The sequence below is a fragment of the Triplophysa rosa genome, linkage group LG8, assembly GCF_024868665.1.
Source record: "Triplophysa rosa linkage group LG8, Trosa_1v2, whole genome shotgun sequence".
NCBI lineage: Eukaryota > Metazoa > Chordata > Actinopteri > Cypriniformes > Nemacheilidae > Triplophysa > Triplophysa rosa.
Window position 1 is genome coordinate 26,401,657 of NC_079897.1, and position 72,089 is coordinate 26,473,745.

The following is a 72,089-nucleotide window of genomic DNA, read 5'->3' on the forward strand; positions in this document are numbered from 1 at the left end:
ATAGTATTACAAGTGTGACCACTGGGCCGCGCAGGCATGAGAACACATAGTAGTTGGTCTATCACACATTCCTGCCCCCGCCCACCTGTATTAGATGACCTCTTAAACAACTCCAATTACCCAGCCACTGACAGACGGACAGATGAGACACTGCTCCGGGGGTCCGCAGACGTCTGCAGACCCAAAGAAGAGCGAGAGAAACGCACGAGGGACAAGAAAGAATGAGGGAATGGTTGAGAGAGCCGAGCTTGTGGTGGAGAAACAGCAGACAGTGAGGAGAAGCACTGATTGACGCTAGATAAATCTCTCAGCGGTCATGGTCTAGATGGACCTCTTGTAGACCATTAGCAAGGTCATCTTGTGTTGGTGGCTGGAGCTTCCCCAACTGCTATTAATTGTCAGCCTGCTCCGTCCAACTGCAAAATACAGTTGATCTCATAGCCAGACGCCACAACGCTTGGCCTGCAGAGTTTTAGTCTTGATGGAAACAGCTTAGCTGGTGCGAAGTCTTTAATAATAGTGTACATTTCTCATTTGCAAGGAGGTGATCTCTTGGGTTAAAGAATGTCAAAAAATAACCCATAAAGATTGTAGACGGGGACCTCGGAATATTTCAGGAATTTCCTGGGTTAAGAAGCACCATTAAATGCAGCATTAACTGACACTCGGGGAGCAGGAAGTAAAATTTTGTTTTAAGATTTATTAATCTACGAATTTATGACTTCTTTCTTTTTAATATTTTGAAACATGTTCTTAAAGTTTTAAGGGAATTGGAAGCGTCTGGTGGGATTTATTTCTGCTACATTCTTAAAAGTCCACATGAAATCAAATGTGACCTTATTTACTGTCTTATAGAGAACATTACTAGGTTTTTGTTTTCACAGTCTTTTGGAAAATGTTAAAATCCGCCCTGGAGTGGCAGTCATCTGATGAGGTTGTTTGATGGCTTGGTTAAAACATCCGTTAACCCCTCCTCTCAAACTGTCAAATTGCTGCCAGACCCATATCTCAATGAAAAGGAAACAGTGAAAAAACTGGCCACTTCTATTTTTTCTCACTTAAAGGGGCGATGAATAAAGACCACAATTTTAACCCGAGCTTTTGTTATATAAGAGGGAATCGTATTCAAGCGAACATCCTGTAAGTGTCAGACCTGAAAACGCCCTTGTTACTGACACCAGGCCCAGTGAACGCCAGGTTCTGGAATGCACCTATAGGTTGAACACCGCCTCCACAGAAGAATATCAACGACTACTTCTCGAGCCCCGCCCACTGGTTCACGCATGACAGTACTGAAGTAACACAAGTTGTGCGGAACCAGATAGAGCGAGCAAGCAATAATCATGCCGTTAAAGATCGCAAAATATTGTGGAGTCAGTGCCTGGTTGTGGAAGAACACAGTCGCTGCATAACCTTCCTTCAGATTCCCACATTAGTAACGCGTGGCTGAAGTTTATTTTTAAAGAGGTTCCAGCTCACGTGGGTAAAACATTACTGCGGATTCATTTGTGAACAAGGCAGAGGTCGACGATGGATTTGCAGAGAGAGTAAAATGAAAAAGCAGTGCTGTGCCGTCAATATTGGATCTGATAGGAATGGTGCAGCAATCTTATGTGAGTAACACATTTTTGTACTATGCGTCACCATTGCTTTGTTAGAGATCGCTACGACTCTAACCAAATTCACCGAAGGCTCCAATTAAGTTTACTACGCAAACTTCTATCCAATCATAGCAGTGGGCATTTACTTCCAAGTCTTCAATGCGGCACGCCCATTAAAACCGATCGCTTGTCGAGCCGGCCTCAAAACCCGGGTAGAAAATAGCCTATTACTTATTGATTTTGATGTTTTTGAATGTAAAAACCACGCGAACGTCACAAGTAGACCTCATACAACAGTATAAAACAATAAACAAGCCCAGTTCATCACACCTTTAATATTCAGTTGCACTCAGAAATGTACAACAATACAGAAGTAAAGTAGGTCACAACTTCACTCTAAAAATGCTGGGTTATTTTCAACCCAACGCTGGGTTGTTGTTTCAAATACAAACCATATATTGGGTCGAATGTGAACCATTTTTTTTACGATCATATTGGAATGACACAAGGGTGAGTAAATAAATGATGAAAGAACTTTCATTTTTGGCTGAACGGTTTCTTTAAGGGCCCTTAAAGGTTCTTTGTGGCACACTAAGTTCAACTAAGAATGTGCATTTTTTTGTACACAGTAGTGTTCTAGAGTTGGCTTTATGACTCTTTTTTTCTTGAATTTTCTTGACGTTCCATACAGATCACCGGTATGTACTGTATCATCTGGTAACAGAGGACAAGTGAAGTCCTCCTGGGTTCCATGAAGTCAGGTGTGCTAGCATTTTACACCTTGTATTACGTATGAAGTAAAATACTGCTGTTGAAAACTGTGGATTCAATAAATTCAATGCCCATGGCTACCATGTTGATCTTTCTTGCTAATTTTAACTCGGTAACTAGACGTTTTTGCGGCAACTACAAAAACAAACATTATGTTTGTTTTATGTATTAACAGTTTAATCTTGTTTTTCATTCAAGCAAACAACTAAGAAAAACCAATAGGCCTACCAACATCTCACTTAAAAAAATACAACTAAACTCAGTTTTGAAAATCTGTAGGTATATGTATTCAACACTCCTCGAACATTTCACATGTATGGTTTTAAGACTTATTTGTGAATCAATTCAAACAATTCATTCAAATGAACTGGCAGAGGTGCTGTTTGTGTTTGCTTTTACAGGAGTTAGGTTCTTAAGTTGTTTTTGGAATCTATTTTTAACCTAAGTGTAGATAAAGTGGAGTCTTGGTGGACTGTATATGTCCACTGAGGTGACAACCGAGGGTATGATGTGCTAAAGAGAAGTTTCATAAGCCTTTGAGAAGATTAAAACAGTAACTCCATTGTCCAGCATCTCTATACATGCTAGCATACCTGCAGCTCTCTCAGATCCCATATAGAGTGCCAAAGCACAATGTCCTCATCCAAGCATCAAACCCTCGGTCGCATTCACAGCAGACAAATCAGCCCTTTTGTAACTCGAGAAAATCGCTGAGTGCAAAATCATATCCCCTTGATCAATGGCACATGGTGGTTTCAGTTTCAGTTTTCTGGCTTGTAAAGGAAACATTTATACAAGGTCAGTTGTTAATCCCAGTGTACCAACACATCTAAAGACAACTTTCCGATCGTCCACATCAGTATGTTGATAGTTAAACATAGATTTTCAAATCAGTCTATAAAAGTTTTAGATTATTAAAATATTTCCTATTGTGTTTCCAGAAGAAAATGCTTTGAATTGTGACGCTAAAGAATACTGTAGCTACTGTAAATGGGCATTCAAGGGATACTCATGTCATAATTGAATCACCCTCAAGTTGTTCCAAATCTGTATAAATTGATTAGCTGTTCAACACAAAGAAAGATATTTGGAAACATGTTAGCAGCTGATATTTCTGGGAAATCATTGATCACTATAGTAGAAAAAAATTATTGTATCATTTTTTTGGGGTTCTGATATTTTAAGAATCTACCTAAAAAGTCCTTTAGGACTACCATGTTTTCCTACCATGGTATTCAATGATGTCCCAGAAATGTCAATTGCTAACATTTTTTCAAGTATCTTCTTTTGTGTTCAACAGAATAAAGAAATGTATACAAGTTTGGAACAACTTGGGGGGGGATAATTCATGAAAGAATTTTCCATTTTGGGGTGGAGTAGCCCTTCCCTTTAACATGTGGTTGCAATGGGTACCACATTTGAAAATCTGAACTTTAGGTTCAATTATAAGGTTCAATCATAACACGTAGTCAAAAATACTCCAACAAGTGATATTTATCTAGCACAAATGAGAAAAAATAAAAAGTAAAAGCTAGTTTGACAAATTGTATAGCGGATTTGTTTCCTAAAACCAGGAGAAATGAGAACTAGATTATATAACTGTATGGAATACACTGAATCCATAAACAGCAATATTTCACTAAATGTGCTTCGCTGCAACAACAGATTATTATAGACAAAACGCTAAGTGCCCGTACATTACATGTTCTCAAACATACTCTGTCTCCACCATCTGCAGTGAAACATATTTACTGTAATACTATTGGAAAAGCCCTTGGGTCGTCTTTAATGAGGTGTCTGAAATGAGTTCAAAGGCACCATTTGAAACCTTGCCGAGTTGTAGATGTTTTATCATCAATCCACTTTTTCCTGCTTGATTCGATTCGATCCTGCAGTGTTTTCAGACTTGGCAAACATTGTCAGCTTGAGATGTACAATGACTGAACCTTTCGTATCAATAAACATGAAACAGTTTCAACAAACACACAGCAGCTCAGTGTGGTTTAACATCTTTGTGGTATTCTGCTGTGTTTACGTGTGAACAAACTACCATGGGAAAAAGAACCCTGAAAAAAACAAATGTACTGTAATGCTAATCATACTGGCTGTTATTTAGCTTACAAGGCATAAAGACCACACCTAACATACCCCGGGATTTCATTTATTTCATAAGCTTACATTTTACTATTGATTTTGAGAAATTGGCCTTTGGTTACACGACCCTTTTCCTGTTTATTTTGTCCAAAAAGCGAAAGAGGGCTCTGTCAGACGGCCCTTCAATAAGTTCAACAATCAAACAGGCCGCTCATTGGAAACAGATGACTCTTCTTCTGCGCCGCACCACAGCTTCGGAAAAGAGTCCGAGTTGAGCGACCTCTCAGATGCCAGTGAAATTTTGTTTCAACCGACTTCTTAAATTGTTAGCATTCTCATTTAGTAAACGGTTGCGGCTTGCGTTTGCAAACTATGACCAAAATAAAGCTTTAACTTAATGTCACTTTTGAAGTTCATCAACCCATTTAGTTTGGTAAAGGTACTGAGTTCCAGAAGAAAATCATTGAAAGCTTAAGAGTCAATAAATGTTTTCATGTTTAATTCACCTCTGTCTCAGATATTTCTCCTATAACTCTCATTCTTTAAAGCTTTAAATCTAATGTGCATGTAGATCATTTGGCTTTGGAAAATCTGTTTTGATTGTATACTTAGATTGCAGGCGCAGTTTGTGATCTCTTGTGAAACTCTAGATTTGTGAAAATTGCTTGGGTCTTTTTCACAAGAGAACAATCTGATATGCTGAGATGCATTTGACCTTTTCTTGAAGAAAATGATTTTCATGTTGTACTGAACTTCCGTCTCTCACCGTGACGTTTACAGTCTTCCTCAACAGTAACACATCCATCCAATGATTGTACAGGTGTATTTTCCGAAGCCTCTGAGATGAAGACACGTATTGTTTTTCTCCTGGTTGCGCTTCTTAATTTTCTTCTGGTTGCTTTCAGGATTTTCACAACCAGCGGGAGAGACACGGAGGCCTCGGAACGAGGGGAATATTACACCCATGCCCACAGTTTACCCAGCTGTCTAAAACAAACTCGACATCTGCTTTTACTTCGTGTTTAACTCTTAGTAAGGACGCTTGACTGAATAGAGCAGAGCAGGCAAACTCAAAACACAACTTCTGGTTTCGTCTGTTTCATATGAGCAAGATATTAGACTGGGATTTGGATAAAGGGGGAGATACCAGAGTTAGCTTAATTTGTGACTGGAAAAATCTGCCCGCATGATGCCTGCCATCGCACAGCAGGAATTTATTTTGGTTTATGACTCCGGACATGGTAGACAGAGGTAAAGTGTAGCTTTTTCCTAATTTTTCCTTTCGAGGTCTTTTCCAGTGACAGTCACCTGCTGTGATGTGGTCTGTCCTGCCTTCATAGGTTTGACCTTTCTCCTGTCCGGTGCTTCGAGTAATCGCTCCCGCGTTCACCACAGCAGGCCAGGAAAAGATGAATGATCTGTTATTCCGTAACTCAGCGCACCCCGTCCCCCCAGTTAACGTCACCCGCGGAAAACAAACAATGACAGTAGTGAACTTTGCTTTATTGATGACTGCTCTTCAGCAGAAGTAAACTTTCCACCTCACCAGTTCAACTGAGTTGGTCCGACTTTGTGACCCAGCTGTTCCACGTGTTTAATGCGAGAACTGACATTTAGCGTAGCCCTAAAAATAACCCTAATAACGCCCTGGTGCCGATGATGAGGAAGTGTTGATGCCCTGCTTGACGTGTTGCAAAGAAACGCCCCACTGTTTCCTTAAGATGTGTAGCGACGGTCGCCATGGCAGCGCAGTGACCCCGTCCCGCAGGTGTCGATGATGGGTGTTTGTTTTGAAAGCACTTAGTGCTCGGTTGCCCCTCGACTCCATGTCTCACTCCGTCTCCCTGGAATGTGTGGCATTCTGTGTTCTTGCACAATCTTGTTTTTTCATATTTTTCTGCATCTCAAAAAGTGTCAAAACAAGATGTTTTTGTTGTGTAATTACAGAGGGATCGCAAATCTAAGCACGTCTGGGATGATCGCAGTACGCCAAGGAACGCAAATAGCATGCAGTGTGCGGATGGTTGCTCCTGATGCAGATAACTCTTTTCAATTTGGCGCAGACTCGCTGATGTGATGCAACCTGTACACTGTGTTGACCAGGTGGAGCTGTAAATGTAGGTGGACAAAATCTGACGGTTCATCAGTTCTGTGGTAAGTCAACATGTGTGACGGATAATACCTGCACACTTACATGGTTTCATTAGGGCTGTCAATCAAGTCAAAAGTTTAATCCAGGTGGTATGCATTTGATAATTTATAACTTTTTGGGTTAAAATGAACAAAAATGAGTTATTAACATCAGTGTCTAAAGGGACAGTACACCCCAAAATAAAAAAATCTGTCATCGTTTATTCACCCTCAAGTTGTTTCAAACATGCATACATTTGGTTGTTCTGCTCAACACAAAAAAGATATTTGGAACAATGTTTGTAATCAAACTTTTCTGGGACACTATTGACTACTGTAGTAGGAAACATCTAATGTAGTCAATGGTGCCCCAGAACTGTGTATTTTCCCACATTCTTTAAAAGATCTTCTTTTGTGTTCAACAGAACAACCAAATTCATACAGGTTTTAAACAACTTGAGGGTGAGTAAATGATGACAGGATTTTCTACTTGACCCCCAGTTCACAAGAGTAAACTTATTATAATGATTTTTCAATTGAGTTGTTGGGTACAATTTCAGAGGAAATGTCACTTTGATGTCACTTGACTTCAACACACAAGTCTAGGAATGCAGGTTTGAATGTAACCTGCAATTTTATCTTTCAAACATAGATGGCGATGTAGAGCAAAAACGTATGGATTGCAATTTATTCAAATGATTATTAACTATTATTGTGAGATTACATTATTGTGGCGTAAAGCTTTACTTGGCCTATTTTGTACTCCATCCAAAACATGCAGGCAGTCAGGTATTACGTCCTCTTGAAATCTGCAAACACATCAAAGGCATAAATAACGTGGAATAATCACACTAGGCACATTGAATTGACAGCCCTGGTTTAAATAAATGTAAATGCAATCTGCGCCTAAAATGAAACGGGACAGTATACATATATTCTCTGTATCCAGTTTCTTCTCTTTAATCTGCCAGTATATGTCGACATGAGGATGAGTATGATGATTTTTCACAGTTTTCTGACATCATCTGGCTTTTTGGGTGATGTTTCATGTCTTTCTCTGGTTTAATCTTACCGCTTTTTCCATATACTTACCATCTCTTTTCTCAATAATATGAAGCGAGGCAGCTGTTTGGTTTATAAAAACAATATGATCATCATGTAGTGGTTGGCTTTTCGCTTACTCACTGTCTAATTTGTGAGTTTGGAAATGAGAGGATGCATAACTTGTTTAGCTCGTAGTTTATAATGTGTATTTTAATGGTATAATGACTACAATGCTCAGATCCTTAGCTTTCATCGCACGGCCTAATGAGGAGGCAGGAGCCATCTAAACCAACTAAGGTCAGATAACACATGCTGATACATGATTCCAGGTCGGAATAACTTTAATGTTTTCTAATGGCACACGTAAATCTGAAAGACAAGGACAATTATGTAATAAAGAAAACTACTACGATACCATACAAATCAAATAGATGAAAGGATATAAACAAGACTCGCATGCACATCTGTGATCTGTTTGCAATTTCGCAAACAACAAATGAAATTTGAAGTTTTAGTACCCGAGTTTTTAGTGCCGAAGCACAGGAGCGATCTATTACGATGTACGTGTCGAATGCATGTGCATCAGTCGAGGTTGCGTGGCCTTCTCTGTCATTATAGTTTAAGGTAATTTGTTTTTGGGTTGCATGCAAGTAGACCTTTGTCTTCAGCGCATGGCTCGGGGATCTGATGAGACTTCCTGACCAAATGTTTAATTCCTCCCCGCTGAACCACATGCACATTAAAAGGCTTTGGATGTATTTTCTAAAACTTTGTAAACAAGTTTATCACAAGCATGAACCCTTAAAGGAAATTTCCACCGTAAAACGCTTTTAGACTGTAGGACGGGCTTTTCGCTCAGACTTTTGTTTTGAAGGTTTGAGCTTTATTTAGTTATTTAATTACTTTCGTTTGTTGGTCTTTTGGCCTGATGTAACGTCTTTAGTGCACTTCTTTGTTTGCCATAACATCACACATCATATAATGGCACTATTGTGGAAAGTGCACTTTCCACAACTCGGAATCGGTGTAGAGTTGGACAGAAGAGTCAAGTTCATGAACCGTAAAGTAATCTTGATAAACAGAAGACTAAATTAAAAAGACTTTGCATACATGAACCACTTTTTTAAGCAATACTTTCAGAACCTAATGATCTCATAAATTCACACTTTTGACACATTTTGACACTCCTTACAATTAAAGTCTTTTCTCAGTAAATGAATTTTATTGAAATTATTTATTGTACAAAAGTAAACAAAAGAAGTCAAACATTCTCAAGGAATTTATGTTAAAAACCAATAGGAAAAACTCGCTCTTATAGTTTGGTTTGTAGAGGTCTCCTCAATTTGTGGTTTCATGTTCATGCCAAATATTCACTGGACACAACAAATTGTTTCAACTCGCTGTAGGCAACTTGTTTTGTTCAGGGCTGTGACCACCGTAGACATTGAGAAGATGTGTTCCTCCAATGTCCCGATTAGCACTAAATTCATCTGAATTTTTTATTTTTACTGTATTTATATCCAATCTTGAATGTTTTGGTATCCTTTTTATGTGTATGCTTTTAAATAATGAGGACACGTCATGCAATCTGTCAGTTCTACTAAGTGAAGCTAGCCGCTAGTTCAGTATGCTCATAGGTTACACAACTCAAAGAAAATGTTTTTGTTCAGTTGACCACTTGTGTTCGCTTGAGCCGAGAAACCACAAAAAGCTGAAAATCCAAGTCATCTTCAGTAACACATATAGTGTAACTAGATAGGTACATTTTCTGAAGAAAATGTGAGTGATGCTTTGTGGCAAACCGCGGAACTGGGCACTAGAGTGATAACACATTAAGCCACGAATGAATCTAACCAATCCCCATGTCTCTACGATGTTCTGATGCAGAGATATACATATTGCTAAACTGATGCTAGGCTAATATGTTTGGTTGCTATGGGCGTGGCTGGGCATCTGCACTTGATAATACTCTAACCTATGAGTGAAACAAACCAACCCCTGTGTCTCTATGATGTTCTGATGCAGAGATATAGGCGTTGATAAATGGTTGCTAGGCTAATATGTTTGGTTGCTATGGGCGTGGCTGGGCATCTGCACTTGATAATATTCTAACCTATGAGTGAAACAAACCAACTCCTGTGTCTCTATGATGTTCTGATGCAGAGATATAGGCTTGCTAAACGGTTGCTAGGCTAACCTGTTTGGTTGCTATGGGCGTGGCTTGGCATCTGCAATTGATAATACTCTAACCTATGAGTGAATCGAACCAGCCCCCGTGTCTCTACGAAGTTCCTATGCAGAGATATAGGTTTTGCTAAATGGTTGCTAGGCTAACCTGTTTGGTTGCTATGGGCGTGGCTTAGCATCTGCCAATTGATGATGCTCTAAGCTATGAGTGTAAAGAACCAACCCCCGTCTCTCTACTATGTTCCGATGCAGAGATATAGGTATTGCTAAATGGTTGCTAGGCTGACATGTTTTGTTGCTATGGGCGTGGCTTAGACGCTTCATGATGATCCCGGGACACTGATTGGTTGCCTGAGTAAACCGAGCCCACCCCCTTGTCTCTATGACACTGTGTTGCAAAGATATCCACCTGAACCTTTTATAATGGGAGTCTATGGGATCGGTTGCTAGGTTGCTGTAAATGGTTGCTATGGGCGTGGCTTAATAGCTTCAAGATAATCCTGTGACACTGATTGGTTGTGTGAGTCAAATGAGCGCACCCCCTTGTCTCTACGACACTGTGTTGCAAAGATATCCACATGGACTATTTATAATGGGAGTCTATGGGATCGGTTGCTAGGTTGCTGTAAATGGTTGCTATGGGCGTGGCTTAATAACTTCATAATGATCATGTCACACTGATTGGTAGTCTGAGTAAAATGAGCCCACCCCCTTGTCTCTAAGTGGTTGTACTGCTAAGATATTCAACACGGGAAGTTTTACGCCTTATATGGGCATGCTTCCTGTGATTGGGAAATTTTGGGAGGCTCTTAAACCCCAGGGGTACAACTTACACCCCATTGTGAGTGATGTTCTTACAGAGCCTGATAGCCTCTTCAAATCGTGTATTATTTTCATGTTTCTACGATATCCTCGCTCGGAGCTGCGATCCCTCAAAGTTGGGCGCAATGTTAAGTCAATGGGATTTTTAAGTCAATAGGCCCGTCGATGTGATGTATTCCTTCATGGGTCTACGTCAAAAGCTGCGGGACAAGTTAAGTAGCATGCCAAACTTTTGGCGGAACAAGAATAATTATAAGAAGTATGTATGTTCGAATAACAATAGTTATGCTTTTTCAAAGCATCACTAATAATGCTGTCTTTTTTTTGCAAAAAACATTAAGATAGAACTGCTTGAGCATAGTTTGAAACGAACAAACCAGAGTTGCGTTTTCACTTTAACTGAAGTCATATGTCCGCTGTCTCTCATTTTTGAATGATTCTGACTTAAGTACGAAGGGCCTATTAGATGAAACAGTAACAAAAGCATGTGACCGTAATTTACTTGTGTTGTTCCCAACCCATATGACTTTCTTTGCAGGCTGTCAAGCTCTTGAAGGACAACACCCTACAAGTATCCATATGACTTGTGCACTGTATGTTCCAAGTCACATACTGTATGACAACTTGACATGAAGAACAAAATTAACTAAAAAGTACGTGTTATTATTAGCTTAAACTTGCTAATACAAATATGCCACGTGTACAAGCGTCGCAATAGGTTCGACGTCAGTAACGCTGAACGCAACTGCTTCTCACGTGTCACATGACCGGCCCCCATGCAGCAAGTCTGAATGTAGAAAAGTGCAAATGAGATTCTTTATTAGAAACTTATGCAAGACATTCATGCCATATTGATGCCATTACCTTTGCCTACAAGCATTCGAATCAAAGACTCCATGTGCAGCACATCCAGTCGGGCTCATCTGTACTTACTGAACTCATGTCGTGCATGCAGCATTAGATGTAGTGAGTGAGGATGGGGAGTGACTACTGTGCAGTTTACGTCAACTCTAACTGATATCTGTCATCGGTTTGCCTCTTCATTGCGAGAGCGTGCGACGCAGTGGGCACTGGAGGAAGTGGTTTACCGTCAGTGCACATGAAGGTTAATGCGTTTAAGGTTCCGCATGTGTCTGTGATTGTGGCTTGAGTGCGAAGAAGGTTCTCTTCATCGATGAACAGCTACTCATGTCCTCATCTGAGGCCAGACACTCTGGAATGTTAACCCACAGCATGTTTTGGCCAATTCCTTTATTATGAATATTAACTTTCATCATTGACCTATACAATCGATCACGTATCAGGGTCATAACCAGGTGCAATGTGATAAAATGTCGAGCAATAAATCTCTTCCATATTAATGGGAGTGTTTCAGCTACCCAGCCTCATTAAGCAGAACGCAACAAGACAGTTTTTTGGATCCTGTTTTTGGCACATCGTGCTGGCAAGTCTCACTACACTGATCAAAAATCTTGCTTCACAGAACTGTAGATCAAATATCAAATGTTGATTGTATGTTTCAGTTGTGTGATTGATTGTAATTTGGTTACCCCAGACATTCATTCACTTTCAATGAGGATTTTATTTTTCAAAAGTATCATAGTTGTGGTGTATTGGGGTGGAGAGTCGTTACCTTGTCAATCTTTTGGTACTTGAAGAAATGATGAAAATATTAGAATTTTGGGTGAACTTTCTTTTTAATACGTTGCCGGTATATCAGGTTCTAGATCAAAGGTTGCCAGCCAGGTTGTGCTTGGAGAACATTTCAGAGATCCACCTGTAAGGGTTCAAGGCATCTTTAGAATGATTTGCAGGAAGCTTCCAGTCGCTGTCCATTACATGTAAACACCTGTCACCCGGCTGCTCCCCGTTAGAAAAGCACTGCCAGAGAATTCGACTTTCACATTCTCACTGCCTGACACAATAGCACGCTATATCTGCGCTCACTCGTTCTCACTTCACTTATCTCTCTCTTGATGCCTCTGTCTGTCTTTGGCTCGTAGGCCTGTTTCACACTACACACGTTCCAGCACTCACTCTGTCTGTGTAAGCACTGTGGTGGAACAGTTTATTGGTTGCACCTTAGAAAGAGGTTTAAATGTGTTGTTATTAGTTTCACACATCTTAAAGTAAGAATAAACAACCGTTTTTGTTACAGCTTTTACTACATTTAATTTATTCATTTAGAAGACGATTTTATCCAAAGCGACACCATCTTTTTTGTAATGTATTTATTTTTCATGTTTTTGTATTTACTAATGAAGGTTAATGTTACATTTGTAATGTAATCTAATTTTATTTCTTATATACACTATTGATTATTTGTACATACATAATTTATGGTCATTTATACAGCTTCAAATGTGAAAATTACATTAGTTTATGTAGAAATGAACAATAACTCAAATTAAAATATAGCTGCAAGCAGCAATTATGGGGTCAAGCCCTTCAACATAGGGGAATATCTTGGACATGTCATATGATCAGATTATGAAAACCACATTTATAACCATAGGGAAATGTTTGCTTACAACTTCAACAATTATAAGCAAAAATGTATGTGGAAGTTTGAACTGGTGGGGGCGCTATAGAGTTATAGACTCCATATTTGCCATGGTAACAGTTCCAAATGTCCTCTATTTGTGTGCCAAATTTCTCAACTTTTGCATAGACTTTCATGGCAAGAGAAGAAGAAGCACTGTATACACTGTGCACACTGAACAGAACTGGGCGACAAAGAAAACTCGCTGTAGAGAAATGACGTGGGGAAACCATTCGAGTTTTGAAGTAGTCCAAGAAAAAACATTAAACGTGGCAATAAAAACTGCTACAAACTGGTATATTTTTCTAAGTGTGAAATACAGTCCATCCTGCTGCCTAGCAGTGTCCTCCTACATTTTCCAGAGCGCGGCTCAAGAAATCCCTTTTCTAACCAGACACGAAAGGCTTTCCCCTGAATTTAGAAGCCGATTTTGCCCTGAATTTAGAAACTGATACGTCTTCTGTGAATGCAAAAGATGGAGTGAAACAGAGAAAAATATCTTCTTGTAGACGCTGCCAAACTGAAGTTTTCTAACAGTGCCAAGGGCATACATCTTGAGAGGTTTAATAAAATCCATAAATTGTGTGTGTGGAATGCTGGGGATTGTTTGGCAGACGGGCAGCAACAGTGCAGCGCAAATGAGAAGCAGTCAGTGAGGGGGCTACAGTAGAGAGCAGTGCTCCGAGGCAGAGCAGAGGTCACCAGTCACACACTCATTAATATTAGACTGATCTCAGGTCGGGTTTCAATCCGCTGGGCCCGTTCTCTCACTTACACAGACGTGAGCGTGTGTTGGGGCCGCAGGAGGCATGACAGAGCTGTGATGGACAGCTCTGTTGTGCAACGCTTAAATAAACACTGTGGATTTCAGGGAAGAGCACAGCGGACGCAGTGTCTGCAACAAGAATCGGCCACTTTGATTGAAGAGATAAAGTTATTTTTAATTAACAAGATAAATTATGTAATTGACACATTTCTTGTGCTGGGATTGTGTTCTGATGAGGTTTAAATAACTTTTCTGTCTTTATTTATGAACGTTGCTTCTTTGAAGACCTGTTTTCGCAGAGAAACTTTCCCTGATGGTCAGAAACTAGTTTACTTCATTGTAATCAATTTGTTTGAAACTTTTATTCCTTGAGGTCGTTCTGCACATACTGTAGCTGAACTGGTAGAGCAGAACGTTGCCAGGGTACAATTGATTTGTTTCCAATGAAACAGACGTGCTGATTAAATACATGCCTAGAATGCACTTAAAGTCAACATGGAAAGACATTTGCAACCCATTTTACTTTAGTAATGTGACTTTCAGGATTTTCGACAAGAAAAACATAATATGACAGTATTTTGCAGATTCTCCATCTGCGTTTGATTGGATGCTGAAAAGTGGACATTCTGCACCAGAATAAAAGCAGATCTAATTTTGAGTTTGAGTTTGATACTTATATGTATGCCATCCTTTCTGAAGAAGACCGAAGGTCAAGTTGACCATTAAAGGGACAGGTCACCAATGCTGTCATCTTTTACTCACCCACCAATCCAAACCATTCTTGACCACCATTGACTACCATAGCAGGAAAAATTGCAACGGTAGTAAAAAGTGCCTCAGAACTGTTTGCTTTCCTACATTCCTTCTTTTGTGTTCAACAGAACAAATACATTTACAATGGAATTTACTATGGTAGTCAATGGTGGCCAAGAACTGTTTGGTTACAAGCATTCTTCCAAATATCTTTCTCTGTGTTCATTAGAACAAATAAAGTTATACAGATATGTAATGATTTGAGGGTGTGTAAATGCAGGGCCGGATTATCCAAAGGGCATGATGGGCACAGGCCCAGGGGCCCATGCGCGCTTGAGGCCAAAGCAAGGGGAAGAAAATTTCACATAACAGTGTTTCCGCTGTGTTCATTCTGCCGTGCGTGTCTCTGACCAGCACACATGGAGGTGCCCATACAAAACAGTATTTCTAATTTAGGAAGTCTGTCTCTTGATTTAACTTTTACGAGCCCTATAGCCGCTTTTTTTTTTCATTTCATTCAGTGGGAAAATGTCGCCGGTGCTGCCCTGCGAGGTCTTCACTGTACGACAGGTGACTCCTGAATGAAATGAGTTGCCTATGGCGTTTCCAACAACCTGTGACTGTTATCGACTGTTTGGATATACAAACATGAACACATTTCATCTGTAAATATGCAAATGGTTTCCTAGTCGGAGGCTGTGTGAAAAAACATAGCCAAAATGAAAATATGTCAATTAGAACGGCTGTATTGTTGTAAATATAATCTATGAATTAGAATAGGCCTACCCTCACGGTTGTCTTCAATCTCAAAAGGTAAGGGTTGTTTTTACATGTATTTGGTGAATTTTATATTAATATGGGTCTGCCTTACTTTACAGATATTTAGCCTTCATCATGAGAAAATCTACAGTGCTTTTACATACATCGCAAAATGTTAACATACACGCAAATATTATGATGTTGTATTAAAGGTATATAGGCTAAAGAAGTATAGGCTACTTGAACACATTACTCGCTCATCTTCCAGCTTTCCTGTGGCTCAGTGGTTACAGCATGGCACTAGGAATACCAAGGTCATGGGTTCGATCCCAAGGGATAGCACGTAGTCAGAAACAAAATGTATAATACAATGCAGTGTAAAAGCGTCTGCCATAACCAGGTGAACGTTGCCCATAACCCATAACCAGGCAACTCACATAACCAGGCAACTCACATAAGAATGTGAGTTGCCAGGTGCTTGTTGCACGAATAAAGTTGAACAAATTGACACATTACTCTTATAGTATAATCATTGACAAAGACTGCCCGTTTCTTCTTAGTAAAAATGACTTCGTAGCAAGACACTTGTGCCCAGGGGCCTCCGAATTCTTAATCCGGGAATTAAAATTCTTAATAAATAAAGTTTTTGGGTGAACCATCCCTTTAAGACAGCAAGCCAAATCCATTTCTAACTACTGTATCTATAACATATTTGTCAAGACCTAATTCAAAGTCCATTGTTATTTACTCCTTCATCAAGACTGGATCTACAATAGGTGAACTCATGGTGAACTGGTTTTGACTTATGGCTTTGTTTTGTATAACTGTGACTGCCATATAAAAAAAATGATCTAACGTTGCTTAGAGGAAAAAGAGAGCATGTACGTCTTTCGAAACCCTGGCACAAAAGTCTTTATGAGCCCACCCAGCACCTGCACTTCAATATGCCAAGTTGGCAATCAAAGCTTACTCAGCATTCAGCACCACATGTGAGGTGCCCATCCGAAGAATGACCTAACAGGCAGTCTCACTGTGCGCTAAAGCACACAAACGCTCTGATTGGCCGTCTCTGGCGGGGAGGGTGTGATGAGAGCATGCGAGCTGCGGGAGACGTTTTTGCAGCTCGTTAAACGCTCTTTAATCACGTCCCACGGCGTGCCAGCACTTAAGTTCCTCTCTCTCCAACGATTGCGAGATGCTTGATAAATGTGTTTAATAACTTTAGGAAACGAGAGCACTCAGGCTAACCATCAATCTGGCCAGAGGAGAGGATTCCAGATCCGAGGGATTTGGCTTTGCTTCGTACCAGAGGCTTTTCTAGATACGTGAAGACAAATTGGCAGGGGAGGTGTGTACCAGCGTGTTTGTGCCTGTGGGTATCTATAGCACGAGACGGACTCGCTCTGGGGTTGTTTAAGTCCTTTGAAGGCATGAGGAGAAAGAGAATTAGCCTAGGAAAAGCAAGAGAGAAAAAGATGGAGCACATTAGGAAAGAGTGTCATGGCTGCGGCTTGCTTCATTGTCTTTGAACTCAGACCATAATGATTGTAGGTATTGTTGGATTTTCTCCCTGAATTTACAAGAGGATTCTAAACACAGCACACACTGGATTTGGGTTTAGCTAGACGGCGTGTAATGTAAATAACAACAACAAAAATGCTAGACTTATCTGTGTTATGTTATGTTCAGGCTTTCAGGTTTGTTGTCATGACAACGTAAAGCCGGTAACTTCTGCATAATGACGCCGCATGGGGAAGTGATGTGGCTGAGCATGTAGTTTGTCAGGTTATTGTCTTAAAGGGATACTTCAACCCAAAATAAACATGCTGTCATCATTTATACACCCTCATGACATTTAAGACCCTGCATAAGAATCTTTCTACTGTTTGTTAACACAAAAGGCATATATGTTCATAATGTCCAACAGTAAAATGCCGGCAGAAACGTGATGCCATGTTGATCCTCAAAGCTCCACATTTTGTCCTTGAAGTGAAAAATGAATCATGGATATGCATAAGAGAACGTGGCCAGTTGAGTCAGTTCTGGCGACGATGACGGGTTCAGATAAAGCATGTGTTTGTCAGTGTTTGCTTGCTTTGTGTACAAAACAGCCCCAGCTTTGATCCTTAATGTTTTCAGCACCCAGCAGCCTCAGGGAATGATGTAAGGGGCGCTTACCTCCTCAAACTCCAGCTGTGAGGTGTTAAACTGTGAAACAATGCAAACAGCAGGGCTTCTTAATGCCCGACTGCTTTTAAATGCGATTGAAAATTATTCGACACCACAATGAAGAATGAATTTTCATTCATTCATTTATGCTATGACGGAGATGCATATCTGCTTCTTAAGCCCATGATTTCTAAAACAACGTGGTAAGCAAAACAGTACGAAAGGCTGTGCTGTATCGTAGATAAGTCCGTCCACTTCACACCGTGCCCAATAACACCCTTAACCATCACTTATTCACGAGACAGCGCCAGCATCGAGTACCTTGTTGATTTTATATAACGGTTACCTTACGATAGAAGTATTCAAGCAAAAAAGTATCAATGCAACTTTCATGAAGTAAAATCACTAAAAGCCTTCCTGAACTGTGTGCAGAATCTGACCAATCAGAATCAAGAACTGAAAATAACCATTTTATGAAAAACTGTTTTGTTCCCGTAGAAATTACTTCGTCTCGCATGTTGTCGCAACTTTGTAAAGTCTATCTATTTAACTATTTATTTTATTATTTTTTATATTTGTTTACTTTTTATATTATTTTATTTATTTGTAATCTTAGTTCTAGTGGTTTTAGTGATTATGAGAATTTGAATCACTTTTTATATTCACATCTTGTATCATATTTATTAAACTGTCTGCTGTCTCTGTTGTTTGTAAAAAAGTGTGTAAGATGTGTGAACTCACCAATGTGAACCAAATCTACCATCAGGTTCAAACAACTTATCGGCAGCGTTTTTCAAGACGTTTTTCGACGTTCATGCACAAACGATTTTCATTGGCGGTGAGCCAGTGCAAATTCACTCCATGACATAGATGGCGCTTAATGAAAAACTGAAATGACCCGGTACACAAGGTTGCGCTGCACAACGTCATGCTTCTGACACTCTTGTCACACAGAAGAAGAATTCATCTTGCTTCCTCTTCGTCAATGTGTGCTCAGCAAGACCGAGCGCCACCAAGTCGTGATTTACTGTAACTTCCGCAGCTCCAGGCACGTGAACAAAAGCGGCAATCTCATTGGTCGGCCTGTTTTTAACGTGGCGCGTCAAACAGAAAAAAATGAGCCCGAGGCGTTTAAAAGAAATGACGCTTTTACCCCTGGGGTTTTGAGCGTGGGTGTGCACACTCACATTGGCGCCCTTTGTTTAGTCACGAGGCGTTAAACATCGACCATAAACGATTATCGTCACGGTGTGGACAAGCCATTAGCCTGAAAACAGGCTAAGGTTTGTGGAAGTGCAGTTATAAAGTCATTACCACCATAGAAATAATCAGACTGAGGCCTTCAAGAGAGTCATGGTGTGAGTAATTGAAATGCAACCCAAGTTGATGTTTGGAAATTGAAATTGTGAATGAAATTTTTTTATAAGCAACTTATGCAAGTAGAAAATCGCTTATAAAAAGTGGACATGGCAACACTGACGCAAACCTCTGATTCATTCTTTCAATAACTTTAACGAATCTGTTCATATGGGCCCCAGCCTTTCCTCACCTGCATTAGGTACTGCACCCCCGATCTGGGCTATCACTGAAAACCAGCATCCATCTGTCTTGAGCACTTACAGCGAGGCTCGGATTAACCCGTCTTAGACGCACATGGTGCGGTCGTAAACCCCTTCCCTTCACTCTGGGTTCTCTAACAATACCCAGTGTTGTATGGTCCACCCGTACATTATAAAGCCTATAATTCCACCCCTTATTTTAGATCTCTTTCATGGTAAATCACAGAGGTATTTGTCAGGTCCTGCAATAAACGGCATGTTGCTTCCTAACGTTCCTCCGAGATGTTTCGGTGCCAAAAAAAACTGTTCTTTACAGCAGGAAGCGTGCAGGACACCAGCCTTCGTTTATGACCACCTTACATACTAGTTCCAGGAAACAGCATTATGGTGTAGATACGTTTACGACCTGCAGCACGCACTGAAAGCTTATGGAGCTCAAAAGTTGAGCCGAAGCAAAGCAATTATTATAGAAGCAAAGGGATTGTGAGGTGATCTGAAGAGGGATGACGAACAAACACCTGCTTGCAATTTTGAGCAAGACTCCAGAGTCTGATCTCAGCTCCGCTCGAGCAGTGGAACCGGGGACGTTCCTGACACACAGCCAGTGGAGCAGAGAAACTGGCCACGCTAAATTAAAAATACACACAATTATATTATATTTTTCACCGAATCCAGCTTTTGGATATGACACATACTGTATACGGTTTCTTACTGTCAGGACATGGAGGGCTGTTGTAGGTTTCTTTTTTTTGTACGTTCCGCTCTGTTTCCGTTTTTTCATTTTGTACATTTGTTTTATCTCTACCTTGTTGTAGAGATAATATATTGCATTGCATTGAAAGTACAGCGATGAATTTTGAAGCATACGGTTCGTTGCTTTTAAGACTTTTAAGGAAAAAGAAAAGTTTTTATTTGATGTGTTTTGATGTGGAGGATTATGAATAAGAAGTGCAGTGTTTTCGTTCTGTTGGAGTTTTGAGGAACAGAAGAAAAATACATGCTTGGTGGTGTGCACTGTAAAAAAACATAAATTAGGGCACAATGTATTATAAGTAGGAAATTTTATTTTACATTTTTATTGTCATTTTTTACAGTTGTATCGCCTGTATTTAGGGATAATTGAAATCTCCATAATATTATTGGATAATTTCCTGGCACAACATTTTTAAGATATTTTAAAGAGGTAATATACTGAGTGTATCTTAATGTTAAATTAGCCATTCTCCAACATGTGGGACCTCCGTCTTCAATTACGTTTAGCCAAATAATACATTTTTGAGTGCGTAATTGATTTAAACTACAAGAAAAAGAAAACACAAAAATGGAAGCGGAAGAGAGAAGAAATGGACGTGTGAACAATGCGAGCTCAAGATGAGTCATGCATTCTCTGCGCTTCCTCGCTCAACTGGCTGCTGAGAGATGCAGTGAACTTCATGCCTTTGAGCAAGGATTTCGATCTCCTTATCATGACCCAAATATACCGCTCGGTACTGATTTCCTGAATGCCTTTGCCTAACCACACACATTTTGTTGCAGGTTATTAATTTGGTTTGTGTGAGAGTCTTTTCCCATGTACTGTACCTGCTTTGAATTTGATGCAGTCAGATATCCATATACGGCACCGTACAGGCCCCTGTACTGCTGTCCAACTGGAAGCTGATTCGGTGCCTTATCCAGAGCAGTATATCTCAGAATGAGCATCTCTCAGTGAGTTTTTGTCTCTTTGGATTTAGTCAAATGTGGGATAGTTTTATGATGCAATGGTGATAAGAATCGTTCCCAATTCTGATGGGCTTACATGCAATGCCCTTGAGCTTTTACTGTAGATAAATGACACACAATCAGATGCTGCGGTTTTATGGGGCCAAAGCGTTGCTATGCAGTTGCTGATGTGTTTTGAGTGGTTCCCAAGATGTTGCTATGCAGTTTCTGAGGTGTTGTGAGTGGTTGCTATGGCGTTGCTGAGGTGTTTTAGGTGATTGCCAAGGTGTTGCTGTGGTGTTGTGAGTGGTTGCTATGGCATTGCTGTGCAGTTACTGAGGTTTTTCAGGTGATTGCCAAGGTGTTGCTGTACAGTTACTGAGGTGTTGTAGGTTGTTGCGAAGGCATTGCTATGCAGTTGCTGAGGTGTTTTTAGTGGTTTTTATGTCAATGCTGTTCAGGTGGTTGCGTTGCAGTTGCTGATGTGTTTTGAGTGGTTGCCAAGGCGTTGCTATGCAGTTGCTATGGTGTTTTAGGTGATTGCCAAGGCATTGCTATGCAGTTTCTGAGGTGTTTTGGGTGGTTGCTAAGACGTTGTTTTGAGTGGTTGCCATAGAGTTGCTGTACAGTTGCTGAGGTGTCCTGGGTTGTTGGCAAAGGGTTGCTGTGCAGTTCCTGAGCTGGTTTGGGTGGTTTCCAAGTTGTTGCTGTACAGTTGTGGAGGTGATTTGGGTGGTTGCTAATAAGGTATTGCTGTACAGTTGTTAAGGTGGTTTGGGTGGTTTTTAGCTAGTAAATTTGCTGTATGGTATTATGTGAAGTTTCAAGGTGGGTACTTTTTGGCAATTATTTGTACTTGTTGTTTAATCTCTATATTTTCCCCCAGACGTGGTATGGTCCCTTCATTGTACCAATGGTTTTTTTTTTCACCTTTTCATTGTCTGCCAGACACATTCATCTGTATGAGACTGCAAAACATTGTGATGTCACAAGTGACATTGACAGCGATGATGATGGTGATGATGCCTGCATGATCAAAGCAGGGAAGGACACGCCCAGAAGTCAGAGGCTGGCACGTCCAACACGAGGTGTGAACACACTGTGCGTCTGAGCTTTTGGAGATATGAAGCAGTACTTTGTGCTGCTGCGATAAGAGGGACGGAACAGTGATTCTGATTGTGTACCTAAAGCCCTGAAGCTGAGCGAGGAGCCGTGCAGGAATGTACACAAATTTGAAAACAAACAACTTCTGGGGACGTGGTCCATTTCACACCCAGATTGTGTACCTGAAGTGCTGCAAAGGTGTTATTTTAACCCGATTTTCCTGTTCTCACCTCACCCGCCACTACTTTTATTGTGTTTGCACATGCACTAAATTCAAGTTTGCTGTATGCATCATATTGAAAATTTGTGGGGAAATAGTGTTTTCTTTTTGCTTTATTGTGCATCATACTGAGATTTGTTTTTTGAGAATATTTCTTAACATTGAGTTGTCTTTTCTAGTTTTGATCATATACCTCTGTAAATGTGTTAGATGTGTTAGAAATTTTACAAGACAAAAATACAGATTACAATGTTGTGAAGTGTAGTATTTTAACTAAATAGACACTGGAAACTCATAGCATCAGGGGATGTGTGCCACACGGCAGCAACAAACAGACATGTTGGAGTTCTTATCAATCACAACACTTAATGTGGAGGTCGTCTCTGAAGCTCGCTGTATAAACGTTTGAAAGATAAAAACTCTGCTTCCCCTGTGAGAACACAGTTTACTGCCGAGATCAGATGTAAGATTTCCTTTCAACACGAAGCAGAAATAAACAGATCCACAGAGATACACTAACACTGTAATATAAGTTCTCTTTCTGTTCTGTTTTGCTCTGGTGTTTTTGTTCCTTTGAGGCCCTGTCGGACATGTAAACATTTGACAAAGTGCACATTGCACTGCTTAAGTGCTTTCTGTTGTAGTGCAAGTGTTGTTATTACAACGTTTTCTGGAATCATTGTTTCTGACTGCATTCTGCAGCAAATATTTACGTGTATTGACAGTAAACTGTAAAATCTTTTTCTATACGGCGCTGTGCTAAATTAATCGTCTCCTTTAACACTAAATTACTTGTCTCTTTCTACGTGCATAATAGAATAGTCAGTTGTTTATCTCATTTATCTATTTATTAAGTAGCCTCACTTTCATCAGCTTCCTGATCACCCTGTATGGGTTTGCTTTGTGATAAAATGTGTGCAAAATTTTAAAGGACACTTTACAAGAGCATTAAAGAACAAAACAGTTGTCGTTATCTCTTCATGGGGCTCAAATGGTACTTAATGGTGTCACCAACGCCAAGGTCATGGGTTTGAACCCCAGGGATCATGCACACTGATAACATGTATAGTTTAAATCCACTATAGGTCCATTTGGATAAAAGCATCTGCCAAATGTAAAATGTATGTTGCTGATAGCTTCGATTATGCCAGCTGGGACTGAAAGAAGAGAAATTGAGTGTGATGAAAGGATAAGAGAGGAGAGTCGTTTGGAAACCAGGCCTAGGTTTATCAGCTCAGCCAATCGGAGCCTTCTATCTGGCCCAGTGAACGTATGGGAAATGGGGGAATATGGGTATAGGCACTAGAACTCCTTATCTGTGGCCACAGCGATGCAAGAAGACTAACCTTGTTAAATACAACCAATTACATCTGCTGTGCTGGGGTCCTGTTTCCATCATTGCAAAAATCTTGTTCTTTACAAGCATATATGCTTGTATCTTGTTTTCGAGTATTAAATAAAATATCTCACAATCTTTAAAACAGCACATTTTAATGTGAAACAACAAATTCCCCAAAACAGGTCTTAATATCTTTATGCAGTGCTGACCCAACCACTACTTGAAATGAATTATTGCTTCAGCAAAATTGTCTAAAGAAACCTGCAAATGAGACTTGCCCATATCCAGACAAGGTTACTTTGGATCACTAGGGGCACAAAAGAATTTTGGATCTGTTGCAACTTTACTGAAGATGTTTAGAGAGGGAAAGGCAAAAGCGTGTGGTGAGGTAAAGAAGGTGTAAAGAAGATGAGGGCATCGTAATCTGTTCTCCACTCATGCGGGTGTAGGAACAGCCTCACAGCAAACACAGACACACACATTCAAACCCATATACTCAAACCAAAAACCTGCACAACCTCTTGCCCCATAAAGTCCACCAGGGTCAAAGAATTTCATAGCAACGGTTTAAGCCATCAATCATAATAATTGTCCTGTAAAACGCTTGGATCTTGGCATTTAGAGATGTTTTCCTTTCCCCGTTGAGATACACGTTTTTTCTTTAGACACACAACAGCTTTTTTTTAGAATTTTGCAGGGTGAATCTATGGGTGTTGGGTGAAAATAGGCCAAACCTGTCAGAAATATATCCAGGTCATATTTAAGCATAAATTCATAAAATAACATTTTGGATTATGAACTTTATTTTTAGAACCATTTACATTTCTTTCTATTGCAGTTTCATAACAATTAATAAACCAGTCTCAGGCCAACTGAAATGCAAATGTGTATCATTGTCACTACTGTAATGTGAGAGAGAATGTACCATATTTATTGTAATGGTGAAAATGTGATTAAAATGTGCATTCATTGTGTGCATCAAAACAAAGTTTTGTTTACCTTGTTTACCAATAATGGTATTTTTGTTTCATCACGAAAACTCTTTAAGATACATTTTCTGTTTTCAGAGGCTGTTTTAAAGACTGATGATTCATTCCACAATTAGGGATCAGGCTGACACCTCAAAGACATTCCTGAGAACGATCTTTCAACATGTGACTCATTGTCAAACCATTAACACAGGAGAACATGAACAACAGAGATGAAAGTGAGAAATTCTTGAAAAAACTTCTCAAAGATTCAGGACACAGTCATCAATACAAGAACCATCTTCAAAACAAATTGCCAAAAGGAAACATGTGAGAACTCTCCTCCGTAATCCACTGCCACGCAAATGCAATGGTGAGTCCTTTGAAGACTGTGACCTACATATTCTTATCATGTGTAATAATATCTTTCGATATTGAAGACTAGCTGAATGTTTGTGTGAAATGTTCTAAGGTCAAAAGACGTTCTTTTGTTGTCGACAGTTTCCCTCTAAAAAACATCTCTATCTGTAGATTGACTGATGCTTCTCCATTGCCCGATGAGTCTTCCTATCTGATGTGTCAACCGGCATGTAACTGCTGTTCATTCAAGGTAAACATTTGGAAGCCACTACGGAAATTGGCTAAACGCGAGGTGCTGGTGGCATCTGCGTTCTGAAAGAACCAAAAACAAACCATCCAACACAACCACTCACTCGAATAGTGTGAGAATTGTTTTGGTTTTCGGTCATAACCAAAGCTGAGCCATATTCTATGATGGAGCTTTTGGAAAAGTCTTGAAATAAGGCCTGCCATGATCACATATCTCCATTCACACTACTTGTAGTGCAAACATGTTTTACATCACCTGTGGTGTGTCAACTTCTTGATAGTTTGTAAGAAATCGGTCTTGTTTGAACACTTCAAATGAGCTCTTCAATGTTTTCATCCATTGCGGATTATACTGTAGAACTAATGACATGGAGATATATTGGGATATTGTTTTGGAGTAATCCTGTGCTCCTGTGCTCCCCAAGCATGGTGCAACAACATATCTCTGTAATCCAACTAGTCACCCCAATGCATTGAACCCTACCTCGAAAGACCCATCAAAAAACATTCCTTGGTTTAAAAACGTTTTGTTAATGTAACTCAGACTGTAATGCTGCAAGCAACAAGATCATGGGTTCGAATCCCAGGCAATGCATGAACTCGTAAAATACTCAAATTGAATGAAATACATGCAAATACATAAATGATGAAACATATGCCTCCCTATAACTAAAAATTCTCAAAAACAGGTCTTAATGGCTGATGTTGATGAATGCCTGTAAAGGATACGCTGCAGGTAGGATATGGTTACAGGTTACGCTGGTGGAGGGGAGGGCAGTGAAGAGAACAGATAAAAAGCCACATGGCCCAGGCAGGATGTTTGTGTTCCAATGAGGCATGACCCTGGGAGACTGGGCCAGGGCTCTCTATCTTCACAGCCCGGACTTTGAACACAGGTGAGCAGGGATAAGACTAATATGCCTTTTTGATTCTTCATCCTTCTCTTGTCCTCCCTCCTAAATCTGCACACTTCTCTTATTGGCTTGTTTTCCGTCCAATCTCCTTTTTTCAATCCGCATCTTTCTCACTTTCTCAGTCTTGATCTCTGGGGAACAATACGTTTACTCTCTGCTCTGAGCAGTTGTCATCACCAGGGTGTATGAGTGATGGCAGTTCTCAATAGGAGTCCTGAGACGGAGGGTGTTGGTAAGCAAAGTGTATGTGTGCGTTTGTGCAGTCGCAAGGGAAAGCTGCCTCAAACATGCTACAGAAACCTTTGCAAATGCTAAATTTTGCATAGGGCCACCCTTAACATGCATCCATATTTAAAATATTTTTTGGTGTTAATTTCTAACACTTTACAATAAAGTTGTATTTGTTAAAGGTCCAATGTGTAGTTTTTTAGAGGATCTATTGACAGAAATGTAATATACTATACATAACTATGTCTTCGAATGAATGAAGCGTTATGTTTTTATTACCTTACAATGCGCTATTTTAATCTACATACACCACAAGTCCCCTTGCATGGAATTCGCCATGTTCCTACAGTGGTCCTAAGCATTACACGCTAAAAACAACACGATCTCACCATCCAACTTGGCAATACCACAATCACTCCTTCCAAAACAGCCAGGAACCTCGGAGTCATATTTGATGAACAGCTGTCCTTCAACGATCACATTGCAAAGACAACGCGGTCATGCCGATATGCCTTATTCTGCGTGAGAAAGGTCAGACCCTATCTCACTGAGCATGCGGCACGACTCCTTGTCCAGGCCCCGGTAATCTCAAGGTTGGACTACTGCGACGCTCTCCTTGCCGGTCTTCCTGCAAGGGCTATCGAGCAACTCCAGCTGGTTCGGTACGCAGCAGCACGCCTCGTCTTCCAACAGCCCAAAAGGGCTCATGCGACGGCCCTTTTCAGCTCTCTCCACTGGCTACCGGATGACGCCCGTATCAGATTCAAGTCACTGATGCTTGCCTACGGGACTATCACCGGATCTGCACCGGCATAGTTTCACACCCTCCTACACCCCATCAAGATCCCTGCGTTCAGCAAACCAGCGGCGTCTTGTGTTGCCTTCTCATAAGGGCAGTAAATCGCTTTCCCGCTCATTCTCATTCACTCCTCCCTGGTGGAACATTCTTCCTAACTCGGTCCGGTCAACCACATCTCTCACAACATTCAAAAAACTACTTAAAACCCATCTCTTCTGTGAATACTTGTCAGACAAATGAAAAAAAAAACACTAACCCTCTCTCTTCCTCTCAACAGGTATTGGTCTGGCTTTTGTTGAAACTAGTAACTTTGTATTAGCACCTGTTGTGTTATTGCTCCTGTATGACATATGGCTTATTGCTCCCTGAACTCTCTGTGAGTCGCTTTGGATAAAAGCGTCCGCTAAATGACTCCATGTAAATGTAAATGTAAAAAAACCTAGTATATTGCCCATTGTTACTTTGTTAATTAATGCATTGTAAAGTGGTACCTGTTAATTTACCCAGAATGCCATGTGGTATATTATGCACAATATACCTGGCTGTCCATGGAATAATGTACTTTAGTCTCAGCAATTAAAACTAAGACAAGAATATTTTCATTTCACAAAACATACTTAAATTTCCTTTGCTAAAGCCAACTCTGCAACCATTACATACTGTACTGTAACTCATGAGTTAGCAAACACACTGAGGTTTATATTTCAACAGTGCTGGTCAGAACGCAGCTCTTCTATTCGATCGCTGAATTAAAGCTTCCGTGTTGTTGTACTTGTTACAGATAAGAGTATATTTACAGGCTTGCCTGTTCCAATCCTTAACAGATGAAGGTGGCAGAAACACTGCGTCTGGGAGGAGCAGAACATATCATGGATAGACTTATATTCCTGTTGGGCCTTTGTGTGTGCAGTAAAAGTGAAGAGCGAGGACTGCCTTTGGACGAGCGGCGGGCCAAGTCACTTTTAAGGTTACATTTTTCCGTTCTCACGAAACCCTTCAAAGCGCTCATAAATCATCAACAGCTCGGCATTAAAATCTAGTACATTAAATAGGTGGAGGTTGATTGCTTTATTGATGCTAGAAAATATAAATAAGTCTTTATGGCCAGCCAAGCTGTTATCTGGAGTGTTTTGAAATCGAAGAGCACTCATCAGTACGGATGGAGAGAGGGATCGTTTTTCCAAAAAAGGAACTTTTATATTAAGGCTATTTGTGATGGCTTGTAGTACAGTATATTGTTGGTAAAGATACAGTATGTTGATGCTTGAAGCACACTCTTACACATAAAGGTGATTCACAATGCCATAGAAGAACTTTTTTTGTCTAAAGGGTTCCATAAAGAACTTTAAACACCCAAAGAACCTTTCTGTCTCACAAAAGGTTCTTTGTGGTAAAAAAGGTTCTTCAGATTGTAAAAAGGTAAGAATGAGATGGTTCTTTAAAGATCCTTTGACTGAATGGTTCTTGTGGAACCAAAAATGGTTCTTCTATGGCATCGCTGCAAAGAACCTTTTAAGCACCTTTATTTTCAAGAGTGCACATGGATGAAGTGAGAACTCTCTTGATTGTGTAGGGGACAGAAAGTTAAGTTGTTGTTTGTTAGAGTTTGATGCTTGTTAGATATATTCAAGTTTATAGAGTGCATTGCTTTATGTAATTTACCTGCTGTTAAAGAAATGTTTGGGAAACCCGTGGGAATTTTTTTTTTGTAATACGTTGTAATTGCAATTTCATTTATGGTACAGAAGTTGCACACTTTGTTAACCTGTAGTAAATGATTTGGTTGTGTGCCAACCTCAACATTCATTAAAAAGAAATGATTTTTTCTACAAAGTAGTTTAGATGCGTGTTAATGGTGATAGATTCCAAGGGGATAGTGGGAAGTGTTATGTTGCTATGTGTGAGTGATCCGTAAGTGCATGTAGAGACTTATTAGACGTACAGAGAGAAAGATTTGCCGTCTCGCTCACATGTTCTCTCACATACTTTCTTTGCCACCTGCTGGCTATTACAAAATTCCAGTAAGTTTAAAAATAAGACAAACATGAGTCATCTATAATGGAAATTGCTAATCTCCGGGTTGTGTTTAAAGACTGTCCCCATCTTTAGCATTGTGGTGTTTGATCATAGAGTTGGTTTCTTCTCTCCAATGGCATGCAGAGTCAGCAGTGATTTCCTGCTTTATGGATTTACAAGATCTGTACTTTGACAACATAGCTGACTGCATACTGTACATACATATGTTTTTGATATATAGCTCATACGGTTCAACGTGTAGCTATGTATGCCATTATCTTTTTACTCAACAACATTTTTTTACTCAGTCAACATTTGGTGGGTCGAATACCCATGTGAGGTCTCACTTTTCAAATAATTTTTTTATTTTTAGTACATGATTTTCTATTAAAATAGAGGCATCCCTTCTCCATTAGGTATATTGCATCTGGTTTGTGTATTTTCACAGAAATTCTACAAAGTATACTCTTAAAAAAGGTGCTTCAAAAGGTTCTTACATGCCATAGAAGAACCTTTTGGTTCCAGAAAGAACCTTTAACATGGGAAGAACCTGTCTGTTTCACGAAAGGTTCTTTGTGGTGAAAACAGTTTCTTCAGATTATAAAAAAGTAAGAAAGAGATGGTTCTTTAAAGAACCTTTGACTGAACGGTTCTTTATGGATCCAAAAATGTTCTTCTATGGCATCGCTGTGAAGAACCTTTTAAGCACCTTTTTTTTTTAAAGTGTGTGCTGTTTCTCAGAAATTGTGTCCTTTTTTGTCACACCCTTAACGCATGTTTTGCACATGTTCCTTTTTTTAAGTAGAAAACTCGTGCATAGACTGCTATCTTTCTGATGTCATAACGCTGGAATTGCCCAATTTGTTTTGAAGCAAAGTTTTATTTGAAATTTGATTTGATAAATTATTTAATATTGTATAACGTATTGTCTAACATTTTATAAATTAGTATTTTATGTTTTATAAATAATGATATATTTTATAAAATATTTAAGTATTTTCAGAATATTGCATAGTTTCTTCACACTCAAAGGTGTTTTAAAGCAAATTACATGCAATGAAATGTAATGTAAAAATGTATTGATATTCGTTTTTGAAAGTGCAAATAAATGATTGACTAATTAGTTGGTCTGATATGTTGTGATTTGTGTGCCAGTGGTATTACATCCCTCTCTCTCTCTCTCTCTCTCTTTAAATAGCAGAAATAATGAATTACAGCTCGTATCGATCAGTACTTTAATTCATTAGTGCATTCACAAGTTAAGTAGTTTTCCTTTAATATGTTTACTTTAACTCATGTACAGATTTATGTACTTTTTCTGTTGTTTAACACTTTCAAACACCAATGTTATGAGCATTAAAATGTCCCTCAGGGTCTGCCGGACTCCAAAGTGCAGCGTTAAAATAAGTGAAATTGAAGTGGCCTTGGTTACTGACTGAAGTTGTGTGACCAGCGGCATCATTAGCACAGTGGCTGTTTAATAGAGGGGCTATTATCACTCGCCATAAACAGCCAAAAGTCGCCACTCTCCACCCAGCAGCTTTTTACAGGCTGACACACGGAACACATGTGTTTCTCTCAACCACCGCGATCGATCTGTGCCCTGACGCTTCATTCATAGAGCTAGTCAGGGCGGTGAGGCCAGTCTCGTGACCATTAGTTTCCATGTTGGTCTTAATTATTCGCTAGGTTTTGATAATAAAATCGCATTCCTTGAATCATACTGTTTTATGGGTCTTTTGTATATTTTTATATGATGGGTTTTGAGAACGTTCAATGAATGCACGCGGCGCGTAATTAGCGCTGCTGAGTTTTAACAACTTTGCGAGCTTTTATTTTTCTTTTAGATTTTGAAATACAAAGATCCTTCAACTTAATGGCCGAATGTTCTGGTTTAATTTAAAACAGGCATGTGATTATGGCTCGGCATTTCTTAGGAACAGGTATTGTACTCAATATAATTTAAGGTGCTTTTAATGAACGTGATCGACTAAAGAGTGTCGGGGACATTTATGAGGACATTAAGATTAGAGTTGTTTCTTACTTTACAACCTACAGACTATTGTTACGCAATGGCATGCACTATTAACCCTCAGCAAAACAAATATTGATTTTAATTGATTAAGCTTCCACCTTATATTCAGTTAAACCCTGTTTTGATTGGATATGTCGTTCATTTTTAGCTTTATAGACTTGCTTCAGGCCACAATTAGTTGAGTGGTTATGTGAAAAACACTTTGGTTAATGTGGTTTTATCACGTGGGAATGGAGGGTTCAAGATGTTACAGGTCCCAAAACTGACCTAGACAAAATCATAAGAACACACCACAGTGTAATTATCCTTTAACAGGGCACTGGTGAGAGACTGGCGTGTAGGAAAAATCTCCTGGCTGCGCAGGGGCAAGCATGTCCAATACAGCGTCCTCTCTAATGGGCAGGGGGCTCATTTTAGGCACATAAAATAATTTCCATTGCACTCAATCATGTGGTATGAAAAGGTGGTTCTGGCCCGACTCAATTACTCTTTCATATGTGTTTCTTATTTCATAAGTTTCCATTGCAAACATAGAGTGGAAAGGGAGGTTTGAAATGTTGAATAAGTGTCCCATGTTTCTTTTGCAGGATGGGAAATGTCAATGTTTTTTTTTAAGGCTGATGTAAATGGTTTATTAAAATTAATCTGTTTTGAAAACAGGTCCTGGAAACAACTTGTCCACCATGATTATCCACCGTGACTTTCTTTTGCTAATGTTTTGCATGAAGAGTGCTGTGTTTTATTAGCCTATATTGTCAATATTCTTGCTGCTAAAATGGTTCCAATTGAAATGTATTTTTAAATGTAATTAAAATTTAAAATTGTAGACTAAACAGATTATACAGCACAACACTTATGAACATGTGCATGTTAAATTAATCCTTACTGTTAAATTACTAGATAAACCATATCAACCAAGTACAAAATCTGCACATTAAAGTGATAGTTCACCAAAAATAAAGATTGTGTCATCATTTACTCACCCTCTTGTGATTTCAAACCTGTATGACTTACTTTCTTACACAGAACACAAAAATATATATTTTGAAGAATGTTGTTATCTGGCCCCCATTCATTTACATTTACATTTACATTTACATGGAGTCATTTAGCAGAGGCTTTTATCCAAAGCGACTCACAGAGAGTTCAGGGAGCAATAAGCCATATGTCATACAGGAGCAATAACACAACAGGTGCTAATACAAAGTTACTAGTTTCAACAAAAGCCAGACCAATACCTGTTGAGAGGAAGAGAGAGGGTTAGTGTTAAAGGGTTAGAGATGGTTTGAAGCAGTTTTTTGAATGTCGTGAGAGATGTGGTTGACCGGACCGAGTTAGGAAGTGTGTTCCAGCAGGAAGAGAATGAGCGGGAAAGAGATTCACTGCCCTTATGAGAAGGCAACACAAGACGCCACACTTGCATTGGTTTTGTGTCTAGAAGGGAATGGGGGCCAGAGCTGTTCGGTTACCAACTTTCTTCAAAATACCTTCTTTTGTGTTGTGCGGAAGAAAGAAAGTCATATGTCAAGGTTTGAAATGACAAGAGGGTGAGTAAATGCAAACAGTATTTTCATCTTTGGGAAAACTATCACTTTAATTTTGGTTAATGCATTTAAACTTACTGACTCCCTAACTTATTGTAATTCTCACTCAAAAGGAAAATTCTTTCATTATTTACTCACCCTCATGTCATTCCAAACCTGTGTGACTTTCTTTCTTCTGCAGAACACAAAAGTTATTTTGAAGACATTGGTAATCAAACAACATTGGACCTCATTGACTTCCATTATATGGATGCCAAACCACACAGACATTCCTCAAAATATCCTCTTTCGATGATGGTGACTAAATGATGACAGAATTTTTATTTTAGGCTGAACTATCCCTTTAACTCCATTAAAACACAGTGGAGGCCTCCCCCTCAATTGCACCTCATTAAGAGCCTGTAAAAAATGTTGGGGTGGAGCAATAAAATCCCCACTATAGTGAGCGGTTAAGTGCAAACAAACAAACGAGAGAGAGGTCAAGGGCGCCCGAAACACAACACCCGTCGTGTGTGTTAACAGGCTGGCAGATAAACTGCAGACTTTCACACACAGGGCTGATCATTCCTCATTTCGCCATGCCACGTACAGGCCCAAGAGTGATTACGTTTGGACAATGGAGCAGCCTGGAACAGACAGACCACCTGTCAGGAGGTGTGGGGGAGGCTTAATCGAAATGAAAAAATCTAACGGCATCATGCTGATTAATATAAATCTCTAAACCCTTTATAGACGCCGATCCTGTCGCCCGGGATGGCCCGAGGTGGCTCGCGGGTTGCTGGGCAACAGCGTGAGTGAATGAAGTGTTGGAATGGCCGTGATTAAAGCTCAGGAGGGCTGTGGGTTCGACTTCACTGTACTGAGCAGCTGTCACGCCACAGGAATTCAGATGCCTGCAAATCCCGCTCGAGTCTGGGTATGTCGTAGGCTTTACTCGGTCTGTTTTCTTAGATTAGATCAATCCCAACAAAGCTTTCACACTATTATTAAGCACATGTGTGTCATTTAGAAGCCATGCTAGAAAATTCCATCTTTCTACAAGATTCTTGCTTCTTTTGAAGGTGAGGTGTGTGCAGCTCAGGGCCAGTAAAAAACATCTGCCGAAAGACCTTTAAATTTGCGGAGGATTTCACAGAGCAGGTGAAAGTGAGCTTGTGGTCACAGGTCTGCACTTTGCTTTTGCAGCTGACAGACGCAAACCTTTGATTATCTGTCCTTAGCACATGGCAGACCTGTCATCCGCCAAACGTGATCCTTCCTACTACGGTATTACTAACAACCTCATGCTGTTTTAATCCCCTTGACTCCAAATATGAGAATTTCATGACGCGACGGCCTGTTTATTAGACAGCTCTGCAAAATAGCAGATTGCGCTGTTCCCTGTTCTGAGATCTTTCCTTAGTGATGTTTATGGGTGGAGAATGCGAAGCGATCAGGATGGAGGAGAGCGCATGGAGCCATGTGGTCCACACACTGATGCTACAAAAACTGGTTGACCCCAAACACACAGAGTTTTATCTTTGGCTTTGTATGGTCTCTTGGAACAAGTGTCTGAAATAAAAATATATGGTGAATGCTGTCTTTTAAATTTTCCATCTGAGGCAGTGTGGGAGAGAAATACTATTGCTCAGGAGACGAATGGAGTTATGATCATTTCATTTATCAAATTATGCTTTTCAGAAAAAAACTGAGAAGCAGGAAACTTAAAGGGATAGTTCACCCAAAAATAATAATTCTGTCATCATTTATTCACCATCACGTGGTTCACCCGTATATGACCTTTTCTTCTGCAGAACACAAAAGAAGATCATTTGAAGAACATTGGTAAGCAAACAAAACTGGCCCTCAATGACTTCCACTGTATTGACACAAAACCACATTTTTCTATCCATTTTTTTGTGGTTCACAGAAGTCCTGTACAGGTTTTGTAAATATATGCTGACAGAATGTTCATTTTTGGGTGAACCATCCTTTTAAGCATTAAAATGTGTGATATCGCAGGCCTCACACTTTTAAAGTTACCTTTGCTCTGTGATGGAGTGCTGCACCTGCCCGGCTTCATTTCAGGCTGCTGACGGTTTCTCTCATCGGCCGTCGCATAGAGTGACCAAATGACCTCACCTCCTCTTCCTCGCTCCCAGTTAGAGCTTGTCGCTGCGACTAATTTATCAGAGGAGTAGGGGCCACAAAGGCTGGCTTTATTCTGCCCCCCTTCCATATGAAGATCAACTCCCTTGGAATGTCCACCCCCCACATCGACTACCACAGACTTTTTAAACCTGCACGTTTCATCCCTTACAGCTGAATTTACCAAAGAGTACTCATTAATGAATAGCCAAGAACAAAAACTGCCCTGAAATCCCTCTAATCTGAAAGTCGACCTCCCTCTACAAACCGGCCTCTGAGAACCGTGCTTTACTAGGAGTCTTACTGTACATTGCATTGTTTCCCGCCCACTGTGATTGATGGAGCCGCCGCATCAGGGGAAACGTTGGTCCGCCTCGTATTCTTATAAACATCAACACGCTGGTTAAGAAAAGCAGGCCTCTTCCGCCCAGTGCCAGACGTGTAAATAAGCTTCCCTGTGGGAAAATAGGGAACCACTGCATTGTGCAGAAGTCCCGTGTACGCTAGTAATCATTACCACTGTTTACGTTCGACAGCGCAGACACGCACAGAAATGCAGAGATCTGTCTTTATGTGGTGGTTGCTGCATATCAACAGAAAATATATCTCTGGCATAATAAAACAAAAGCCCCAAAGTTTATTTGCACATATGCAGCCGGCTCTTACGTCACTGACCCCCTCTAGAGGCTGACAATGGAACTTGCGCAATAATATTTAATTCACAGAGTAACTCATTTTACGCAGTGTAAAAATCTTCCATTGTCTTTCAAATATAGAATATTTATATGCCTAACAATTATGTAACAACAAGTCGTGTTTTAACACTAGTTTAATACAATATATTCATTCAACAATGAGATATGGACATTAAGATGTATGGTTATATTAAATGATATCTAAAAACGATCTACGAGCTTTTTAAGATAAAAAAGAGCAGATCATGCATAACTTTTAGTAATTTTTACTCATGCATTTTACTTTAAAAGTGGGGAAACATTCAATCTAACAGGAAAAAGTTAAGTGCATAAAATTGGTTTTACGTTATTATTATTATTATATTGTTGTTATTATTATAGCGAAACAAAATCTATTTATTGATTTATTATTTTATCGTTATCTGTTTTAATTCATCAAGTTTAGGAAACCCACGTAAATATACCTTGGTAGAGAAAAAATGACACCCGTGCGTTTCTCTGCAAGTGTTGGTAGCCGGTGGGGTGTCTGACGTGGGGGGCTCGCCCTCTAAATAAACTTTGGAGTTCAGAGAGGGGTAGAGAGACTGCAGAGAGCTGAAGTCATCAGTTACCAAACGAGCTGAGAGCAGGCAAGAGAAAGGGAGAAATAGTGAATTGCTCAACCGTGAAGCACAGCTATCGAGATCGCGTTGGATAGCCTACAGAAGAGCGACGCTTCGGCAACTCTTACCCATTAAAGCATCACTGTGAGTTTTTTAGAGATGCCGCGATGATGATGACGCGAGGACATCCTACATGTCAAGCTCAATAAATAAAGTCACATTCACACCTGGACGTGCCGTGGTGGACCGCAGAGAGGAATACAGTCCTTCAAGAAGAGAATCCAACTTCATCACCATGCCAATTTAATCCGATTCCTCCTCCCCTAAAGTTTTGCATACAGTGCTCTCGATGGAGAACTAATACTTGCATTGTTTCCATGGATTGAGTACCTCTCGGATACCTCTCAGTGGTACATATGTGGATTGTTTCCAGGATGTTGCTGCCGAAACGGCCCAGGTGCTATTGGGCCATTGTCAATTCTACTTCTCTTGCGTCTGAGCACAGCTGGGGCTTCTGCCCGGTTTAGGAATAACATTGAGTATCGCACAGATCACAGTGCAACAAGTCACAGGTTGGTCGAAGACATTGATATTGACAAGACAAGCATCATTCCCCTGATTACTATGCAATTACAACTGATCTCCATTGTTTTGATCTTGCATTGTATGGAATACACAAACTGTCAGCATCACGCCTCCAGGCAACGGCTACACAAACGTAAGTTTGCGCACTGCTGATCTGATGCTTTACGCACACCTGCACCGTGACTTATGTTGTCGTTTTACATGTGTATTCTCGTGTACATCAACTTATGACGTGCAAGTTGTTAAATCATGCTGTCTTATTATTTAATTCAGAAAATTGCGTATGATATTAGAGCGCGTATTCGTACTCCTAGCTATATTGAACTTTAAGTGGCAAGGTGATAACGCAGGAACAGGTTATTTGTCTTATCCTTTTGCAGTCATATGCATTGCAAAAAAAGCTCAAATTGAAAGATAAGAAGAAATGGTGAACCACTATGAATCTTACTGACTTTAAAGTTACTATAGCCTAACTAAACCATTAAATAAACAAACAAAAAAAAACCTTCATTTTTATAACAGTTAGACTAACGCAAAGTAGTATTTTTTTTCAATTGGGTGTGCTGCATGTCTTAAATAGTTTGGATAAAGTGTGCAGCTTTACTGATAACATAACGTCTCTGTGCAAATATGCACCGTTATACGTTTGGTTGCTCGTTCTTTTCCACTGTTTTTCAGCTTTGACGTCTTGTTTGGATCGCTCTCTAGCGGCCATACATTACGCAAAAATACTGTCTAATGCTCTCCAGTGTCTGTTCCCTATTAGTCGCTTTTTGTATATGATACAGCTTTAGACATTTGGGCTTTGATAAGCGCAATATGCGTGCTACATTTTGGATAGAAGCCGTTTTAGGATTTTTTACAGTTTACTCAAATTATTTAAAAAAAAAAACATACTGGGCGAATAGAAATCGGCCTATTTTTGGTTTTCATTAGAAAAAAATACACGTTCTTGGGAATTGTTTTTGCAGTCGTCATAGAGTTTGAAATAGGTTTTGCGTGATGGTCTACAGGACTATTGAACTGTGAGTCATTTGTATTTTAGTAAATGCATATCTACACTACAAATAGAACCAGAAAGGCGCAATTAGAGTGAATGTAACATGTGGTCTAAATTAGTCAATGACAAAACCAATTAGATGTAAGAGAACAATGTTTGGTGTCAGAGAGCCACAAAAATGCCATCATGCGTCTGTGGCACTGGCAGGGTTATTTCCACTTTCTTTCTTCATACTGCAGTTATATTGAGGAATTCAAAATATGAACGCATTATCCATATTCTCATTTGAAAACTAAGATGCCAACATTGAGGTTTGTGGTCTGGGCATTGTCTTAAGCATACAAAATGTGCACTTATGTGGCACAAACATGTGCGTTAAATCAGCTCTCTGACGGCTTATTAGTTATAGAAGAAGGAATTGGTTCTTCTTCGTTTCACCATATTGCAACATTGATATGATAGATAGATAGATAGATAGATAGATAGATAGATAGATAGATAGATAGATGGATAGATGGATAGATGGATAGATGGATAGATGGATGGATGGATGGATGGATGGATGGATATTGTAAGATTCTCAATGTTGCTGCAAAATATAATCTCAGGTTTGCTGTGAGTGATATGCACATTCAGATGCGAAAGTAAATCTGCTGGTGGTTGAAGAGGGTGTAAGGGGGGCCAGATGGTCTGACCTGTGGCAGTGACATAAACAAAATAATAATGATGATAACTCATCAGTTCATTCATATGCAAAAGCCATGATCAGAGACTGCTAATTAAAAGACTATAAAACCGCTGTGATGGACAAAAATCTGGGTGAATGACCATAACAAATTTATCAGTTCACAGCAAGTGACCAAACGGTCGCCTGACCTCAGACATTTCCTGTCTTCTGTGTGTATGTGTGTGTAGGCAACACGATTGTGATAGAACATGTCAATGAATTTAAAGCCTATTTAATGTGTGTGTGAACAGACGCTCGCTTTGCAAGCCTTTAGTTCGTTTTTTTCCTTTTTGTGTACACTTTTAGTTTACTGGATCACAGGGAAGGTTAAAGAGGAGGTCATCATTTACCATTTAGCTTTAAAAAAAGTCTTACAAATACGGTCACTGTCAATGCCAATGGCAACGGGTCGCCTATCCACTGTAAGAACTCATTTACGTACAAAGTCATGGTTGTGTTTAAAAAAATGTCTTTGCTTGTGTGTGGCCTCCCCATGTTGTAAATATCCCAGGAAATGAATTGTGTCGGCCCGCCTGATCGACCTAGACCGCAAGACTTTGGGCAAAGCGCAAACTGAGTTGTTTAATTTCTATGTCTGACATTTTGTTATTAAATTAGGTTTTAACTGTACCTCTTTGCCGATAGATTCTGGGAATACTTGCTTTTGCGGTCATTGAGTTTAAACCGTGGCAAAGCGTTTCAAACGTTCTGATTTCAGGAGTGCTTGCGCGGTTGTTATGCAAGCTGACCCAGGGGCTGTGGCGGCGTAAGGGCAGGCAGAATTCCTCTGTGTAAAGGGTTCTGTGAATTAGAGGGCTTTGGCAGGAACATATGTGGGCAAATGGACAGCAGTTGTAAAGATTGCTTAGATATGTCAAACAGAATATCCTTGATCTATGGCAATCTGGCGGCCAAGACTGAACTCTGGGAAACAAGGGAGGGAGTTGGAAAAAAACAACAATGATGCCCTAGCCCTGTTCAGTGGTGTGGAATGTAAGACCGGGGAAGGAACAGGTTGAAAACAGCTTTATGCTTCAGTAGCACCACAGGGATGAACTTACTGTTTGTTTATTTGTTTTTATCGGAGCACATAAGCGCAAGGGAGATCACTGGAGAGCACAGAGACTTTGTTGAGGTTAACATTACAAACAGTGTTTGTCTGACATCCCAGAAGCTTTACTAACTCACTGCTGCCTTATTTTGTAAATTTGCTGATGTCTGTCAAAAAAACCCTCATATGAAGCATCCTTTTAAGCCCTATCATTTCTAATTACACGTCAGGGAAAGTAGGAGCTATTTTCACCTCTCAGAAGTTGAGCTAGACTAATTCTAATTTTGCCCTGTCATTCCCTCATCCAGTTGCTTGAGACCAGGTCTGTCCCTTTTCAAATCCAAAGCCATTTTACATCAGAAACTGACCTGACACCTGGAATCAATTGACTTTAATCAGAGATTCTCCCAGTAACAGACATTTTCTTTTCCAGTGTATTTTGTGAGGATACCAGACTGTACTTTACGATATTTTGTACAGCACATACAGTAGTTTTGGCACTTTCAGTTGTAAAAGAATGGGTACATTTCTCAGAATGTTCCACTGTTTGTATAGACCACTTCGCAAGATGTAAACACTGGTCCAGAAGCACGTCCGGTTTCATTTGTATTTATTGTATTTTAAAGCTTACATACATTAGTAAATCTTAAAGACAGCCGTTTAACATTTTGATTTGGTTATAAATGTTCTCTTGGTTGTATTTTGTTCAAACGTTAAAAACGGAAGGAACAGGAAGTTCTTCTGGACCAGCATTGGATCACCGTTGCTTATGTTTTCCGAAGTGGTCTATAATTCTGCTTTGTGGCATTTTAGACAGACTGTCAATCCGTGCGTTGCCGGGCAACGAGTAACTTTAGCTTTGGCTTTAATTGAGGCTGTTCTTGTTTCTCTAGTAAAACTAAAAAAGGTGATATTTCTTGACCACTGTTAATGCTGCGTTTATTGAACACATCAGAACATATCACCACTGCTGAACTCTCATGAACAATAAATAGTCTTTATTGACTAACTTTTATTTTTTTCATACTGGAAGGCGGGGCTTTCTTCACCAGAGCGGCCATATTGAGTGTCGTATTCCTCCCCAGTCATTGTGATGGCAGTGGCACATCTTGTTAATATATATTATCTTTGACAGTAAACAAGTAAGAAATCACTATCCATTCATCCATCCATCCATCTACATGACTGCCATGTCTCCATTTTGCAACTATAATATTTGGCTAGTTTTGTCATAAATTGCAGTCACAGGTTGCGCTTTTTCTGCTTAACATATCGCAAAGTATTAGCATGTAATTCTTAGGTCAGACAGACAGTGCACAACTTTGATGAGTGGCTATTAAACATTTCATAATGCAACAATGAAATCCAGCATTCATAGCAATATGCATCTGTTTTCACATACTTGTGTGGAGTTTCTGGCCTTGCTAATCTGTACTAGTTTCTGGTGATTTTAACGTGAAACTCTGATGGAAGTCACAGCACAAGAAGGATGCGAGTAAAAGGCAGAGAAAATAAAGAGACACAACACATTTGATGTAGGTTACAAGTGAAATTATTTGTGTCATTGTCTGTACCGTACCGAAGCTCTGTATTCGTTCAGTTCAGTAAGAATACATAACCACTTGCGTCTCTTAAAAGAGAATGCAAACATGTCATCAAATAAGGTCAACAACTCAAGGCATTGTGGGATTTTAAGACACCCTAGGTGTGTGAGTAATAAGCAGGTACATGTTATAAAGACAGAAAATAACAAATCGTCACCACTTTTATTCAGCAGTATGTATGAGTATGTTGATATTCAGTACCACAGCACTTCTGCCTTCCGGTAGATTTGTGATTAGATCACAGAACGTGTGCTTCTCTCTCTGTAACGATAACTTCAATCACATCTGACATCTTAAATCTTAAACCAAAACAATGAGGCCAAAGGGTGCAAATATTATTGATAATCCCTGGAGGACAAAACTCGTAATCTGAAGAAAAACATATGATCTGTTCTATAGACGCCTTTACTGTTTTGTGGGCGGAGCTTAGGTGACCGCAATACTAATGCTAGGTAGCACGTTTTGTGTGCTTGCTTTTTTTTGACTAGAAAAAAATCAGATCAAATTTTAACATGTAAGGTCACTCACTGTCTAGGACCGCGATTGTTTTTGAAAGAGTTGACTTTAACGCAAGGAACCTGGCCGACCTGTACTCGCTCACTCAATGGACCCAGGGACGAACTGACAGGATTAACTCCATTTAAATGGCCTCCCTGTTTAAAAAACAGCATATGGTGAGTTAGGTATGTTTTGATGCTGGCTTGACCATCTTAAACCAGCTAAGGACCAGCACATGACAAGCTTGAACCAGCACAAACCAGCATCAAAATATACATCTTAATGTATATTTGCACTATGTTTGCAGCATGTGTACACTTTCTTCTGCACTAAGCTCCTGTCGCCAAGTCAAATTCCTTGTGTGTGTAAACATACTTGGCAATAAAGCTCCTTCTGATTCTGATTCTGATTTAGTTTCTGGCCGATAGTTAACTGCTAGTTGTATAACGTAACTAACAAAGTTAGCTAGCATACCCTATGCCTTCAAAAGTTAACGCTACGTGAAAAATAACCTTGTTCCCCAGTTTATGATTTGGGCATAATTTACGTGAGATATTTTTAGAAACATACCCAAATCATAATCCACACCAACAAAAGACAGTCGTTTTTTAATCTTAAATGTTATGAAGTGAAACACAAGAATTTTTGATGATCGTTTCTGTTCAGTCCACTCCACTCGTTTTATTGATTTAACTACAGCTGTTGTCAGTGTTTTTGTTTGGCAATGGCAGCAGGTGTGTTAAAATATCAAATTGGAGACTGTATTCTGTCGATTGTGGCACTAAACAACACAACAAGATGAGGTTTTATACTCCTTATGTAGCCGAATCTGTGCTGGTTTGTATTGGTTTGCCCTTTGTTTTGCCTCCAGCTAATGCCGTGATGTAAGCGTGACATCGGCGCAAAAGGGGTCTATTGTACAGTCCAAAAAGTTGGAAAGTTTACAACTTACGTTTATGCATTTTACAGATGCTTTTTATGAAAGCTATACATTTTTATTCAGTAGTATGTGTTATCCCTAGGGCTCGAACCCATGACCTTTGCACTACGAAAGCAATGCATTTGAGCAGAAACAAAAATTCTCTGTCTCAAGGCAAGCAGATCTTTAAGCAAGTCTATAGAGCGAGAGTGTTTTCTAAATATGTCACTAGGACGTTGAGAAACCTCTTCGTCATGCATTCTCCGCGTGCGGTCTCCGGACGAGACACGCTGACGATCGGGACGAGGTCCACTTATGATCACAAAGGCTACTGTGCTGCCGTTTGCGTGCAAACCCCGGTATGCGACGTGTCTCTGGTGATTAGTTTCTTTGCCGGGAGAATCCACAGATGACTGTGTTTCCTGTCGTGTTTATTATTACACTACATTATGGTCACTGTTGCAGCTCTAATTGATGGCTCTGTTCTTTTCTCGGTGAACCTGGAAGCATTTAGCTTCACCCACCATTCCCGTTTGCTCTTAAAAGAAGGTTGAGAATGTTCAAAGATGTGCATGCCAAGTATGTTTTGAAAGTGTTTTTGGTAAAACCAGGCTTTCTGGCCTATTTCCATCTGTCTCCTAAAATATTCGGCATCCCAAACTCTAAATTCAGATGTTTTGGAAAACGTTTTTCTATACAGTATGTTTTTTGGAAAAGTTTAGGATAAGCAAATGCAAGAAAGCCATATTTGAACTCGCATGGCAAATGTGAGTACTACTGCTAACATGACTTTTAACCATTTTAAACATGGATCTAGATTGCTTGATTCTGATTGGTCGATGTTTGCTATTACATTTTTGTGCTAAACTATATATTTTAATATCAACCCATGGTTTCTCTATTTTCATATATGATTTTTTTTAATAGCTACTTTGTGGCAGCAATGTAAAAGTTTAAACGTTAACATTTTTATATAAACTTTAATATTATTACCTAACTTTGTAAAGTTAGTTAATAACGTTTTGTTTAAGCGTCTTAAGAAAGCTTGAATATTAATAATAGTATTGTGTGTTTTTTATATATTGTTGAAATATTATCAATTAATATTGTTTTATTGTTTGTTTTGTGTTGCTTCACACTTTCGCAGGTGTCCTGATCACAGATCGGCAGATTATATAGTATCTATTACATATTATTGCAAAGTCTGTAGCTGTTTACGAATGAATGAATTTGCTAAGCTTTATTACTGCACATAAACAAAATACCTTGACCAACTCCAAGGTCTTCTCACAGAAGAAATGTTTTTACATTTCAGTATTGCTTATGTTCATATCCATTATTACACTTCAGCTAATAATTCCGTTACTGTGCCACAGAGGGTTCAGGGGTGAGCTCCCAGGGGTGCCAGGGAGGCTGTCAAACCTGCTCGGTTTACAATGGCTGTCTGACGTGCAAACCCAAGCTTTTTATTCACCTGGAGAGGGACGGCATGAGGCAGATCGGAGTGTGCCTGGCCTCCTGCCCCAACGGTTTCTACGGCACCCGTTCCCCCGACAGAAACGACTGCATAAGTAAGACACATGCTTTATCTCAGCATCTGCTGGAAATATTTACACTACAAAGCACTTTAAGTCTCAGTTACGGCAATAAAGATACAGACGTAGACGTGAGTACTGCAGCATTCTTGTCTCGGCTCATGCCATGCGGTAACAAGTGCGCATCCTGTTTTTCAGAGTGCGGGTCAGAATGCGACTCGTGCTTCAACAGGAACTTCTGCCTGCGCTGCAGATCCGGCTCCTACTTGCACAAGGGAAAGTGCATGGAGAGCTGTCCAGATGGGCTGGTGCCCAGTGATATCAAGAAAGAATGCGTACCTGGTGAGTGACACCACTTCTTGTTCACACCAATGCACAACAATCAAATCTGGTTTTCAGTTCCGATCTTTAGAACTGAACCTGATCGATTTCTTTAGATAGTGTAGTCTGTAATTGGTGCATCTGCATCTGTTGCTATAGTAACAAGACAGGATGCATGATGCCCAGAGATTGCTTTTCACTATGTAGTGAATGCCACAGAGTAACAATGTTTTGCACTTAATATGATGTTGCACTGGTTTTACAGCATGTCCAGCGGACTGTGACTCCTGCCAGAACAGTGACACATGTACGTGCTGTGTCACGGGACACTACCTCCTGCATGGACAATGCCATCACACCTGCCCAGAGGAGTTCGAGCCCAACGACCAAACTATGGAGTGCATCCCCACAGGTTAGTCACCATCATAATCCAGCCATATACTGTAGGTCTGTATTGTGTGTATAGCATTTATTGACTCGTGCTGTTGTTCCAGTGCACTGTGAAGTTGGCGACTGGAGCGAGTGGGGCCCCTGTTCACGCTCAGGAAAAACCTGCGGCTTCAAATGGGGCGAAGAGACACGGACCCGGAAGGTCTTACAAAACCCCACTCCTAAAGGAACCCCGTGCCCCCTGGTGTCTGAAAAGAGGGAATGCTTTGTCAAAAGACGAAGATGTAAGTTGTTTAAGTCATGGTAAAATGGTGGTTAATGCTTTATGGTTAGACTGTGTCACCTTCGATGAGAACAGCATACCCCAGGTTACACTTAAAGTGATAGTTTACACAAAAAGGAAAATTCTGTCATCTTTTATTCTCCCTCTTGTCATTTCAAACCTGTTTGACTTTCTTTCTTCCTCAGAACACAAAAGAAGATATTTTGAAGAAAGTTGGTAAACGAACAGTGTCGGCACCCATTCACTTCTATTGTATGGACCAATGGGTGCCAGTTAACACCATTCTTCAAAATAGCTTCTTTTGTGTTTAAGATTCAAGATTTTAAGTTTTGTTTTCTGATTTAAAACAAAATTAAGTGAGTTTATGTTTAAGACAATAAAAAATATCTGTCAATGGAGTAAGAAAAATAAACTTGAATTAGGCAGTATTATAGTCAGAACACGTCAGCAATGATAAAAATGATATTACCAAACACCAGCAATGTAATGAGTAACCTGGTATTACTGGTAGGCCAATGTCCTGTTTCCATTTCTTAGTGCAAAAACACTGACTCTGACCATTGTATTATCATAAAATTGCTTGTTTTGTATCGTCTCGAATTGTAAATGTTGGAGTCAGAAATATTTTCCAACCAATGCAAAACAAATGCATGGAGCAAATTCAAGCATCCACTTGAGTTGTTAGCTTAACCATATTTGGACAGTTATGTTTAGAATGTTTATTTGTGTAATGGTATTTGTGGTACATTACTGGTTTATGACAGACAGCAGGCCAACTCGACGCCCCATCGTTCTTCACCTCATAAACAGTCAGGACCTCAGAATTGAGAGGAAGAACAGAGAGGAAAATAAAGAGAGCTGGAGAACAATAATACAGCTAGCAGGCACAAAAGACAAAACAACCACAAAAACACATCACATGTCATTTTCTGTGCTGAAAAGATCAGCGTCAAGTATCATGAATTTGAATGCTGATTTCTTTTGGTTACGGTTGGTCAACCGAAATGTTTTAATGCTCATTTGCATATGCAAAAGTTTATGAAGCTAATTGACCATGAGCCTATCACCCTTGTCCATGGAGGATAATGTGCTGTAATGTGTTCTGTAGAATTGCACATTAAACATAAGCAAGGAGTCCATGCGGTGTCGATCTGCCAGGGGGCCGCGGCTGGGGAGCCTTTTACACACTGCAGACTCTGGTTATCGACCTCGCCCCTCTCTCGTGATTACCCCAACTGCAACATCGGCTGCACTAATTATCTGCCGGAGCTTTGTCCTGACCATGTTTACGTTTCACATTCACAAGTCGGGTCAGTGGTCTGCTCCCCCCGCCAGCTCAATGTAATCGCCAGCCGCCCTCTGACAATGACACATCCTTGTCCCCCTCCACATGATACACACTGCTTTACTAGTTGTTACTCCAACCGGATCCCTCTCCGATCTTCTCCCTTGTCATTTGTTTGTCTTTCGTGCTACTCCTCCTGACCTTTTTCTAACACGGCTTGTTCAGATGCAACACGACCGCTCTGACTTGTGCTTTTCTCTTGGGCTTTTCTTCTGCTTGTAGTCTGAACATGTACAAGACATTTTTATGTTCAGTTCGTTGGTGGGCGTATGAAGAATTTGATAAATGAGACATTAACACATGGGTCTCAGAAAAATTATGATTATCATGTGTCCTTTACAACAGATATAATTATTACCGTCAGATATAATTATTGCTACATTTCAGGGCTTTAAATTATAATATAATGGTGCCAAAGTAAGATATACAGTATATATATATAGTTTGGTATTGTCAGGATATGTTCACGGAAGAGAACCCAAGCGCAGGCAGCTGTATATGAAATAACTTAACTTTATTAAATACAAACAAAAACCCACAATGGGGAGTAAAACAAGAACATAACTAATATATAAACTTGAAACAAAGACTTCCCACAAGGGGGCAAAGAACAAGAAAACAGGATAACTACGCTTACTTATTCAATCGACTGAGACAAGACTATATAATTCACAGAACCTCAAGACATGGAAATCCAACTTGGCAAGGTACAAAGCAAAACGAAACAGCAACGAAACACAAGGGCATTAAATATGGGAACTAACAAGGGAAGTTAACAATGGGCAGGTGTGGGTAATGAAACAACGACTGGAAGCTAAACGAGGAAATTAGGGGGCGTGGTCAAGAGACGAGACCGGAGAGCGCATGGCACGCCAAAACAAACAATGCCATGTCTCTCTCCACACTAAACACGTGGGTACTGTCATGACACTGCCACAAGACTAGAAAAGCAAGGCAAGGTGATGCAGGATCCATACAGTACCCCCCTCAAAGGACGCCCCCTGGCGTCCCCGAAGGAGGCACACTAACGGGACAGGACCGACTGGAACCAACAGCACATGGTAAACATTAACAAGGGCAGACATAATAAATGGATTGGGGTGGGACAGTAAAAATAACAAACACGGGAGGGGGGGTGGGGGAACACAAGAGTCCATGGGGGGAAGTCCAAAAAGGTTGGGGCAGGGTGGGACAGTCTTAGTCCGGGGGGCTGCTCGAGAGGAGGTAGGGCATGGAGTCCGAGGGGGCTTGGCTCGGGAAAATGCCGGTTGAGATGCCGGCTGGACTGCCAGCTGGACTGGACTCCAACTGGAATGCCGGACGGACTGCCGGCTGGACTGGTCGCCAACTGGAATGCCGGCTGGACTGCAGATTGGACGCCGGCTGGACAGGACTGGACGCCTGCTGGACAAGACTGGGTGCCGGCTGGACCGGACTGGATACCGGCTGAACCGGACTGGGTGCTGGCTGGGCCAGACTGGGTGCCTGCTGAGGTAGACCCGAACTGGATGCCTGCTGTGGCGGGAAGCTAAACGTGGAAACAAGGGGGCGTGGTCAAGAGACGAGACTGGAGAGAGCGCATGGCACACCAAAACAAACAATGCCATGTCTCTCTCCACACTAAACACGTGGGTACTGTCATGACCCTGCCACAGGACTAGAAAAGCAAGGCAAGGTGATGCAGGATCATGACAGGTATATACAATGGAAGGGAATCATTAGCATTAGAGGTGTCACAATATACTGGTATCGACAATAATTGTAATAAAACCATGATTATCGATATCGTGTTAATTCTACACATATCATATCACCCGTTTTAAGTTTTCCCTTAAAGGGATAGTTCAGCCAAAAATATAAAGTCTGTCATAATTTACTCACCCTCTTTATGGCTTCATTCTTCCACAAAACACAAAAGAAGATATTTTGAAGAATATTGGTAACCCAACAATGGCGGTACACATTCACTTCTATTCTATGGAACAAAACCAATGCAAGTCAATAGGTACGGCCATTGTTCGGTAACCAATATTCTATAAGAAAGTCTTACAGGTTTGAAATGACAAGAGGATGAGTAAATGATGACAGAAGTTTTATTTTTGGGTGAACTATTTCTTTAAGAGCCATAAGGATTATTGATGTGAATTCTACACATATCAATAATTCAACACCTTTTTTTCAAGCTCTTTCTCTGTGCGTTACTTCACTCGTATTTTGAGTGTGATTAATTGCCCCCAAAAAAGAAAACACAAAAGAAATAAAATTGAAAATGAATTTGAATTTGAATGAATCCATGTTAGTGAATGCATGCGGGTCCAAATGCATTTTAGTGGTGCTTGCTATAAAAATGTATCTTTTATGTAAGGGCAGAATCTGGCAACCCACCAGCATTGTTTGGTGTTTGTGTGCTGAGCCCAATCACCCACTAAACTTTCAGACTCTGTATGTGTCCCTGGTCACTTCTGCCCTGCACACCAGCACCAACCTCCCTAAGGGAGAGCAACCATAGTGGGTCTTCAAAGCCCGGGCATTCCTCCTGTGGGACGAGCCGGAGCCCTTAATCCCCGCCTGGCTCCTGCCAAAAGCCCAAAAGACGACAGCACGCCTGCAGACGAGGATGTGAACCTCACCCCCAGGGTTCATTTATAAAATCGTGCCCGACATCATATCCCGTTTCAAACATCTCCACCTCTGCGTCCACAAAACCAATAAGCCGAGATGATTTGGGCCGTCAGAGTTTATTTTGGATTCGCATTTTATGACTGTCATGCCCCCCTCTTTTCCTCTGGCTCGACACACTTTTCACCCTCTCATCCAAGATCTCCTCCTTTTCTTCCTCTCAATCACTCTTTTAAGAATTGTGCATAATCATAGCCAGATGACTCATTTTTCATATGTTGAAACATCTAGATAGACGCAAGGATGAAATTCCAAACGCGTAAGTTCCGTTCCAGGCTTGCAACATATCTTGAAGGAGTATTAAACTGCAGTTCACTCATTTGTCCAGTTTGTTGATGACACAAACGTGATGAATAGAACCATTTGCACATGGCATGTTTGAAGGGTAGATAGTGCACCTGTGTGCATGTATCTAAATGCTTTACAACGTTTTCCTGCTAAATAAACTCAAATGTTCATTTTTCAAAGACTAGATTATTCAAGCTGTGCAGTCTACACTAACTGTTTAGCTATACATTCTTCAAGTATGGTAACAATAGTCTCATTTGAATTTTTGTTTTAGGAGAAACATCCAAGAACTATAAAAGACATTATTCATGCGATAGCTGCAAATATGGTAACTAGATGCTCTGGCATGTGCTGTGTTCCTTTTGGATACAAGTCATCGCTTGACAGTTTATTGAAAAAGTCGACAGCCTTCCAGCTCTAAAAGGGTGACAGTAAACATATCCATAATATTCACAACAGCACTCTGGTCATGTTACACCTTGGTGTGTAGGAAAGGCAGAGGATTATGACTAATCCATTGATCTCCAAATCGCTACGACAAAGACAACAGTGTGTGCAGAGGGAACTTCCTGTGTTTAAAGAGACGGGATAGCGAGAGGGGAGGTGACGACAGCGAGTGCTAGGGAAATGTGTGTGTGTGTTTTGATCGGTCAGACACCCTTCGTGAGTCAGCCCGTTCAAATGCACAGTACAATGCGCGCCCCTGAACTTGTTTCAGTCACAGACCATCATCTCACGGACGAGGTTACGGCTGGTGGAAGACTAAACATGCGCTCCTGCAGCGGCCCCCTATATTGCTCTGGCCAGACCCCAGGAATGTGTGGGTTCCAGTGGGCAGAGAGTCGTGCTCCTCGGCACCAGAGCGAGAGCTGCTGATTAATAGAGTCAGCGTCTGGGGGGTCAGATGCGGGGGAGAGGTAGCTGTGCACCTCAGCATTTTTTCAATGCTCGCTCGCTCAAAGATAAGCCTCTGACAATGATGCATATTGGCTCGCTGCGAGCGTTGTGCAAGGGGAGATAATATTAACCAAATTTTTATTTTAAGGTTTTCTATTTTTAATGAGTCCCAGCAGTAAAGAAAACATGCAAAGGCTTGAAAGAACAAGACAAGTTTATCTGGTGTTGATGTATTTTGGTGTCAAACGTTCAGCTGGGCAGCTTCACCTTGGTTGCTTTGCCAGACAGTGTTGTTCCAAAGAGACGTAAAGTACAGTAATCGCAGGAAGTTGTCCTGGAAGAAACTCGTGGACTTGTTGCTCAAGAGCACAATGGTGATAAAGTTCTCTGATTCTGCAACTTGTGGGTCACCCCCACCTAGGAGTGACTTTCCAGCGTTTCCAGTGAATAGTTCAACAAAAATAAAAATACTGGTATAATTGGCTCACCCCGATGTTATTTAAAAGATACATTGTATTTTTTCCAGGTTCAAGAATCTTGTCGCAGCTCTGTTTCACACAATAACTTTTCCAAACATTGACCCACATTCATGTCATTACAAAGTTTTTGTTTTACACATCCCTTCACTGTGTGAACGAAAATAAGATTGAAAATAGTTGTGCAAGACTGTCATCTTGTGGCAGACCAGAGCACAAACATCACAGATCACCAGATGGTTCCACATTTCATGGATTGTAGATGGGCCTAGTAACTCATTCAACCTGGATTCCATCAAACGCTAAACAATCAATGAAAAGCACTTACAAGTGTAGTGATGATTTCTGGATGGACGTCTCTGAAGCACAATGGTCAGCAATCGGTTGAATGAGTAATGCCATCTGGAGCTGGATTGAGATGAAGGATGATGGGGAAGTCACTAAAGCCTTATTAACAGAATCATAGAATGATTGAAGAAACCTGCATGGAGAATTGATCAGCCCAGATGTTTCCCACATTTTGACTTAATGTGATTCATTTTTGGTTAAATGTGATGTGTTAACATAGTTTCCCTTATCCCATCCATAGTATGCAGGTAAAACTGTAAGAAAGCCTTTGCAGGTTTATTTCCCCCAAAAGAGTGTTTAAACAGTGTGGTTCTGTTCTGTGGCAAAATGTAAACATCTGTTTTCAGGGCAACGTTGGCTCAACCAGTGATGTGAGTTTGGGGCTGTAAAATGTGTTTACTGGCTAATGGCAGACAGGTGACTCACATTCAGTAAGGTCTCACAGCAAAAGCTCACGCTGTCAACATTTTTCTTTGCAGGTAAGCCAGGAAAAGGCCAGCGGAGGGGAGAGAAGAAAAAACACTTTAACGTACAGGATAAAGAGAATGCAGAGGTTCGTCGCGAGAGGAAGAGAGAGCGAGAGAGGGAGAAAGAGTCGAGCGACCGAGAGGACTCGGAAAAGAGAAACAAAACAGAGCATCGTCACCGGAGGGACCAGAGCAGAGACACTGGAACAGTATAGAGAGATACTGCTCCTCAATTCTCCCCTGCATTTCTTTCCCTCTTTAGTCCATGTCACCCCTTACCCTCTTAACCTCTCACCGAGGGGGTTTTGCTGCTACCTGTATAATTTAAACGTATACTGTTTATGCACAAGAGAGAGGGGGCGCTTGTCATCCACACCATTGCAGATAGCGAGGACAACCTTTAAGCTTCTCTCCTAAGAGGCACGCCTCACTCCCTCAGACCTCGTCTGGTGCTGGACCGAGGATGAACTGTATATTGTGGGGTGAGGCATTCAAATAAATGCAGTCCAGTGATTGGTGGAATGGGTTTTTAAATGGGGTCCAGGTACAGCGCTGTCATGGTTTGAATGTAGGTTTGTGAGACATTAAGTAGAGTTGTTGTATAAACATCTTTTTTGGCTAAATAAATAAAAAATGAGTATGATTACTGCCATTGTGGACATTGACTGCCGTCAAAGACCATGACTGCATGTTGATTGGTGTAAAAATGGACCAGGCTGAATGATGAACTGGCTTTCTTAATACTGGATGAGCAACAACACTCGCCGCAACATTTTATTAACGTTTTTCTCAGAGCAAAGTGTTGATTTGCCTGTCTATATAAACAGGATCTGTGCTTTTCCTGAAGCCATGTGACCAGAAATCAAAAGCACCTGTATGTCAAATAAACAATACCGTGTTTGTATTTGTTTGTAGTGTCTTGTTTTACTAACAAGGGTAAATGTTCATTGGTGACAAGCCAGTAGATCTGTATACGTTATGTGATACATGACACTATTCTGTGATGAAACAAAGCTGCAATTTTCATTTTGGAAAATATAAGCACAGTAAGCTATAAATAGACTGTAATATAACATAAACTCCATAGTCATCTCTACCCTAATTTATCCAACTTTTTTTACATTAAAACGTAAATGTTGTCTTCTTCCAATATCTTGAGCTATCTGCTTAAAATACTGTCAGAATTATGGTGTTGGTGCAGAGGCCAGTCATTCATTACAATTAACGCAAAGTATTTAATGTTTAATAGGCTTTGATGCTCAAGATTTTTTACTACTGTAGACGTTCAACAAAATCAACAATCGTCAATGAAGTTTATCCTCCAATCCAGTAGGTGGCGGTAATGGCGACTGCGTTCGCATTAACATTAGCACAACGAAGATAGAGCTGAGCCCGAATGGCAAGCGTGATGTTTTCATACCACCTGGGTGTTTTATATCATATAAATAATGTGTAACAATACGTTTATTTATATATACATACACAAAACTTTGCACAAGCAATGCCTTTACAGTGAACATGAACAAATGGAAATAAAGGAAATAAATCAAAGTGTATAAATATCAATATAAGTGTAACTTAGAGTCTTTGGCAGTCTATGACATGCCCAGACTGTTATGTAGCAGTCAAGTCATTTTGTCGTATCCTCTATCCACCTCTGCTTCTCAGCCTCATAGAATGGAGACTGCTGAAAGTCTCTCCATGACATTTCTGCAGTCATTCCCTGAGCCTGATACAGGGAAAACACTTTAGCAGGACAGTAAATGTATTTGCCTGCCACTCCAGGGCAGTGTTGGGTAAGTTACTCTGAAAAAGTAATTAATTACTAGTTACTAATTACACATTCGATAATGTAATTAGATTACTGTACAAGTTACTCTCTTCAAAAAGTATTTAATTACGTATTACTAATTACTTTCTATATCCTATCAACCTTGATTAGTTAAGTGATTCAAGGATAGACATGAAACGGCTCTTTTAATTCATTCAAATAAATAATATAAAAATACATAAAGTATTATCAATTACAAATGTGAGAATTATACATTAAAGCACGGATTTTAAAGTTAGACTTTGAATTTTGATGTAAATTACTCTTCTGCACACACACATATTACACAAAGTATTTAGTTTAATTACATCAGAAGTAACTGTAATTAAATTACAGAAAAAATAAGAGTAATCCCTTACTTTACTTTTTCAAGGGAAAAGTAATTAAATTACAGTAACTAATTACTTAGTAACTAGTTACACCCAACACTGCTCCAGGGAAACCAGTGTGAATATGAGGACTGTTCGGTCCTTGTTTCAGTGGCAGGTGGCAGAATCTGCAGAGACGGCCAGTAGGATGCTCCACTACTGACTTCCTCTTGCTTGACTCTGTACCATAGCAGCATATTCTGCATCCACCTTTTTAAGGAGATCCTTGCTCCCATGGTGCTTGGCCAGCAAACCATCAATGGCATTTCTCATTGGCTCTGGCCATCTGTTATGGTCCAACACAAAGACTCGACCTCCTGTCTTAATAGGTCCAGTGCCGGCTGCACGAGGAGAAGCAGCAATAGGCAGTGGCGTTGTGCTTGGCAGTTCTAAAGGAGATTCACAAAATGACAAAATTTCTCAAAGTATTAGGGTCTTTTTCTGCATACTGTATATGAGGCAGACAGGTTACACACATGAATGCCTGTGTCAATAATGTAATTACCTCCATCCGAAAGAAATTCCTCAGACCTTTGTTCCTTCACTGTCACAGGACTTGGAGTAGAAAATGGTTGAAATAATAAATTCTGTGGGGTGGCCTCTGGTTCTGCAGCAAGAGGGGTCTCAGCAGGAGAGGGATCATCTGAGCATTCCTGAAATTGAGCAAAATTAGTGTAATAAGTGAGTGAGAATTACATATATTTTTCTCTATTATAAAAATTAAAGGAGTACCTGAGATGGAAGAGAGAACTCAAAGCCAGATGAAAACTCTTCTTGCATCTACGCATCTCCTAGGTTTGTCTTCCTGCTTTTGTGTTTGTCAAAGTCAAGAGGCACTGGTCGACAGCCTGGCTCCACATACTGTAGGTCAAACCTCTCTCCTGTGTCCCTGCTGGTGATGTACAAGGCTGGATATTTGGGTTGCCCTGTCACACTCACAGATGCCCTGTTTAACTCCATCATTAACACAGGGTCAAACGCTCCCGGCAGGACCACCCCAGGCTATTTCAAGTCCACCTGCCGCTGATAATTCCAACGTGCCACACCAGTCATACCCTGAGCCTGGAACAGCTCAAGAGAGACACAATTGCCTGCTACCCATTGGGCCTGGTGGAAATGAAACCCCTCCTGTTGTGAAGTGCCTCTGACAAGGATCCAAATTGACACCGCAGCTCCTTCACCCTTCACATGATTCAGCTGTATAGTTCCACCATGTCTGTAGAGGATTCCTTCATCCATCTCAGGGTCACTCAGGCAGCCTCTAAGGATGTGTATACGCTGAATCCACCACAATTTTAACATTGAGGGTTTAAATAGCAAGATGTTGTTGGGATCAATTGAGAGATGGAAATGTTGAAGCACTTCCACTCTTTGGACCAGCTCTCTGGGATGAGGCACTTTTGTCCTGCAGTGCTCTCTGATGTGCTGCTTGGTGGGATTAGCAGGTTCAATACCACAGAATCTGTATGCATTTGTCAGTTCCTCCAGATCACTCTGATGCACTACAGAGAAGGCAGAAGAGAGGAACTGGCAGAAGGAGCTATACAGAGGATGGTGCTCTGACACGCACTCCCACGTAAATCGTCCACATACAGTGAAACAAGTCCACTTTAACATCCATTTCCTCATTGTATTTCCGGCAAGAGGCACTTAAATTCCTGAGGTTTCCTGCCACAATAGCATCTGTGGTCCTCCAGGGTTCCCACTGTTGGTGCTCATGAGGTGCTGGGTCCATCACTCTGAATGCGGCACAGCAGTCCCTGAGAACACAAAAGGGGGAAAATTCAGTTAAATACATTAATTACTTTCGGTTACACTTCTTGATGTGATGTGTGATGGGATGTGATGATTCGTACCTGTCCACCCACTGGAACTTGGCTTTGGGAATGCCAGCAGCATTGTAGCGATTGGCTAGCACACAGTACATTGACTCCAGGGACTGCTCACTCTCAGACTGCAGCATCACCCAGGACAGGATCATCTAGTTCTCATTCATCACAGCATAAGATGACATTGTGCCAGATGAGAGGGTCACTTTTCTAGCAACTTTGCGTGTATGATCTGACCTGAACACCTGTCAAAAAGTGCCTTGTAGGAGCTGAGTGAGATTTGCTCCCTGAAGCTGATATTATTGAAGAAGGCACTCTACCAGATAATGCGCTGTCACAGACACCACATGCCACCCATCAGTATCTTCATAACCCCCAAACGGTGCTGGTGTGTCATCCTTCCTCAGTGCCCCAGTGATAGTCTTCTGGCCATACAGCCCTGCTTCAGCATCCCTGACATTCTGCACGCTGAGAAGGTAGGCCAGGTGGGCTCTTTCATATTTAAGGTGAAGCACCTCACACAGCTGGTTGGCCATGTCATTTGGGGAGACAACATGAGGATTTGGACAGCTGTAGAGACAAGGCAGGATGTAATTGTTTCTAACCCTTTCCATTATACTGTGCTCAGGTTTCCAAATGAAAAAGGGATGGAGCTGGAAGTACATTGCTGATGGAAGGTATGTGTTTGTCTCTATTAGCTCAGGCTGAGGTGGATAGCGCCACAAGGAGACCATATTCATGAGGTGTCTTACTGGTTGTGATCCTGGCCAAAGCCCCATGGACTCCATCTCTGTTTTCATCCAAATGTTTTGATGGAGCGAGCAGTTCCAGCGGCTAATATCTTGCAAATAGCTGGGAACAGGGGCTTCTGTCCGTGTAGAGGGCATTGGTGCAGGTACTGTAGGTTCTGATTGTGTAGCATGGCCTGGAGGGGGTACAGAGCCTTCATCCTGTGGAGGCTGTGGTGGTAGAACTGCATGGAACAGAAAGAAAATGAAATTATACACTGGAAAAACATTATTTCTTACTAATCGTTTTTGTCTTGTTTTCTAGTAAAATTGTCTAAAAAAATCTTAAATCAAGATACATTTACTTGACACAAACAGTGACGTAAGATATGTTGTCTTATTTTATGAAAGAAAATATAAGAATTAAGTAAGTTTAAAACAAGCAAAAATGACCTTTTTCTTAAGTGCCTAATTCAAGATCATTTTTTACCCCATTGGCAGATTTCTTTGCTTAACATGAACTTATTTAATTCTTATATTTTCTTTCATAAAACAATACAAGATATCTTAGGTCACTTTCCTTGTCAAGCATATGTATCTTATATATATATATATCATACAATATATACATGATATAAATATACATAATTGTCTTGACTACCTTTTTTGGTCAGGTAGGTGGGAACGGGGGCTTCTGTCCATATAAAGGACATTGGTGGAGGTGCTGTAGGTGCTGGAAGGGGTACAGAGCCTTCATCCTGTGAAGAAGGTGTCATGGCTCTGCTTCATTTAGTCATGTTTTTCTTGGTCCTGTAGCAGAGTCATGACAAAGCCTTTGGTTATGTGTGGAGAGAAACATATTATTGTCCTTTTGACAATAATATACGTTCTCTCCAGTGTCTCGTCATTAGCCCCGCCCCTCTCGTTTCCTTGTTATCTTTCCTGAGTGTTTTATGTTCCACACCTGCCTTCGTTCGTTATCCCTTGTTTGTCTTCCCTTTAAATATCCTCTTGTTTCTTTGTCCTGTGCTCGTGGATTGTACTGCGTTCTGTATGTTCTTGTGCCCTGTTCCTGTTCTTGTGCCCTGTTCCTGTTCCCTGTTCCTGTGCCCTGTTCCTGTGCCCTGTTCCTGTGCCCTGTTCCTGTTCCTGTGCCCTGTTCCTGTGCCCTGTTCCTGTGCCCTGTTCTTGTGCCCTGTTCCTGTTCTTGTGCCCTGTTCCTGTTCTTGTGCCCTGTTCCTGTTCTTGTGCCCTTGCTCGTGCTGTTACCCGTGGTCCTGTTCCTCGCCCTGTTCGTGTAGTGTGAGTTTTGTGTTTTATCCTGCCTTGTTTCATTTAAGACGTTTGGTCATGTACCTTAGTTTTGTTTCCGCTGTGCTTGTTTTACGTTTTGTCCCCCTCGTGGGAAGTCTTTTGTTTTATGTATATTTCTTAGTTCCGTTTTCCCCATTGAGGGTGTTTGTTTTTGCATTTTTTGTTAATAAAGTCTTGTTTTTGTTAACCCCTTACTGCCTGCCTGCATTTGGGTTCTTCCCCACGCACATCGTCGTCAGAAATCACCACTCTCTCCAAAAAGCCAACAACCCAAAAATATTCAAATACACCTATATTTATAAAGTATGTGACGTCGCTCGTATCTTCTGACTCCTCCTCTGCTTTTTTCTCCCTTTCCACCAATCACCGTGAAGTCCTTTTTCTTAGTTCCTGTAAAATAACATTTCAAAACGTATATCCTGTGGTCAATCGCCAGTCCTGAGGATGTTCTCCAGGACAGTTTCTTTTGGAGGGTCTCCTAGAAACAGTTCCCTGTGGCCGGACAACATACCAACATTCTTAACATCTTTTTTTGTAAAAAGAAAACACTTAATCATCTAATACTTTTAATTATGTAGCGTTGTTTCTTAATCCTATGATTCATTAAAACACATCACAACTCATGATTATACTTAAAACATATGCAGTGGATTGATTCATAACATTTTTATGTGAAAAACATTTGTGTGTGTGTGTGTTGATCTAGATAATTTATGGCTCCAACCCCCATTTGCCACAGTAACTATTTTACTGAGTAAGATAGCAAGCACATGACAAAATCACACAGCTTAATGATTTAATGAAAGAAAACACTTATTGATTATATTGATATTTAAATCATACTTTTATCTGAAAAATATTCCCACAGCACAAACACACATGCGCTGTTTTTTTATTGTCTTGGCTGTCAAAACAAATCACTAGAGTTATTTTATTTGGATTTATTTGCCTACAAGTAAAAAATCTACTAATAACAACAAATTAAACAACTTCAAATAGCATGCATACAATTCATGAAGTGCACTCACCCTCACCACTGGTACGTTCAACCCTTAACAGTGGTTAGAACAAAAGAACATGTTTTTTAGAACAGGCAAGAACACTGCCAGAACCGTAAATATGATAATTAAACATCAGAAATGGAGGATAAGTATGTATGTAACAGAATATGCCTCCAAAACTGATGTGGAAAATAACCTGTTGTAGACAAGACTGTGGATCCAGTGACTCCAGATGATCCTATAAATTAAGCATTATAATTGGAATAATTTCACTGAAGTATGTGCAATTTTATTTGTTGACATGGTTTATTTATATACTGTATATAACAAACATGACTTGAATCAAGTCTTGATTCACTTACCTAGCTGTGGGAGATATTTTGTTGGAGAAAGACTCAGCATCATCCTATCCATACATCTGCCAAATCAGTGGTGGTCTTGTAGGCCAGGAGCAGAGTCTTGAATTTGATGTGAGCGACTATAGGGAGCCATTGTAACTTAGTGAAGAGTGGAGTGACGTGCGCTCTCTTCAGTTCATTGAAGACCACTCTTGCCGCCGCATTCTGGATAATTTGTAGAGGTTTGGTTGTGCAAGCTGGAAGTCCAGTCGGCAGCGCATTACAATAGTCCAGTCTGGACAGAACAAGAGCCTGGACTAGGATTTGCGTAGCATGCTCGGATAGGAAAGGTCTAATTTTCCTGATATTGTAAAGGATGAATCTACAGGACCGAGTGGTGCTGGCAACATGATCAGTGAAGTTAAGCTGATCGTCGATCACCACTCCCAGGTTTCTGGCCGTTCTGGAAGATGTGATGGTTGCTGAGCCCAGTTGAATGGAGAAGATGTGATGACTCTTTGTGTCGGCCGGGATTACAAGCTGTTCTGTTTTAGCAAGGTTCAGCTGCAGGTGATGGTCATTCATCCAGAGCGAGATGTCTCCTCTCCAGGATACTCTAAATGACCTTCCTGTGAGGTAAGACCTGAACCATTGTATCACCACTCCAGGGACACCCATAGCCTTGAGGTTCGACAGGAGTATGTGGTGGTTAACAGTGTCAAAGGCAGCAGACAGATCCAGTAGGATAAGTACAGATGAGTTAGAGGCGGCTCCAAAGACTGAGAGCAGCGCAGTCTCAGTGGAATGACCGCTCTTGAAACCAGACAGGTTGCTGTCCAGGAGGTTGTTCTGGGTGAGAAAGGATGAGAGCTGGTTACATACCACCCATTCAAGAGTTTTAGCAATGAAGGGGAGGAGTGATACCGGTCTGTAGTTCTCTAACAGTGCAGGATTAAGAGTGGGTTTCTTCAGTAGCGGGGTAATACAGGCCTCTTTGAAGACTGTGGGAAATGTACCAGTGGTGAGAGACGAGTTGATAATGTGGGTCAGAGCAGGAACAACTGATGGAGAGATGGCCTGGAGGAGATGAGTGGGGATGGGATCTAGCGGGCAGGTAGTTGGGTGGTTAGAAGACATGACCTTGGAGACATCATCTTCCGATAGGAGAGAGAAGGAGGGGAACGAGCAGGTGTCGGGTGTGCGGGTGTGAACAAGAGGCGGCCGCACGGGGAACTGACTGCTGATGTTGGTGGTTTTCTTTCATGAAGAAAGATGCAAAATCATCAGCTGTTAAGTCGGATGGAGGTGAGGGGGCAGGCAGGCAAAGAAGAGCAGAGAAGGTTTTAAAGAGAGTATGAGAGTCAGGCGAGTCTTTAATTTTAGTTCAGAGGGGGGAAAGTGATCACAGGTTGCGCCGGAATGTGACCAGTGGGGAAGCATGTGTAGTGTCTGGAGAAGTTAGGTCGAGATCAAGAGTGATGAGGAAATGATCCGACGTGTGAAGCGGGGTGACCTGGGATTGATGAGTGGAGCAGTGTCGTGTGTAGATCAGATCAAGTTGATTACCAGACTTATGGGTTGCTGAAGCGGGAACTCGCTTGAGGTCAAACGATGCAGTCAGGTTGTTGAAGTTGGCAGCCTGCGGTTTTTCAAGGTGGATGTTGAAGTCTCCAAGTACCACCAGAGGAGTACCATCCTCGGGGAAGGATGACAGAAGCATATCCAACTCCTCCAAGAAATGTCCAAGCTGACCTGGGGGACGATAGATGACCACAACATGAGTTTTTCCAGGGTGGATGATAGTAACTGCATGTGACTCGAAGGAGGTGTTGTCACACGAGGGTGCCAGCTGTTTGAATTTCCAGTCGTTGGGGATAAGTAGACCTGTTCCTCCACCCCTCCCTGATAGGTGTGGGCTGTGAGAGAAAGTGTAGTTATTAGAGAGGGCAGCCAGTGTGGCAGTGTCCTCTGGCTTGATCCAGGTTTCAGTAAGTGCTAAGAGAGCAAGACCAGAGTGTTTAGCAATAGCTGTGATGAAATCTGCTTTGTTTACAGCAAATTGGCAGTTCCATAAACCAATGGGAAATGTAATTGAGGTAGTTGTGAACGTTGAAAGAGTGCGCAGATTATTAGCATTGCGTGGCCTTCTACGTGATACCGGTGATTTACAAGTTGTAGTGACAGTAGGGATTTGAAAACACATAATGGCATGGCGGTGGAAGATTTACGATCTCCAGCCCTATGGTCAGGATACCTCTCATTCAAGCCATGGAAGAGGCCTGTGACCTAATTTTTGCAGGGTCTGTGCAAGGATAGATTCGGCATTCAAGAAGATTCTTTCCTCGCTGTCTTGCAAGGGAGGACATCACCTGTGGATGAAGTGAATGGTTTTCCAATGTGGAGAGAAATAAATATTTTCATCAGTATGCAGTATACTGGTCTTGAGTTTACTGTTTGGTCAATATATTTGTGTACTTTCCTGTAACAATATCGCAAAAAAATGAAACCCGGATTATATCAATAGAAGTTTTACAAGTGTTTAAGATTAAGCACAGCAGTGTGTAAGTGGTTCAAACAGAATCCGACTGTATGAACCATGTGTGTGCCACACGGTACCAAAACTGGGTTCTGTAAAATTACTGTAAAGTTTCGAAGGAAGTTATTCATTTTGCAAAAGATCTGAGATGTTCTGCTAAATGTGTGTGTAGCTGTATAAACTGTGTGTAGTGTTTTGAAAAAATTGTTTCTAAAATCGTGCATAAGCTATCGTAAAAAACTGTGCTTCTCTGTGATAACCACGGTGTGTCGGTGTGTGTGTGTGCGTGTGTGTGCACGCATGCGCGAGTTCGTGTGTCAGTGCGTGTGCATTTTGTTATGCATGTGGGTGTGTATGAAACTGTGTGTGCGTGTCTGTATTCTGCGTGTGTTCACTTTTTTTAGTTTTTACTTGTATAACTTTAATGTTTTGCTTACAGTCATTACGTTTCATATACAGCTGCTTTGTAACAATGAAAACTGTTAAAAAGTGTTATATAAATAAAGTTGAGTTGAGTTCACAGCCTAAAATTATAATCATTGTTGTTGCTGTTAACTTTGACACGTTCGTGAAGGTACACCGGTCTGTTACTGCAGGGACATTTCACAAAACGAAACGTGATTGGTTGCTTACCTGTCAGTCATATGGCCTTTTGGGCGGGCCTTGGACAAAGAAAGTGGCCAAAGTTCTAAATTGGTTAGCCTACTTTCTTTAATGATTTCAGAAATCTCAGTTTTACTGAATAAGAGCTACAAGCTATCAGAACTGCTGCAATTCAAAATAAATTTACATTAGATTTGTTGACTGCAAAGGAGGGGTTTTGAACACTTCCTGTTGTTTTTCTATTCCTGATCATTTCCAGAGTATTAATGATCTGATTGAACACAGAAGTATGACTGTTATACTGAAGCATCAGTATATGTCTGGAGTAGATAACTGATTATTGGCAACTAATTACTAATCATTCAAATTGATTGTGGAAAGAGTGATTTTGAAATGATTTACTTTGATTATATTTGTTTTAATGATTACATGATTACTTTTTCCTGTTATTTTGCTTGCTTATATGTTGGGGGTTTTACTCTGAAAAAAAGAAGCATAAGCTGAAAATCATATGCATGGTAATGATGTTAGAGTAGGGTGACCCAGATAAGGAATAAAGAAAAAGACAAATTGAGGCAGGTGTGGAGGTTTGGTCTGGTGAGCCACTAAGAGGGTGGGAGAATGATTTGGTTTTATTTGGTAAAATGTACCCCGAGTGCATGTACCCTTGAATATGTGTCACTTTTTTTGGTTTTCCCGGTGCTTTAAGATCACATGAAGCGGATGACAAAAAACCTATAGTGGAAGTTCTACAATAACCAACCCAGTCTCATGGCAGTTTGTGGCATATATACGAAATTTGGAATCTATTAATTTGTGTTCTTGAACACGAATATTACAATTTTTCGTGTCAATGAGTACAACCTTTTTTTAATGTCACTCAGCACGACTTTCTTTTCGTGTCACTTCGCACGACTTCGTGTGTATTTACATTTATATATATTTGTAACCTGATATCAAAATAAGTCGTACATATTTTAGGAGGTGGCTAACCAGCACCTTACCTCACCCCAAACCCTAAAATCACAGCCGAAAAGCATAATTTTGCTAAAGAGGTGGCAAAACAATGATAAATGGTAGGGATGTGCACATCGATGCTGCAGTATCGATACTCAAAAGCTGCTATTTAGGTATCGATATTTTCTGAAAAGTATGGATTATCTTGTTAATTACATTAATAGTTTCAGCATAACTAAATGTTGTTAGCTCCGCGCATGCCAATCAGTGACGCTATGTTATGAAAGTAGCTCTCCGGGCAGTTTGACGTCACACACGGATCGGTCTCCGGCTGCGCAGCGTGAGCGACGTGGTCACGTGATATTCAGGCACGTACACATACACAACACGCATGCATTGCACACTCCCACATCAAACAGAGATGTTGACATGTTGCTTTTCTTAAACTCCAATCTACAATTTAAAGATTAGGAATTCTTAATCAGCAATTGAAGTGAAACACAAGTGAAAGTATGCACAGTTTATGTTGTTTGTAATTTTGTTAATTGTATTAAGATTTTTGTTAGTTAATCAATATATATTTTTTAAATACTGTATGTAATAGTACAAAAAGAATGTTAAAGCCTAAGAAAAATGGTCTGTTTAAAAATAAGACAGTGAAAATATGCACATTTTTTGTTTTTGGTATTTTTGTTCATTTTATTGAGATTATGTTATTTAATCAAGAAGGTTGTTTAAACATTTTATTTATTTGTTTAAATTGCTTTTTTAATAAATTTGTTATTAGTAGCCATGAGTGTGTAATTTGTTTTTTAATTGTAATTAGATTTTTATTTAAAAAAAAACATCAGTATCGGTATCGGTAACATTTCAAGAAAAAGTATCGGTATCGAATAAAAAATGTGGTATGGCCCAGTCAAATCATAACGAAACATACCAATTAGGGGTGGGCACGAGTACTCGATTACTCGAACGCGACAGCGACGATCGATAGTGAAAACGATGATCGATTGGGGGTTTAAATACAGTTTTTAATTATTTTCTTTCTTTCTGATTGGTTATGCTGGCATTTCGGGTTGTGCCCAGATATGTGATTGTTGCGTTGCGAGAGTTTGCGGTCCAGAGTCAAGTCTGGAGCACAGAAGGCCATATTGAAAGCGCACAGCGATGCTTGGTTTCACTTTGACAAACCTGACGAAAATACACTCTAGTGCAAAATGTACCGCCAAGCAGCATACAAAACATACAAATCTACTACAAGTTTGATCCGTTATCATCTTACACTCTGTCTAACGTTACACCGCACGCGAGCGGCGCGATGCAACATGGCGAAAGCAAAAAGAAACTGGACGTTTGTTGCGTCTCTTTGCGCTGCATCCAGTGGGCACAGATTTTCTGTTTGTTGTATTCGTGCCGCTCGCGGGCAGGGCGAGCGTTTTCAATCCATTCCCATGGAAGCTGAGCTCGCGTTGCGCTCGCGGAGCAAAGCGAGTATTCCTCTTCTCCGCGAGCGCCACGTGAACGTGCGCTGAAGTTCATAAGAAATTGAATGGATTAAAAACGCTCACCCCGCTCCGCACCAGTATATTTGGAGACAAAATGTCAGGTGAGACCACTACTATCAGACAGACTTGTCAGACGAGCATAAGAGACTTTACCGTCAGACACTGACAGACAGAAATGTGACAGGGCAGAGATGACGTTTAATCTCACGCTGATATTTCTTTTAAATGTTTACTTTGTTTTCAAAAACATTGATTGTTAGATTATTAAAAATTCACTGTGTCGATTTAATTATTTACTCAATCTTATAGTTTTATTAACATAAATTTTCGTATCAGTGTTGTAATTAAAATATTTTCATTGTCACCATGGAATGGGGGACATGCCCCGCCCCCTCTAATGCCCCGCCCCCAATTAATCGAGTACTCGTTTTTCAAACCTGTCCAGTACTCGCAATGAAATATGATCAGAAATGCCCATCCCTAATACCAATGAGATCGTAGGAAATAGGAATTCACAGGAATGAGCCCCCTTGTAGGTATGAATTCCCATCAGATTGCGTTGATATATATTTATACATATGAAAGTTACCGCGTATTAAAATGAATTAGATTGAAAGTCGTGCTGGGGGACACGAAAAAAGTCGTGCTTACTGACTCGAAAAAAGGGAGACATTAGGTGTCAGTAAATATGAATTAATAGATTACACTTCGTGAATTCCCGTGAGACTGTTGCAACAACAGGATGTATAACAGTTATTGTTTATAACAGACACACCTTAGCAACTGCTCTTTTGGTCAAACCATTGTGTGGAATTCTCAAACAAATTATCATCTCATAAAAACTGCAGGATTTCATTTGTTGTTGAGTCATTATCATACTCATTTGTAAGTCGCGTTGGATAAAAGCGTTTGCTAAACGAATAAATGTTAAATGTAAATGTAAGTCTAATAAGAAATTAACCTTGTTGCACTCAAAGAATAAATGCGTAAAGGATGTCCAGTCACACATCTGCCATAAATGTTTGTCTTACAGAGAGCAACATAGTCCATCTTTTCAAGGACAAAATGATCTACATCTGTTAATGTCATTGCACATATAATTATAATTAAATAATGTCAATAACTATTAGTTAAAAATAATTTAATTAAATATTTGTTTTATTTTATTTTTGTTTGTTTAGTTCTTCATGGACATTATACCAGCATTTTCAGAAGCACATTAGTATTTCGAATGCAATTGCACAAACTGCCCAAAAGATGGAGCCATTGCCTCTGTAGAATCCACGTCTGCAATTGCACAGGTAAAATGGCTTATTGTTTTATAGGTATTATAAGAACTTTCCGGATGTGATAAATAGAGAAAACACATTTTCACACGAGAGCCACAGCATGTGGTAGACAATGTGTTGTTCTTGTGATAAGTGCACCCCAACAAACTCCATGATAAGGACCAACCATTTCACACTTGTTGAACATGATAAACATGGGAAAGAAACATGACAAAACCTTTATATCTTTTGTTTAATTATTTCCATATTCACATTTATTTCATAATGCAGTAGGAGTCCAGTCAGTGGTCAACAGCTATATGAATCCTGTGCCACCGGGTGAGAGTAGCACCGCCATCACTTCTGGTACGGTCAGATAGGGTACCCTCCATACGTACTGACACAATAAAGGCAAAATTGCAATACATCCAAAACGTCTGTGAAAATTTGTCACATGAATATGAGGCAAAAGTAAAGAATGAATTCTATTATATTGTATTGTGCTGCAGTGTATTATATTATGTTCTGACAGTATTAATCTTAACATTGGAGTTGCCACACATCCTCATGCCAATTAAAAAAGATTTGGCAGAAAGTGTTATTCAATTTGACACACGATGCATTCAAGGTACAATTGGGTATATTTAAACATGGAATTTAGATCACAACCTTTGTGCTGAGGAACACCCTATGTGCGTGTGTGTGTGTGTGCGTGTGTGTGTGTGTGTGTGTGTGCGTGCGTGTGTGTGTGCGTGTGTGTGTGTGTGTGTGCGTGTGCGTGTGTGTGTGTGCGTGTGTAAATACTGCGTCACCTTATTATTCGTTATTATCACAAAAATCTACAAAAGTACAATTAGATTTTCATGCTGAAAATGTGTAACATCTGATAGTATTGTGCAAAAGACCCCTCTCAGTATCTCTTTTAAATTTGGTGTTGTGTTGTTGAAATTGTTCAACCAACAATTTATGTGAGCTCAAAAACACACTAAAAATGATTTTATCCAAAAATGTTATAATAATTATGTGGTCATTAGATTTTTAGAACGTTTTGCTTTTATCTTTAACAAAATAATGAAACATCATGCAGTGGTTATAATAAATTATTATTTAATTAGTACAATGTTAAAAAGAATCAAACACAGACTGAAATGTAAAATGTAAAGTAAAATGTTAAAATCTAGATTGACAGCAGCTCGTTTTAGTTGTATGCAAAGGAGCAGTTTGGCTCCTTTACACCAACACTAGTGTTTGACATTACACTGACAGTATGTTTAAATGTTAAATTATTTGTCATGGTTACCAACTTGGGGTGTAAGTTGTAATTATTGATTCTTTTAATCTTTTCTGATAATTAAGTTGCCTTATATATAATTAAGAACTGAATACCTTTCTTTCTTTGGAATATTAATGTACCATGCCCAATTTCAGAACTTATTTTTGCAAAGCATCTTTACAGTAAATACATATAAATATAGTGACTGAAGTAGATTAAAAACAAGAAATGTGTGGAATACATAATACATGACTTCATTGCACATTTCTTTTTAAATGTACATTGATGACTAGAAATAATGTCTTTATATTTGTAATCAGATCATTATTTTCAAAGTGCTGTTCAGCAAGCATGTGTATCATATTCTTTTAGTCCTTTTTAGTCTCAAGGTTTATTAGTGATACTAAAGGTCTGTAAGATTATTATCGAATTATCAAAAAGAAAAATGACATAACATTCCTGGACTATGAAAAAATGTAACATTAACAAACGATGGGCATAAAATTAAACCAGGCATGCCATACCAGTTTACACGGAAATGGACCAAAAGAGAAAACAATAAAAACAGGACAAACTGATATACTTAACGATTTGCAATAGGACTATAAAATATTGTTCAAATGTACATTAGCAATAAAAATATTGAGAATCTATAAGATTGCAGTCAGACTATCATCACATTGCTAAGTAATATAAACCCCCAACCCTTAAGCATACCTCATCCAATTATAGTATACATAAAAATAAGTAGGTGAAGCAGGTAACACCTGAGAGACTGAGTATGCTTTAAAAGTATTAAATTGTGACTTTTAATAAAGTCTTTTAGGCTAGTAAGCAACATGTCATGTTTAAGTATGAAGTGTGTGTTTAGAGTCCAATGACATGCTCATCTTACCCTTGAAGCAGATGCTTCTGCTTTAACACACTACGTCAAAACCATTAGAAATTTTCCATGTATTGCTTCTTATATGGAACATCACACTATTTTTACATCTGTGTTCTCTCGTGTCCAGCTGTCGCTCAGTGGTGCAGTAAGAATGGCAGAGACACAGTGGGAAAACAGGCAACACCTAGAACTCTATTCATGTCATACAGTATAGAGCGAAGGGGCTCTTTTTCTCATCCTTGCCAGTGCAACAACCATCAATTTAGCTCTCTGGTGGCCGGATGCAGGCCTCCTGGCCCAGCTGTGTTTGACACAATTTATCTGCTCTACTGGAGCATACCATTTTTGATTATTAACCTCACATTCAAAAAGAGAATGTCCTCCAACAATAAAGATGTGAAATGACAACATGGCCAAGAACCCAACTGATCGATCCCATGACATTACAGCTGCACCTCAGCAGTTGGCAGATTGAGCCTCTGTAGCTTTTTTTGTGATAAAAACACAGAATTAGATATCGCCGCTGTCTGACGAAAACCTCTAATCTCCTAAACTCTTACTTATTAGGAAATGGAAAAATGCTGTATATGGTATATGATTAAACAATGCATTGTCAAAGTTCATATTGTGGCATATGGCCAGAAACTTGCATTATATTATATTTGACTAAAATCAAGTTCAAATGGAGTTTAGAGGTTTTTGATCAGCACATATGGGACATGTTTTCCTGTCATCAGAACATGCAGTAAGTGCAAATGTTATCCACAAATGAAGCGGCGGAAGTAGTGTATTGCAGCATTAAATGACTCAAGTACTTCTTACATCAGCTGAAGAAGTTCAACCGACCACAAACTCTATTAAAACAGTTTTACTCATCCTGCTGTCATAGAGTCTGTCCTCTGCACATCCATCACTGTCTGGTTTGGCTCAGCCACAAAATCAGACATCAGAAGACTACAGAGGACGGTTGAGACTGCTGAGAAGATCATTGGTGATCCCCTGCCCACCCTCCAAGAACTCTATACATCCAGAGTGAGGAAAAGGGCTCAGAACATCACCCTGGACCTCTCACATCCAAGCCATCAGCTCTTCACAATGCTGCAGAGCACTGAGCACCAAAACAACCAGACACAAAAACAGCTTCTTCCCTCAGGCCATCTACCTCTTCAACAGTTCAATGTTTTTAACCCACCGTGCAATTAATAACTCTGTGCAATAATAATTAAGTGCAATATTAATTATATCCTCCAGATAAAACACTATCTATTTTTATACAACTTTTTCTGTCAATTATATTTCATTCATTCTGCTGTATATAGCACATACCTTGTACTACAATAGTCTATTCTTATTTTTTACTTGTACATATTTACATACACACATAGCTTTACTCTCTATATCTTTATCTTATGTTTATTGTATTGAATTTCTTAATTATTTATACCCATAGGCCCTTATTTAAATCATTGTGTACTGTATTCTATTGTGTTATGGTCTCTGTGTACTGTTGTTGCTGTTTCTGTGTTCTGGATGCTCCTGTCACCAAAACAAATTCCTTGTATGTGCAAACATACTTGACAATAAAGCTCTTTCTGATTTCTGATTTGACTGGGTGAGCATTAGCGCTAAATTAACACGCAAATATGGATGTTTATTTTAATGTAATTGTAATATTTAACTTAACATTACAAGATTCATAATGCAACCGCTAACAAAATATGAAACTTACCGCTTGAACACTGTTTCCTCTCTTCACCAGAAAACTTTGTTCGTTTTCTTCATGATATGACTTAAATCTGAAGTATTTCTGGTCGCATCTCTGCATCTCTTGTGGATCGGAGCCGCGCTTATCCTCTCATCACGTATTGTTGCGTCTAAGAAAAGTTTCGGACAGATAACTTGTCAGACAGAGCATCAGTACCTGCCTTATGAAAATGCCAAAAAAACCCGCCAACTTTTTATTTTCAGGTACCGACTAGGACCCAAAGTACCGGGACTTTTGACTACACTGACCAAAGGGTTCAAACAGTGAATGGTGGGTAATATGCATTTAGGCAGGTATATTTCAGGAGTTTTTCATTTATATGTGGCACATTTCCTGCAGTCAGCTAGTGGCACTATCATATGACACGAATAACTCTTTAGTCCAGGACTTTTATGAAACATTTGAAGTTTGGGGCAGGTCTGACATTGTATGCCTGAGTTACAATAGCTTCCCGTTTCATGACAAAACGTCAAACGGTAACACTTTATAATAACTGCACGCTATTAATCATTAGTTAAGCATTAGTGAACAGTTATTTCATCATTTAAAAAGCATTGTGTCTACATTGAAATACACCCGTAAACAGTTTATAAATACATATATACAAATGCTTTATTCTTGATTTATAAGCATATCCATAAAGTGTATTCCCAGCTAACAGTACATTCTGACAACGTTGCCAGTTCTTCATTTGGTCACTGTGACATTACTTTTTGACCACGTTCTGAGGACGTCTTGGCAACGTTCCATTTCTTAGAATTTTTGCTTACGTTCCAGAAATGTCAGAAAAAATGTGCCAAATGTGTACCTTTAGGGGTACAATGGCTTGTCACTGAGGCAGTACCCTCAAAGGTACACATATTGTACCTTTCCACATGGATACCCAGAAAGCAAGCAACCATTGAATCAATGTAAAAAACAGCTTATTTGTTAATGTTAATTGCATTGAATCAATATCACTTTTGCACCTGCAATTAATGTTGAAAAAATGTTGAAATTTCAACAAATCACCATTATTGTGATCAGTGTTTGTTAGTTGGGCTCTTGACTCTTGAGTTTAATGTTAAGTTTTCTTTACTGTCTAACACATATGTTGTGGCAAAGAAAACTAAGATCCAGTGAAGATCAGAAAATGATCCAGGATACTCTAAATGACCTTCCTGAAAGGTAAGACCTGAACCATTGTAGCACCACTCCAGATACACCCATAGCCTTGAGGGTCGACAGGAGGATGTGGTGGTTAACGGTGTTAAAGGCAGCAGACAGATCCAGTAGGATAAGAACAGATGAGTTGGAGGTGGCTCCTGCTCCCTTGAGGATTGCACACAAGATTTCTTGGACCTAGCCCACCAAAGAAATTTCCCAGATAAGTCACTCATTGTTTTATACCGCTGCAGTCTCAACAAACCTCTCAGAACTCAACTTGCCAGTTTTTTTCTGACCACAGAGCTGGACTGGCTATGGAAACCTGCCCGCTCGCAAGATGGCCGCCAGCCCAGAGCCCGCTCGCAAGATGGCCGCCAGCCCAGAGCCCGCTCGCAAGATGGCCGCCAGCCCAGAGCCCGCTCGCAAGAAGGCCGCAAGCCCAGAGCCCGCTCGCAAGATGGCCGCCAGCCCACAGCCTGTTCACAAGATGGCTGCCATGCCAGAGCCTCCAGTAGTTAAGAAAGCCACCGTGTTCCCAGGTGTCATGGACAACACTCCAGTGTTTCCTGTCATCATGGACACCAAACCAGAGTTCCCAGTCATCATGAATGTTGCGTGTGAGGGCTTCACACGTAGGCGTTTTAGGCTTGCTTCCAGTTTGGCGGACCCACCTTTGAGGTCAGTGAGAGTGTCTGGTCTCCCAAGACCTTCAGCAGTGGAGGTCATAAAGGTGGTTCCCCTGTCCGCAACACATCATGAGTGTTGCGTGTGAGGGCTTTACACGTAGGCGTTTGAGGCTGGCTTCCAGTTTGCCGGACGCAGCTTTGAGGTCAGTGAGAGCGGCTGGTACCCCAAGGCCTTCAGCAATGGAGGTTATAGAGGTGGTTCCCCTGTCCACAACACTTGCAGTCATGGCAGTGGCTATGTTGTGTGTCTGGGTTCTCACTTTGGAGCCAAGTCAAGTCCAAGAGACCATTCCTGAGCCCAGTCAAGTCCAATAGTCCGTTCCTGAATCTAGTCAAGCCCAAGAATCTGCTTCTGAGTCAAGTCAAGTCCAATAGTTTGCTCCTGAGTCAAGTCAAGCCCAAAAGTCTATTCCTGAGCCCAGTCAAGCCCAAGAGTTTGTTCCTGAGCCCAGTCAAGCCCAGGAATCCGCTCCTGAGTCTAGTCTAACCCGAGAGTCTGTTCCGGAGTCTATTCAAGTCCAAGAGCCTGTTTCTGAACCACGTC

The 72,089-nt window shown here is 40.3% G+C and overlaps 1 protein-coding gene across 1 annotated transcript; it reads left to right on the forward strand.

The window, feature by feature from the left end:
• Positions 1-36,065: 36,065 nt before the first annotated feature.
• Positions 36,066-52,403, forward strand: rspo3 (R-spondin 3). The gene is made up of 6 exons (XM_057341047.1): positions 36,066-36,816; positions 43,859-44,053; positions 44,216-44,359; positions 44,604-44,750; positions 44,833-45,012; positions 51,524-52,403. The coding sequence occupies exons 1-6, from the start codon at positions 36,723-36,725 to the stop codon at positions 51,724-51,726; spliced, it is 963 nt and encodes a 320-aa protein (XP_057197030.1). The 5' UTR covers positions 36,066-36,722; the 3' UTR covers positions 51,727-52,403.
• The last annotated feature ends 19,686 nt before the right edge of the window (positions 52,404-72,089 follow it).

Excerpts from the sequence above, each read along its gene's own strand:
- rspo3 (XM_057341047.1), top strand. The coding sequence starts at position 36,723 with ATGCAATTACAACTGATCTCCATTGTTTTGATCTTGCATTGTATGGAA. Across the intron at positions 44,054-44,215 it reads CGACAGAAACGACTGCATAA|AGTGCGGGTCAGAATGCGAC; the intron begins GTAAGACACATG and ends CCTGTTTTTCAG. Across the intron at positions 44,751-44,832 it reads TATGGAGTGCATCCCCACAG|TGCACTGTGAAGTTGGCGAC; the intron begins GTTAGTCACCAT and ends CTGTTGTTCCAG.